The sequence below is a fragment of the Trichoplax adhaerens genome, genomic scaffold, assembly GCF_000150275.1.
Source record: "Trichoplax adhaerens TRIADscaffold_2 genomic scaffold, whole genome shotgun sequence".
Classification (NCBI taxonomy): Eukaryota; Metazoa; Placozoa; class Uniplacotomia; order Trichoplacea; family Trichoplacidae; genus Trichoplax; species Trichoplax adhaerens.
The window spans coordinates 1,421,445-1,493,533 of NW_002060944.1; the positions used below are offsets into that span (position 1 = coordinate 1,421,445).

A 72,089-nucleotide genomic window follows, 5' to 3' on the forward strand; every position below is an offset into this window, starting at 1 on the left:
TTAAGGTAGAATAATACATTATGTCTTTAATTTAAAACATCGGTTAATGTTCAGGTACTATCTAGCTAATAGTGTTTCAAAAGTAATTTAAGGTACAGTATTAACGAAAACTAATTAATATTTACCTCGCTTTGCTACTCTATAAAATCTAGTCGCTAAAAGGGCATGTCGGGCCAGTCAATTGTATCAAATTAGACAAATATCACCTTGTTAGCGGTGGATCTGATGGTTATGCTTTCTTATGGAGTGCTATTGGAAATTATAAAGGTTGTCTTGGTGCATTTCGGCATCCCAAGTGAGTGTATTGCAATGTTAAAACTACTAGAACCTTTAACATTTAAGTTAATGCTTACCGTTTTAGTATCCTCCTTGTGTATAGTCTTCATACGCATTGGTTATTAGTCTATCAATCTTATAAGCACTGTAAACAGCATGTCTATAGATAAATAATTAGTACTTAATTCGGAATAGTTATAAATACTAATTACGCTATACACACTAAGCTCCAGCGCTTTACATATTCATGATCGGTGTTAAAGTTTATTTACAGTCCTAGAACTTGATCCATTGCAGTGTTATCGATTTTACCACAGCATAATTACCGTAGTATGCTATAACATACCGGTACTGGCTTCCATTGTAATATTATGTTCGATAGTTACAATTTTATTAACTAAATGTTTTATTTTGCAAAATAGTGCCGTCACATCGGTTGATTTTCATTACTGCCGAATTATTACCGGCTCTGAAGACGGCAAAGTAAGCACTACGTGAAGTCTTTATAGCGTACTTTAGATCTTAACTGAAATATTAGAATTACTGAAGCAATAATAAGACTTAGTTAGCTTGATTATTCTTAATCTGATATCCTTTACTCCTTAGATACGTATTTGGAGTATTATTAATGGAGATTGTTTGCGCGTTATGCGAGGCAATAGCAGATCTGATCCTATATTTAATCTATTTGCCCAAGATAATAGGTAATAATCAGTGTGAATAAAAATTGAAATATCGTTCTTTTTTAATGCATATATTAGTTGTAACCATAATATAATCATGCAAAGTTTGGTTAATAATGATTGTAATGGTCATGAATCATAAATCTATAGCTGAATAAGACTCTCAATATACGCGTATATCATTTACAACTGACAGCATCGTCTAATACGTTATACTGTTTATCTTCATAGATTAATTACCAGTACTATGAGAAACGTCTTTAATTATACTTTTGAACCTGTGGATTGGGATTACAATGCTACAACAGCCAAGTTTAAGGTTGAAATACTTACTGTGCAGCATGACAATAAACCGGTTGAACGATTAGCACCTTCATATATCCGCGTATTAAGAAATCGAACGTTTTCAACAAATAATGATCGCGTCCATCATGATACCGTCACACCGGGCAAATATGGCTTGCACGGTAGACCATTAACAGCAAATACACTAAATCCAAAGAGTAGACCTAATAGTAGTTGCAGTAGTGGTATATCCTTTTCATCGCGATGCGTGATACAAGATAAAGATACTACCAACCTTAAAAGACCATCGACTGCAAACGTTAGTTCTCAAGTTTATGGTACTAAAGATCGTACCTTACGACCAAGGTCCTCACCGGCTAAATTATATCGCAAGCGACAAGATCAACAAGATGATGACGACAATATGACCTTAAATACTTGCCTATCTGCTAGGTCAGTAAGAGCTACTTCAGAGACTCAAGTTGAGACCGTAAAAACTTTCCAAAAGACAACATCCAAGCTAAGGCCATCCACAGCACCAGTTATCCGATTTGCTGATAATATCATCTCTGATATGTATGTTGAGCCGCGTATCATTGGCCGTGTTAAAAGTGCGAATGCTGCATTAGATCGCCCACAGTCTTCCAATATCAATCAAATGACCAAAATGGTTTTTAAAGTGGGACAACCATATAGCAAAGATAGCAATAGCGATAACGATAATAATGATAGCCGCCAAATTAAGAAACATCGAACTAAAAGTGCCCATATTTTGCATTCGTCTGCATCTGTTCAGTCCATTAATATTGATAAGATTAATTCCAATAATTATTTAAATTTAAAAACTTTTGAAGAAGAGTTAGCCTATACTAAAAATTTAAAGAAATTCAACCTGGCTATTAGCAAATCGAAGAAAAAGAATCAGTATATATCATTGGACTAAAGCAACGTATCAGGTATATAGAGAAGATATAATTATAGTATGATCGGAAAAGACAGTAACTTTCCTTAAGATGAATTATGAATCTATTATTACCTATTAAATTATGAATATATAAATCGACAAAAGTTTTGTTATTCGATGACGATTTAGTCGAAATTTCGAATTAATGTTTTTTTTACATTATAACGTAAATAATTTATGGAATACATGAATATTTAGCTATGAGGTAATCGCTTATTAAATATTAACTTCAAAATACAATGTTTTTTTAGATTTAACTTGTGTTTTTTATTTGGAAAATTTCACTGTAATATTTAAAGCGAAGCGTACCACGCTAAAGCAATCGGCATTTGAAATCGATGAAATTTTAGGGATGAATACATCTTGTGCATTTTATATTTTGTCAAAGACAAACTTAAACCCAAGTGATCCAGGACAACGTCCTAAAAAATATTTAAATAAAAGTTGTACTAAAATCGTTATTCATGGATATAGGAGCTCATTTGCACAGCCAAAAAGAAATGATGTTGTAGGGGACACTTAGTATATAGACTTTACAAAAGAGGGAGTTAGATCGCATTTTCTACTTAATATTAATAATTTTAGTTTATCACTATTATATACAATCTGGTATTATGGCATCAACAACTGTAATACAGCAGGGGTTTTACGAATGTGAAGCTGCATATAGATGTAATATATATTAAATTTAGTGCGACACATATGTTTACTTTACATGTCCATTAAAATTAGCAAAAATTAAGATATAGCGAATGATATGACTCATTTAGAAACTTAAGAATGAAACGATAATATACAGGGTATAGAGTACTTGAAAGCTACAATTACTAATTTTTATGGAATAACTCATTAATCGAAGAATGACATATTTAAGAGTATGATAATTTTATTGCATGTAAAACACGAACGTACATATACATATTCACGTATTAAAAACATTTTCACAAGTAATAAAATGATCAGCTTACAAATATTGGAAGCCACTCTACCATTATGTATCCCCTTGTCACAAACTTGCGAACTACTACCCTAAACTAATAGATTACTTATTCTTATTCCGCTACACCCGGAGGTCTACTGTGTGGTAATCTTATACTACTTACCGTCACACAGGAATAAGACTGTTCTAAGAGATTAGTATAGTTTTACTAATAGAGTAGTCGAAACGCTATCTAATCACGAACTGTAGAGCTGAGCATTCGTTCCTCCTTTTATACCCTACCACAAAACTTGTGGTTCACGCATAGTAATTTAGCAATATAACATTTACATGAACCGTGGTTCGTAAAGGGAAACAACCCTCAATAAACTATATAGTTTACTATAGATGCAATTAGTAAACAACTTTAATTGGCAATAACTAATAAATAGCCAATTAAACGAACGAGGCTCAGCACGCTACTCGCACATTACTCGCAATTCGCGGCGGGTGCTAAGGTGACGCCAATATTAGTATCTATAAAGATTATACCAATTAATTTCACAACACGCTTACATCCTGGTTGTCTAGCAAAACTATACACGATTAATATTCATAATTACTGTTTACTGTATTGTTATTAGCTACATGGCGAAATCTGCTTAATTAACATGTACGGTGGTTTGCTCCGTAACACCGCTGCAAATATTTGTATATAATAACAAAATACAAGAAACCATTCTCAGTTTGGCATAAGGTTAAAAACTTCTTTAACGATAAGCCTTATATTTGCTAAAATCGAAAACGGATGATCGTTATCAAGTGCTACTATGCACGATGTCTTTCATAAATGGCAGATACATTAAATTTTAGTTTCCTCTACCTCCTTCAGATGATAACGACTAAGATACTAATTTCAGCTGATTAGTAATTAATCATTACATCCCTAAGCAGTTATGTCAGCCTAGAAGCGGCATCTGTAAATGAATAAATATTTATTCGTTTGAATGAAAGAATTTTAAAAGTATAACCAGAATTTTGCTCTCGGGTTACTTACAATTGCCACGGGTGTTGGCTGAAACAGAATCAGTAGAATCTCTTGCCTTCACTTTACTTGACGTAGCTGACCTCTACGTAACGAAGTACGAAGGTAAGAATCTGCAATATAATATCTGCAATCTAAAATATATTCCCACCTTCTGAACAGGCTTTGGTATTTTTAGGAGTTCACATAACCTATTCCTTGGCGGTTTTAACGTCGCAACGTCATCATCCCTACAGTATTCAGGGTGTACATTACTAGCTACCAAACAAAAACTTCATACTAAGGTCAATCCTAATTTTATAAATACAAACCAAATTGTTTCCGTCAGGATGTCCATGGCTTCAGCTTGAGCTTCATCGTCAATGAGGTCGTCAAAAGTTAGAGAAGCCATGTAGAAACGATCAGCGGCACTCTTTCTGACCTAAAAATTTCAATTAGATGCATAAAATGTATCCAGTAGTATACAGTATCAAAACTAATATGAGTAACTTTCAAGACTATAATTACATAATCTATTTATGCAGTCTATTAATTTATACAGGTTTATATTTGTATGCAAAGAAACCAACCCAAGGGAGACGATGGCAAAGCAAGATCATCATGTATTGCATAATACTTCTTCTAAGTTTACCCTTGAATTCTAATAATCCCGAAAACCTTTAAAATAAATTTAGATTACAATTTCAATTTGTTGCTAATAGCTAGTTTAACGTCTAAGGTTAAAACAATGTTACAGCCCATCAATTATAACTAGTTACACATTAATGGCGGATTCCATCTTCTGTGGATGAGTTTTTGATATTTCAGCTCGTGTTAAAGAATATAATTTTGTGGGAAAAGGATGGCTGTAAATGCAAAATGAGCAGAAATTACAACTGATACTAGAATAGATAAATGTCGAAAATTAACAAATTGTAGTAAAAATCATCAATGTTGCGCCTACTCATCGACATCAAGAAATAGTCCAAATGACGAGTTGGCTAGCAGAACTTCAAGAGTATTTAATAAGGGTATTGTAACTCTAGAAATGTTATTAGTGAGTTAGAAAAAATATGGCTTGTAACTTTTCATAAACGATAAAAAAAAGCATCTATATCTATAGGTTTTCGTAGTGCTGACATTGGTACCTGTCGTTCTGAAGATTTTTCTCATAAATTTCTAAAACTGTCTGGCAAAAGTCCTGCATTTTCTGTTCACTGAGTGAAAAGAAGTAAACAGGTAATCTGAGTTATGTCTGTTGCATACGAATAAACGAAAGTATGAACATGACCCTACTTATTTCCTATCTCCCTCAAATAACCAGTAAGGCATTCCGATGAGTGCTGAACCTAAAGGAACCGTGATAAGATTTTACGTGGTTAGATATAGATATTATAACGATATTTTCGTCAAAATGTTTGTATTACCAATGACTCCGTCAAACCACCAACGCTAACGATCAAGCCTAGCAAAGCGTGATATTTATAAGACATCAGGGATAAAGTACGGACGGTCCGTGAAAATGCCAATGAGGCAGAAGTCCAATTTAAAAAGCGAATGTCAGTCCTATAGCCAGGAATAACAGATCATAAAAGCAGAAGTAACTTAGAAGATTGGCTTAGGTACAGAAACACTACGCCAAAGTAAAAAATGTTACAATTATTACTCAGGAAAAATTTCCTTCAGTTCTTCAAAGTGTGGTATATGAGGAATAGTTGGTCTGTGATGTAAATTTAAAAAGAGGAATAAAAATGAAAAGAATTAGTCATAGTGTGCGTATACCAGCTTCATTAAGTTTCTATAGGCTCACTCATGATATAAAAGGTTTAACATTGTTCTGCCGGCTATGTCACGCGTTCTATCAATTTTTTCTGATGCTTGTTGTAATAAATTATTAAATATTTTCTTAACTCTACCATAGAGTGGACATATGCAAAAGAGATTAAGAGAAATTTTCAGTTTTCAGCGACATTAAACTCCTTAAACCTAAATATCGCGCAATATTTACGTTTCTGGATTTAGAAGTGAAGCATCATGCTTGACTATTAGAGAAGTGAAGACTTCAACTGCTCCCATGGCTGCTTCTCGTACCCTACATAGCAAACAGCGATTTGAATTTTATTTAATTTTTACGCCAAGATTCTGTTTTGCTAATTATAAACTTGCTTAATATCTGTACTAACCATGCTCCAACATCACCTCTACTGTCAATGGTATAGTCATTAAGGGCTGTTAGTAGAGCATTATAGGCGCTAGGAATATTATCCAGGCAGAAACACTGCTCTATATTACCAAACTTTTGTACGCCAACGGTAGAAAAGATACTATTCAAGTAGTGTTTACATATTCAAAATAAATGATATATTACATATTGGTTAACAGTGAATAACTGGCCTAATAATGCATACGAACTTTGTTAGAGCAGTGACTGCTTCAGCTCGGGTTTCAGATAGCTTAGCATCAATTGGTTTTCTAATCAATGTAGCCTTTATCACATTATTTAGTATCTATTTTCAAGAAACCCGAAACAAAAAATCAGCCCGTACGTAAAATGAAAAGCGGGTAGATATGTGAGAATTCCATAGTTACTTACCTGACTTAATCTATCACTTATTAACAACTTTGGCAAACAGCCTACAGCCTTTATAAATCCAGATCTAAATATTAACGAAAATTACGGTTATTGTATTATTAAATAATTACTCTTTTAGAGAGTAACTTGATTGAAATTTTGCTAACCTAATATGCTCAATATCATTTGAGAAATTTGAGAAAAGATGTTGTAGTAGTGCATCTACAAAAATTTATGAAACATATTTCGGTTATACGAATAATATTCGTACACTTTGCTATGGCTGCTTAGATCATTATGTTTCTGAATGTTACCTCTCTTATCTACTTTTACCGATCCATCTTTGTTTTGATAGTATTCAGCCGTTAAAGCATGCAAAGCCAATGCGGCTTTGTTCTAAGCATAATAATTCACAATTTGCAGGTTTTCCTAAAAATACTTCTACAATTTTGTCAAGCACTTACTCTAACTTCTGAGTCCGTATATGCAAGAGCATCTTTAATAAGATTTTGCCAAGTATCTTTGTATCAGGAGATGTTAGTTATAAATTATTGGGTTTGAAATGCTTATATCGATGGACATGTAAATCTATATACCAAATACATACTACCGCAATAAATATTACCTATGACAGGATCGTCATAATAGGAAAGTTTCGATTGCGAAATCCTTTCAATCAATCGGCACACTAGTGATCAGAATGAAATTATTAAAATACCTAAATCACACCATTACCAATAATAGGCGTTCCAACTCACCCGCAGATCTCATTAGGTCTCCACCTACAGCCCTAAAATTTATATCACAGATATACAATTATTAGCCTCAGTGATTAAGTAGCTGTAAAAAGAAATAAAACGTGTTATACTCACCTAAAGGCATTGGAACTTTCTATCTAGAACGTGCAAAATAAAATTAGTATACTCCCAATCAGTAACTTATCACTAGTGTAGATAAAGAAATTATACATTAACATACATATCGCTGTTACCTGTATAGTAGTTTTCTTAAGTTCATCAAGAACATGTCGATCAATAAACTGTGATATCGATCTATAAATAATGCGTATAGAATATGGGTATATGCTTAAAAATAGCGTAGCAATCTAAGTCGATCAAGTATACAAGTTCACGATCTCGTTAGCCTACTTATTTTCGGAAATTGCAAGGTTATGAAAGGCAAAAATGATCTCAGCTACAGCAACTAGACTTCCATGACGTTTAAATACATCGATAGAATTTACTTGCGATAATAGCTGCGGTAAGACTGTAAGTAAAGACATTATATATTAACACAGGATATTATTGACGAAATTTTATTATATTATGGTTACAATAAAATTTTTAGTTTTTATTTTATGAGAAATATGTGTACTACCGTTATTTCTGACATGCTCAGGAGCCTTTGGAGTTAAGTTATGTAACGCGGATGCAGTCAAGCAACGGATTTGACTAGCATATTATAAAAGAGATTTTAGTAAATAGCAAATGTTACAGTTTAGTTGACTGACTAATACGTACATGTCCCAATGGCTAATCTTAGTTTGCAACAGATGGTCAATAAGGGGTATCGTATATTCTTCACACTGCGCTAAATTTACACTAGGAGCGAAATTAAACTCAAATGTAAAACTATCACAATTCATTGCACTTATAATTATGTCATTGCTTAAATTATTACCTAACATTTAGATAAGCATTTACACGATGGCCAATGGAGAAGAAATCAGCTGCTGTGATGACATCTATTCCGTGCGGAAAGGTTCCCTAGAATGCAATTAAAACCTTCAATTTACTGCTTGTTGTTCGTCAAAAATATCAACTTCGAAGATTTATTATGACATGACACGTAAATCATAGTTTTAGTTTATACCTGTCGACCTACGTTTTCTTGGAAGGCAGCCTTAGAAGATGAGTCGATTAATAAGAAATATACGCAAAATCAATTATAACCGATACTTATTTATTAATTATAAATGGACTTACAGAGGCAGCTCTTCGGCAGTTCACTTCTCGATCAAAGACAGAAACGATTACTAACGCACTAGAAAGGTGATCTAGTCAGCGAAAATTTTAAAAAGATTTTTAAGTAGACGTTATAAATGCACATACCTAGCAATATCAGTAACGTATGGTTTGATATCATTCGGCTCGTAAGCCCTAGCGAATGCCCAACATACATAACAAGCCGCATCTCTTACGTGAGAACCTAAAATTTAGATTATACAAGTGCAGCAATATAAGCTTGGGCAAGAATTAGCTGATTATATTGTTCCAAACATATTATCCACGATCAATAAAGACTAACCAACACTATAAGATCCCCTTTTAACGTCATATATCAGTGCTTTCTTAACAACAGGAACAACTATTGTTGCGATGATAAGAACGGACATGAGCAAAATTAAATAAATGAAGTATCAAATTGTTTATCTTGGTTAATACATACCCTGTTTAAGACGTTCAGGCAACAGTAAACCTCTCCTACCAAGCTCGGCTAAGGTCAAACAACCTGAATTTATGATAAACCAAATATGTATAGGAGTAGGATTCTCTTAATATCTGCATTAAAACAGTAATCAAAACTCCTACCACCATGCCAAGCACCATCACCTTCGCCCAAGCTATGAATTTTTAAATTAGATTAAAAAAGTTGGTATACCAGCTTATCTAGGTAAGTTTCGAATAAAAATTACGAATTCACATTGATATTTAATGAAGCAACATTTACTTAAATAGACGTAATATTGAATCGACGACTTCGTCAGCAAGTTCTAGAGGCAATCTTCCGGTAACTCTTCCAACACTTAAAAGTATTACTTATGTCAGGACTGCAATTTTTCAAGAATTTTTTTGTACTCTAAATGATTACCCTTTCGCAGCTGACCATCGTACAACAGTGTCTTTATCTTTCAAGCCACTTAGCAATTGTTCTAAAGGTTTGTATTAATTCGAGAACACAAAGAATTAGTGTAACATATATTATTTTCTCTGATACAATCTATTAATGCACCTAAAATATCTTCGATTTCTTCTGGAACGTCGTATTCCTCATCATCGACTGGTACATCCTCACTTATCTAAATATAAGTTAAGTGTAAATGGACATCTATGCACACGCAGAAAAGGCCTCCAATAAAGTAGCATTTTTTTTACCGTTTGTGCAGGCGTACCATCCATTTTCTGTAGTATACACATCAAATTTGGTCGTAATTTAATTAGTAGGTTGCAGAACAAATTGTTAAATACTTATTAGATATTGAAATATCTGTCAATACCTTATCTGAAGTTTCTTTCAGATTTAACAGCGTCCTGGTACCCCTTTTATATCTTTGATATCAAAAGTATACGTTACATATTGCATTATCATGACATTTTTTATAAAAAAGCACTGTTGCATTTTGAAGCTTAATATCTACCTCCAGGAAGCAATCCGTGCCTTCAAAAAGGCCAATCCTATACGCTGTAACAAGATTATAGACAAATGCGTATTATTCTATTGAGCAGGGCAAATACTAATAGGACATAGGTTAGTGTATATATATCATGGTAAAAACTATAAATCTATAAAAGGGTAAATTTCAGTCAAAGTACAACTGTAATGATCTAGTAGTCATTCCATTTACAATATTTACCTCTGTATGCAATTTACATACCTGGATAATCTTGATACTATATTTTCTTAGTAATGTGTTACTACTTTCCATTAAATTTAATGAAATCACAGTATCGAGAACTGCTTTAGCTAGTAAAGACGCAACATAAAGCAGCTTTAATATTTTTCAATTTTTATTATACTGATAACAAGTCTGAATTAACAATCGGTTTTTGTTAATAAACTACAATAAATACATATATATTACCATATGGAAGTACATCAGTTCTCTTCCCGTGCTTATATATTAAAGCCTTATGATAAAGTCAATGCAGTATAAGCATTTAATTAGACTTGGCCAATATTTATAGAAGTTATCTATAACTTTTATAAATTCACCGAAGAATAAATATTTACTTACAAGGACAGATAAATACCCGCTTAATTCTACCATGCCTGTCATTAAGGTAACTGATAAAATTCGATTTCAATTAGGATAAGCAAAATTTTATTTAAAAATAATAGCAACATAATGAGATCTAACCATCAACTTCTTTTGACTTTTGTAATAATGTCTTCATAAAAGTATCTAATTTTCTATCTCGAACATCAGGGCGTGATAAAAACCTGCACATCAACCAGTATTAAGGTTTACTAAAAATTTGTTAACTCTAAAGACTCAAAAGGAAGTCATACTTTGCAAGAACGATGCCAGCCATATCTCTTGATTTGTCTGATACGGTTAGATACATCTATTCGATGCCAAAAAACAAATCAATTTGATAAGTAAATTACCTATAAATCATATAGTACCTACGGTTGAACTGTACTCACATTGGCTGTATCCATAATACGTTCTATAATAGGTCTTTCATCCCTAGTGCCATCGAATCGTGCCATGTCAAATGGAACCATACATACAACAGAAAGCCACAGTAGCAAGATGTATCTACTTTGCCAGTGCTAAATGCAATTATAGATGTTGAAGTAGATTGTAAGCCTATTAGTAGTTATTCGATTTTAATAATAAAGCGTAAAATTTTAATGTTCAGTATCAAAGTTGTTATTGTAACTAACTGAATCCAATATAGAATGCATACTGTCATTGGACTGTCAGTGCGAAAAAAGCTTTAAATGATAGATATATGAAGACGTGGTATACCTCGGCATCATTCTTGTCTTGTTTCATAAGTAACTGCAGTACAGGCTCTAAATCAGGTACTTCATGTGGAAATAATCGTGCCACATGCTTATATCCTCGCACCTACCAGAATTTAGTCATTAATTCCAGGTTATACTAAGTTTACTAGCTAGAGAATTTGTTATCTACGAATTATCTTTCCTGATAGTTATACAAGATTATTACATATTACATCTACTTGTCAAATAGAGTATACCGATCGCATCTTAAAACTCTAAGTTTGAAGATATATCATGTAATGTGTTAATAATTTTTAGTATTTACGGCAAAAATATATCCATATTATCAAGTACTGCAATATCATGTTATGTATAATAATGGACCATAATAAGTGTAATTACATATTTATTACAGTAGTTAAGCGATTTTATCATATCCTATCATCCTTTCTTTCACCATAATTATAAATTCATAATCTACGGTAGAATGCAACTGCAGTGATGATGTAGATTAACATCACATTTTGTTATATCTTAATAAAATATGACGCAATCACTTCATTTATGTAATGGGGCATAAATACTATGGCATATAATACGCTTACCTTTGATATCCAATGGATGTATTTGAAAGCAAGGTTGATCTGATCATCATTATTGTCACCATTTCTGATTTGATCCAATAGGATATTCGTGAGGGATTCTACAAACAGATCAATTTTGCGTCCATCATATGTTTACAATGACTGTAAGATCGCGATCACGCTACATCAATGAATACGTAGTATAGCATTGTAAAAATTTAAAATGAATTATACCATCAGATTATTACAAAATGAATGACACATCAACAAAGGCAAGATTCTTCCATTACACAAATAGAAGATAATAAAGAAATAATTCTAGTATTCCTTGGTCGCTAGTTTACCAATTTACTAGTACTGTATATGATGGAGAATAATAGTAGCTGACCTAAATGAGGATCCAGTAAGTGGGGTTGCTCTTGATATTCGTCGAGTATCGCTAGATAGATTGCGATCAAATGTTTAAAATGAGACTTTATTAAAATATACCAGCTAAAATGTTTCTTTACACACTGTACTATACATCTATATCAGTATCTAAATACTCTATCAGTTGTTATTGATTGTAATAGCAATTCATTCTGCGATGATATCAATTACATTATTTTTACAAACAATGTTGCTATCGACAAAAGTAATCCTATACAATCTCAACATCTGCTAGCCAATTGTATATAAATCTTTCAACACTAGCATTATCAGAAAGTTCTTACCAGAGAAATTTTCATATGCATCCTCGCTGCCAGATAGATCGCTACAAACCGAAGGTATTTTCTTAGCTAAATCTTCTAATTGTTTGCTATGCACACAGAATTCATGGATGTTTTGTATATATTCCGTATCAATCTCGTCTCCAGGATAAGCCATCTTTAGAAAATTGCAATGGAGATGAGTCGGTCTAATGAATACTATGGGCTGGCCAAGTGTGAACAGTACCGCCTTTTAGCTACCTAGTCATCCGTGGACGTTGGGCGGTGGACACAGGACCTGGCAGTCTACCATGCTTTACTATAGCCTTTCAACCTCTATCCTACACAATACAATCAGTATGGAAATAGAGACCCGGGATTTTCAAATGTGTTTTCTACCGTTCAGAGCTTTACGCTGTGTACTGTGGGCTACAGTACTATGCATCGTACACTGTACCGTAATGCACTGTGCGTACCGCAGGTACACTGGTACAGTACTGACTGTACTGTACGGTCGTGTGTCAACCACAGTACAGTACAACGTACTGTAGAAAAACGCCAGAATTTACAGTATACAGTATAAGTATTTTTGATTTGAAGTGCTACTATGAGTAGCTTTAACACATTTAATGTACTGTAAATTTGAATTACATATTCACATACAGCATCTTATTTCCAATCAAACAATACCAAATTTGTCTAATAGGGACTTCAAACTACAGTATAATTTCATACGTGCGTACAGTACAGTACGTGCGTACCATAGCTACTCGAGACCCTACAGTAGTACTGTACAGTACTGTATACAGTACAACGTATTGTAGAAAAATGCCAGAATTTATATAGTATTTTGACTCGAAATGCTAATAGCAGTAGCTGTAACACATTTAATGTAACTTTAAATTACATATTCACATAAAACGTCTTATTTCTAATCAAATAATACCAAATTTGTCTAATAAGGACTTAAAACTATAATTTCATATAGTTTCAATCGTCGGGAAAGACCTATCAGACACCCTCATTATCGTACAGTACTAAATACTCTACATTTCTGTCGGTACAGCACTGTACTATTTGAAACCGCTACAGGAGATGACATAATCCATCAACAACGTCAACACTGCTAAACTGGGCTGTCAGCTTCTGTCCGACTTTGAAATCATTTGATAATAATAAATAAAAAACTTTTGCGGCTTCTTAACTCTCGCACTGGTGAACTGTAAACAACTTCTTGGATTCGTGTACAAGCAGAGAAGCAAGCTATCACTTTGATTAGCAGGTAGTGCTGAATTATTTGTTCGGTGATGCCGGATATGGATCTTGCAGGTAAGGAGGGTTTAGCATCAGATGATTTACTCTGCGTTGTAGGTATTTACTACCTGCCACGTCGACAAAACGTGAAAGAGTTGGATCACATTAATTGATTGGCTCTTGCTTCATAATAAAACTATGGTACGATAACGTATATGAAGAATAAGGATTAAAATTTTGTACCATGAATGAGTCGTTCTAGCTCTTGCTGTTACATTCTGTAAGTTAAAATATATATGTCATGATTTAGCCCTCCGGACACCTGGCATGAGTAGAAAAAACTTTGACATCGGTGATATAGCTGAAGAAGATGCCAATTACCCTACCCAATTTCATTATTTACTGTACATGCATTAAAATAATTATTCTAAACAATGTAAACGATAAAATCGATCGAGTTCAGTCAATAATGACAGCAATCATCACAACAACCGTAAATATCAGAAGAACGGTGAAGAACGAGATTGCTCTGCTTATTATCTCAAAAATTCATAAATTCTCTTGTTTATGTGTGATTATATGAAATAATGACTAATTCATGCTGTATTCCTCCACGGACTTATGGTAAATTTAAACAAATTAAGCAGTAAACCTACTGTACCTCCACTTAGTAAAAGTCAATAACAACGATTGATTAATTATCCGCTCGCTTGCTGCTAGACTTTAATAGTTTAAAGTTTAAACCATACGTGTAAATACCAGGCATTTCTACAGTAACGTAATCAACGCATTCGGCTACACATGATTAATCTGAAGTATAGGACTGATAAATCACTGCTGCTCTTGCTCGATATGTATACTTCGAAAATTTTAGAAATCTCCAGGTTCCTTTTTCTGCAGAATTCTCATCTAAATATGGCCACCGCAGTCTGTGTACAATTCGAATTAATACGATACCATTGAACATATGTTTCAGATCAATGGCTACCAATTCTATACCACACTTTTCCTAGCAGAGATATCGATATACAGGTAATCAATCATATTAAGGACTAAAAAATTGAGTATTACAGCCGAGTACTTTATACCGATATTTCTATCGTATATAATTTTATTAGATTTCTTCCTATTTCCCCCAAAAGCTACCAGATAGCGACACCTATTTTGCCATCGATCGCTTAGTTTACTGTTAATCCTAGTAATAATTAATAAAATAAAATTTTTACTGGATTAGGATTTATCAAGCGAACATATCGCAAGGATATTTTTTCTTCTGGAAAATGGTGAAGTAAATGAAGTTGCGAAGAGTAAGATAGAGTTAATTTACTACTGTGAATTTTCCTAATTAAACTACAGATTGAAAACTAAAGCCTGTAGTTATAACGTAATGGACCAGAGTTGCAAAGGTGATAAAATGAATGAAGGTTTGATTATGCGACCGTTAATCTTTTGCAGAAGAAGCACTTAGCTTTTGCTTTTACCAGCTTCGAAATGATGCCCAATCCAAGAGGTTAATATATCACCAAAAATAGTTATGCAAGAATTCCGAGTATCAGTTAAAAATCGACTCTGATTAATTATAGAGAGCAAATAGCAACAAATATGTGTTACTAAATGTTATATTTTTTCAGATTAAAAGTAACAATTTTTGATTTACTGTAACAAATAATTTAGATTCAAACATGCAGTCCTTATTGGCTCGCTACCAAAATTTATGTTAGAAAGTAAATTGCAATACGTAAGTAATGAATGAAGAACTGATCGATTATCGTCACACTGCAATCGTCATTTCCATTGTAAAATATTATTATTGGTATTAAATATAGATACTAAGAAATCTACTTGAAGCTATCTTATTTGATTCGTGTGGGGAAGCTTACGATAGCAAATTACGCAAATCAGCTATAAAAGCTATTGAAAAGTAAACTATCTACTGCAGTTCCTACTTTGTAACGATAAGGATAATAAATTTATTTGTTTAATTTGAAAGAATATTTTCATTGATGTGAAGCTCAATTTAGAATTTACGTACATATTCAGATAGATAATATGTTTAGCAATTAGTTGATAAACAAACCTTACATTTTACATAGAATTGTCCGAAAATGCCCAGTTGATGGTGATTGTGATGGGATAACTGCTATAAATAATGATATAGTTCGCTTTCTCTTTGATGGATTAATGAAAGCCATGACTGACTACAGTTCTAATTCGCGCGGCGATGTTGGATATATGTATGATAACTAATGTAGCAACGTTAATGTTCTTGTGCAACTTATACTCCTTCACACGAGACTGCAAAAGTCGATTATTTATTTATCTATTTGTTGATAACTATGTACACGTCATAACTTATTTACTTTTAATGTAGTGTTCGAGAAGCTGCCATGTCTGGCATTGAATTTCTCTTAACTCACATATCTAGGCAAGATCCATCACTTATTAAAAGAGATGAGTAAGTATTATCGGAGAGTATTCCACAGTATTCGCTTTATTAAGTATAGGACTGGTGTAATCGTTTCATAATGCATATCATTGTGCCACCTATTTCAGTTGGAAGCTATTTATTGGCAGTTTATTACAGCAAACAGCGGAAAAAATGGATAGGACGCGGGCGCATGCTGGTGCTATTTTCATAAGATTAATTCACTCTGAAGTGTAAGTCCTAACAGCTGAAATCTTCTAAACCGAGATGATATAAATTTTCATTTTATTAAACTTTCAATTTTAATTGTAGGTCTGATACAAAAAAAATTCCTGGGTTGAAAGTTTTTCAGAAACTGTTTCCAAAGTACTAATATAGACTATTTAAATAAACTATCGGTTACTGTTAAAATCTATTGCGCTGATATACGGTAATATTCTATCTACCAGAAACTTTCCGGACTTTTTTCGAAGAGGAAGATCAGCTGATATATTCTCACGTTTGATAAAAATATTGCCTATGAAAGAATATACATATCCTGTATTATCTGGAATTGTTGTTAGCAGTGGTGGTTATGTATCTGAATCAATGGTGTGTTCTACAGACGTTGCTTATTTTAAATATATGTTAGAGCCTTGTATTAGATAAATCAGCTGTTAAGTTAATAAATATTAGTTAACTAACAGGCACAAATATAACACTGCTCTTTTCAATTATTGCAATCTTGTAGTGCAACCACGCCCGACGTTCTCTTCTCAATTATTTAAGAGAATCTACTAGCGAGTATGTAAATCCCGATTTTATTGCGAATCATTTTCATCATATTGCTATTGTCCGTTTTAAACACCATTAAATAAATCTAATTTTTTTGTTGCTAATAACTTGTTCATTAAATAGGAATATAGAACAGTTTGAAGATTTTTTGAACACACTAACAACTATTTATAAGAATAATGGTCGAACGGATAGGTTCTTTCATTTACTTACATCTATAGTTCTTTCTATTGCTACATGTACATATTTCATACTAATTGAATTGTTGAACAGCTCACACACGTAAAATTTCATTAATAATTTAACGTTAAGTTAATTTTATGATTACAGGATTGTGTTTCCATTATTATGTATGACGGATTTTCTACTCTTGAATGACTCATTTTCATTAATTATGGATAACGATTGGTACACACTTTCGATCTTCTTTTTCGAATTTTAATGTATACAGCAACCTGTGCCAAGTTCTAATAATTCATACTTAATCATGTAACGCAAAATTTTATCATATAGTCATCCTTTTCTTTTGGGGGTCATGGATATGTTGGAAGTAGAAAGCGTGACTTCAACTGACGTTATAAAGACTGAAGTTATTATTAGCGCGTAATTACTTTCTATAATTTGTCGATGATTAGGACAATATCGGTTACATTGTTTTCTTGTTTGTGTGCCAGTACTTGCGCCATGATGGAATTTCCGGATAAAATCAGAAAGCGATCAATTCCACTGATTATAAAATATTTGATGAATAAATATCCAAAGGTAATTGAAATGGTTTATATAATTGATGTAGTTTTATGAGGTAAAATAGTAATATATGTTTACGAATATGTATATGACTAGGTTCGATGTTACGCGGCTGATCAACTATATATAGCACTGATGACCTTTGAAAAGTCATTACAAAATTATCAGATCGATCGGTTAATGGAATTGCTTGCTGACACTGTCTGGTATGCTATCGTATTGCCTATTGGATAGACGTTTATGTTACACGTAGTAGCTATTAATTTTTTATCATTTGCTTGTAGGGAAGATTCGTTATCAACTTTGCGTACGGTCATAGAGCAAATTTGCCATGGATTTAACCTAAGTGCTAATCACTTACTAGTAAGATATTATTTTTAAATGCTATGATTTAACACATTTTCAACGAAATGTACAGTAAAACCTTTAGGCTGATTTTTTAATTCTTTACTACAGCTATTAGAAGAATAAACAACTGTTACCTAGTATTGGTTGGAAAGGTTGATATCAAGAGATAATTTCTAGAAAAAAAATATAAAATTCACTAAATAAGTCATAAAACGAGAAAATACAGTAGATACTGAATACTACTATGTAAAAATGTTAAAATTCTTGCTGCAGAGCTTTTAATCTTCGTAAGGATGAATAGTTTATATCATTAGATAATTATGTAAGTAGCAGTAGTTCCAGCTACTATACTCTGTACTGAATTCTATCATTTACCGTGCTTGTAGTTAAGTTAAGATGCAAACCGTGGATTATTTTTATGCATCAGGGGTGGATGCTAAACAAACAGCTACACTTCATTGTTTTATTCATCTTAGGAATGCATTTCTGTATAGCGTATTTAACTTGAATTTAGTGACATCGCGCTGGTAGGTATTAACCGGCTTAAATATACTATCTAATTCTACATTAAAATATCAAAAAATAAAATCTGCATTATACTTGATCAAAGGAAGAAGTTTAGTTATTTGCCATTGAGCTGAGCAATCTGAAAGAAAGCGAATCCTGCTCTAAATAACGTGTTCTGATTATTAACTTTGGTGTTATAATTACAGTAATTCCATTTCTCTTTTTTAAGTATAGTACATCTTATTTCTCGATGTAGGAATATGGCTAGTAAGTATAACAAAAACTTGTTTTGATTACCTTTTGGCCTAAAATCTAGGAACGTTTGTGAGATATGGTGTCTAACAAAAGCAATTTACAGTCTTATGTGTAATAATTACGGTATATCCTGCATTGTCTATTGAATTATCGAAATACTGAAATTTATTAATACTAAAAACTAGCGCTGTAAATTTGATATCATTTTATGGATGATATTGATGTGTTAATGAATGATACCTCAGCTGGTTTTCATGGCAGGCGGCGCTATTAAATAAGCTTATATTCTCTGATTTTTTGTGATATAAAGACAAGTATCGACGCATACAAAACAATAATTAATTAGTTAATATTGTTAGTAAATATAATTAAGTTACAATCGACTGGCTGAAATTACATGAGCAGTTCAATATAATTTGTTAGTCATGCGTTTAAATCACTATACTGATACAGAAAAATCAGGAATTTTAATGTCTTTTAACCATCCCTGACAGTCACTTGTTTTGTAATAAAAGAATTGAAAGGGGCCGTTCAGCCAATCGCCATGGTTCATCAATTGCGTGATGATAGAAATAAGAGTTTCGCAAATATATTAGGGCAAAATTTTCTTTTAACTCTCTCATTTAATACGGCGCCGATAGGGTACTGTAAGTTTAAGGTTACATTACAGTAAGCTATTTTTGTGAATGGCAATAATACCGAAGCACAGTAGTACTAAGTTACTGCAGTACGTGGAAGAGGTTGTAGATTAAATTTCAATTTTAAAATTGTTAGTTTCATGTATTCTTTAGATATTCCATCATTCATTATAAATTATCAAACTGTCATCTTATTCTCATAAGGTATCGTGCGGTGCTTGTTGATTTTAGCCCGTTGCTAAATCGTTGGTTTTATTTAGTTTCCATACAGTGTAGCGTACTGTAATGAATGATTAATTGTGCGTCAGTGATTGATTGTACAGTTTAGTAAAAACTACAAGTATGTACGGAAAGTATAGCAAGCGAGGGATCTATCACTAACAATAAAAGATCAGTTTAACCTGTAATTCTCTAGAGGACTCATTTGAAGATTTCTCGCTTAATGCTTGGAATTTTTTAAATTGTCAAGATTATAGTGATAACGCCTTTGCTGCTACTTCATATCTGAGATGAATCACCTACGGGTTTGAAATCAGTCTATCCGAGTGCAGTAGTAAAAAACGCCGGTCATTTCATAGAGTATATTGCAATCACATTATTAGCTGATCGAAGGGTACATAAGATCTGCACTTTTTCGAATAACTAGGGCGAATCATATCGATATAATGAGAGCATAGGTTATCCGAGTGCAGTAGTAAAAAACACCGGTCATTTCATAGAGTACCCTAACCCTAACCCTAACCCTAACATTATTGAGTGATCGAATGAGAGCATAGGCTATCCGAGTGCAGTAGTAAAAAACACCAGTCATTCCGTAGAATATATTGCAATCACATTATTAAGTGATCAACGTGTGCATAAGATCTGCACTTTTTCCAGTAACTAGGGCGAATCATATCGATATAATGAGAGCATTGGCATGCTGGGGGTTTCTTTTTCCACTTTTTGATTGTAAACAAACAAATGAATGAGTGAATGAATGAGTCTGTAATGTTGCAAAACATGTAAATTGTACTACTACGAATGGAGAGGAGTTTTATTGGCTTCATCTCAGCAGTGGATTTGATGACTCATTGATGAGTCACTACCTTATCATCGAATGAAGACACTCCAAGATTGCTGGAAATATTACTCATCAACTTTAAATAAATTTGTTTTTGTTATTAGTAATGATTATTTTTATCCGTGTTGGCTAACTGGTCCATTGCCATATACGGTCTTGGCACTACTCGAGCTACTCGAGCTACGATAAAGTAAATGATGTCATAACTAATCGATCAGTGAGCATTGCAAAAGTGCACGTTTGCCTGGACCATCATGCACAATAATAATAAAAAAAAAGTCATGCTTTGACAATTGGATGCCATTCCATATCTCATAGTAATGAACACTATTCACTGAGTACTAATTTGTAGAGACTAGAGCTAGTAGATGACTCGTAATAAACTAAACTTACTATTGAGGCATACAGCAAACAGAGGTTACGGTGTCAAAAGGGGAAAAAATGAAGTTAGCCACCTCAACTGTTAACCACTGCTTACAGTAGTGCATAAACAATAATATTACACGCAATGTACACCTTTCGTGGTCCGTTTAGAAGTATCTACAGTACAATACCAATTGATTAAGACTTGTTAACACAGTCGCACTATTCTAGCTGCTGAAACCATTGCAATGGATGATCGACATTCATTATAATATCACTACTGGAAGAGAAAGCTGTCCGAGATAGAAAACTTTTTCCATCTTTATTTATTAAGGGGACTCTAATAACCGTGCCTATCGCCTACTATTCTGTGTACTATATAGGTGATACTAATCCATACAATTCACTGCATTCTAGATTGCAGTTTTCTTTTTGCCTGAAGAGTGAAAGTAATCAATTTTGCTCTCTTTCCTTAGTCCGTCATTCAAGTATGACGTCAACGATTTCATGCTGAGCTACAGTACAATCCAGTACTGTACACTGTACAAGATTGTACTGTACACTCTGATGCTGTGGTATCGACCAATTAAGGTTGCCGTATGGAATATTGGAGACTGTTTCATTCAAGTCATTAATCCACACCTTTTCACTACCAATCGATCGCTGTTCTCTCTTGTCGACCACGATACCGGCTGTTGCACCGTACTGGACCGCTATGACGCTGGATGCCCCAACTGGAGTAGCCGCAAAAGTAAAACCTGCAACCCAACAAGAACCATATTTATCACTTGGGATATTCGACGTCTTTCCAACTGCAAGACAACACAAATTACTAGCATTAGCATGAGTGGTTTAGGTAAGTGCAACTGCTGTAGTTGAAGAGTGGAAGTGTTACGCTAGAAGTGAAAATTCTAGCTTTAAAATACTCTTGTAACGCATGAGAACCTTTTGTATTTGACAATGGCATTCTACTATTTGATGCAGTCATGACGGTTAGCAATCTAGTCGAGCTAGGGTCTAATTTTTTATTCTAATTTCCATGCAATTGAAATGCAAATTTGTCATATTGATCAAGACGATACAGCTTGACAATCCCCTATTCGAAATAATCTTATCATCGATGTTAAGATATACTGTCGTTATTGGTCATATACAAGATGTTGAGGGGGTTCAAATAGAAGAAGAAGAAAACCAACCTTTGAAGTTAGACTATATTGCAGGCTATCATTTTTTATTCAAGGGTGTAATGCAGTGGTCCAACTTGAACGAGTCCAGTATAGTATGTCTCGTTATTCCTTAACGGCAGCGACATTAGATCGACATTACGATCACATAGATAGGTAGATTATCGCACATTGTACTATAAAAATCCTATAGAATTGAAAAGCAAGTTAACTGTCATGGCAGTAAACGTATCGTTTAAACAAGCGTCTCCTACTTTTTACTGGTACACGACAATGGCATAAGGACACAAAGATCCCAATGGATACCACTCGAAAGCGATAATTTACAGTACATGTAGACGTTTCGTTACTCTTCTTCACCGCTTCATAAGTAGATGTATTTTTCTGACTGCCATCGGATCCATTCCATCTGTAGTAGTCAAGATGATGAACGAAGCTACCCTGCGTGCCAATTTAAATATGAAAATACTTTTCTTCATTATTGATAAAATTTGAAACGCTATGACAATGTCAGCTATAATTTCATGATATAGTTTCACTTCTCTTCTTCGAATCAGAAGTAGACGAAATTACTGCTATTGGATCTCTCCCATCTGTAGTAGCCAAGAATATGAACTAAGCTATCTTACGAGTCAATTACAATATTAAAATACTTGTCTTCACTAGTGATATAATTTGAAACGCTATTCGATTGTCTACCGTAATTGCATTATTTACTTATACATTTTACTACTTCTCTTCTTCTCCAATTCATAAGTAGACGTATTTTTCCTACTTCCATCCAACCTGATCCATCTGTAGTAGTCAAGATTATAAACTAAGCTACCTTACGTATCAATTTATATTAAAATACTTCTCTTCACTAATGATATAATTTGAAACGCTATCAGATTACCAGCCATAATTTCGTTACTGTATTTAGTTGTAATAACGGATAGGTATATGGGATTGACAAGACGAGAAAAAATCGTACATCAGTTATTAAAATATCAAAAGTGCTTGTAGATGTTAAATTAAATCATGATTCAATTAACGGTCGAATAAAGACAGTTTCTGATCACCATTTCGTACGGATTAACCGTTGCTATCATATTTTTATAGGTAGTAGTAAGCGAGGACTTAAGCTAGACTTTGATAAACGAGGACCACCTCGTCGAAAATCTCCTGTTCAACCAAAAGTACAAGTGTAAGTTCTAAAAACTACTTCAATTTTCATTTCAATGTCTAATTTAATTAGGATAGCTAATCGATGCTTACTTCACTAGCTAAATGATGATATAATAATACCTAAATTTCGCTGTATGCGCATCTAGTAATCCTATCGAAGAACATAAACTAGGAACACAAGGAACTTTAACAATCGATGGACAGGTATCATCTGCAAAACTAAACTAGCACTATCTTTTTATCTTGTTTGCTTTACTTTACTGTAGCCTCTACATACTTTAATCGCTAAATGCAGCACAAAGGCTTGAAACAGTACCACATCATTTAGCACAATAGGACAGACTGTCCTTTGTCGTAATACAGTACAATATGATTTATTCTTTAGATTCTGTAACTACTATTTCTGCTCAGGTCTAGACTCATCTATGTACCTACAACAAGTACAGTATTGAGTACCCTAACTTTAATTTATTCTTGATAGAATTATAGTTTTGTTGCAACCGATTTGATCGATGAAGGTGAAATCGGCCGTGGTGCATATGGCACTGTAAACAAGATGCTACATGAAGAGAGTAAAACTTTAATGGGTGTAAAGGTATTTATTTCAGTTCTGAATGATAAGAAGCATGTCACCTTGGTTAAATTTCCTTTGCGATATAGTATAAATATATTCCCTGTCAATTTTAAATGAATTCTGTAACTGACTTCATCCAATCATAAACTGAAAGAATACCGAATTAAAATAAACGTTAGAGTAGTTATTTACATTAGCATTACCTTTCACAGAGAATTCGAGCTGAAGTAGACGGACTAGAGCAACGCAGACTATTAATGGATTTAGATGTTGTAATTAAAAGCCGTTGCGAATATATCGTGAAGTTCTATGGAGCCGTTTTCCATGAGGTACATCTTGTATGAGTATAAATATAAATGTGTTCGATAATTATTATTGGCTACTATCGCATATTTTCTTACCATATTCAACACCCATTAGCATGAATTAACAGCTATAAATTTTAGCGTAACTTCGTGAGATTGTTCATATTCGCTTTAAATTTAATACTACAGATGACTATTAGTCACAACATTTACAGGCTGTGATCATTTCCTTTATAGTTTATATTCAGCCTATAATTATCGGTGCCACTTAAAACCCATGAATATATATATTTATTAGCAATGTACTTGAATTTTTTGGATTTAATATCTCAACTTAATGATACTACACACATATATAGGGTGATGCTTGGATTTGTATGGAATTAATGACTATATCACTAGATAAATTCTCGAAATTAGTCTATTGCAATTTAAAGCAAACCTTTCCTGAAGATTTTTTAGGCAAAATCTCCGTTGCTGTAAGTTATCTAATAATATCTAGGCATTAAAATGTATTCATGAATTAGTTTATATTAAGAACTGTCTCGCAAGTGGTGTTTAGTTACCGTCCTACCTTTATGCTGGTATACTCGCCTAAGTTTAAATTATTCTCTCATGTCACTAATTAGGTCGTTAGAGCTTTAAATTATTTAAAAACTGAACTAAATATAATTCACAGAGGTAAGATTACTAATTAAGATATCTTTTGCTAGAACCAGTTGACAAGTACTTGTAATCAATATTATTTCTTTCAATTAGTTGCCGGATTGAGATCATTTTGTATTTCTCAATCTCTTCATTTTTGTTTGATACAGTACTATTGTTTACGATTAATCACTAGTTTTTATACAATTCCCTAAATGCTAAAGATAGCCTATTTGTACAATTTAAATTTAAAGCGAAATCAGAATACTAATTATTAGCACCTTCATATACCGTCTGTAAAACACTATGATCATGACGTAAATTTACTATCTGTTATGGGGTACTAAAACTAGAAGTTCCTAGTACGAATTTCTTTAGCATTTTTCTAAGACGACTATTGAAATTTAAAAGTAGTCATATTACAGATTTTAATTGTATTTTGCTATTATGTTACTATCTGACAAATGAAATATAATAAATTAGACGTGAAGCCATCTAATATTCTTCTGGACGATAATGGAAACGTTAAGCTTTGTGATTTTGGTATAAGTGGTAAACTTGTTGATTCTATAGCAAAAACTCGTGACGCCGGTTGTAGACCGTATATGGCTGTAAGTATTTCGTGTGATTTCATCACAATTGCCACGCAGATATATCGATTATTTTTATCGTACATGAGCAAGTTTTCGATTAATCAATAACACCATCAGCACTATACATATATGTACAATATTGTTGACTGTGATTATTTATATTTAATAGCCTGAGCGTATAAATCCTGAAACTGCTCGCGATGGTTATGATGTTCGATCAGACATATGGAGCTTGGGGATTACACTTGTAGGCACTTGCAATTTAGCATTCTTGATATACACAATTAAGCTTACGAGACTAATTTTTATAACAGGTCGAATTGGCAACTGGAAAATTTCCTTATCCCCAGTGGAAAACAATCTTTGAGCAATTATCTCAGGTTGTTAGCGGGCCTGCACCTCGTTTAGTGAATACTTCCGGAAAACAGTTTACTGATGAATTTATAAGTTTCGTGCATAGTTGGTGAGATTAAATGCTTTGACTTCAATCGAGTGATTGTAATAAATTACTGGGATTACAGCAAATTTTTCTAATACTAATTGTATGCATTCATGATACCATAATACTTAGCTTAATTAAAGAAGTCGCTAAGCGACCAAAGTATGGAGCCATCATGGTAAGAAAGTATTCAGCTGTTTAAGTCGAATATACTGTATAATGAAGTCTATAGTACAATCGAAATTTAGGAAAATTAATAATAGAAATATAACTTGTTTTACTGAATGAAATAGAAACCTGAAATGCGTCTATACAGTACTCATACGAGTACCGTTCTACATTTTTCCATTGTATTAAATAAAAGTAAAATTGTATTTCTACTTTATTAATTTTCACTTAATTTGTTTTCTATAAGTAGTATACGGATTAAATACTTCTTTGACTAACTGTGAGTAACGGAGAAAGTGAATAACTATATTTACTAACTCTACCACTCTTTAACATAGGAACATCCTTTCATAAAGAAATATCAATCGTCCGATATAGTCGCTGCCAATTACGTTAAGGGTGTTTTAGCCGAAACTCAGTATCGATTGTCTACTATTTTATACGATTCTGATAAATAATTGATTTGCTTTGCTTAGTTTTAATTTATCTTTTAACCGTGGATTTTGCTATTATTCAATAGCATCCATTTTGAATGTGTGATTGCTTTATCAGATTACAATTTTAATCCATAAAATTCAGCTTTTATTGTACTCTACAGTATGTACTGTTAGTTCGATTCATGTGAAAGATTTTTGTGTTATAACTGTACTGCTTTAATATTTAGCATCAAGGATAATATAATGCTAAATAATTCTTCAAATCAACTTGTTCCATGTAAATATATACGACGACACTTTGCTGATATAATTATTTTTAGGTGTATGTTAAATTTGTCATCCGTCTCAGTTAAATATTTGTATCCGTTTGGATTGGTGTTTGTTCTTGTAATCTTTAAGCTTCATCAATGTAATCATGACTTGCATTTGGGTCGTCAATACATGAAAATCGAACAAATCCGCAATTGAACAAGGAAATAACTTGATTAAATTGCCGAAATTTAGTTCAATCAATGTATTTATTTTATTTAGTAATTTTACTTCGGTATTTACACGTTTAAGTATATCAGGAGTTATAATTTTATCTCGTATACCGCTTCTACTTTAAGATAATAGTCAACTTTGGCAGAGTATTCTCTTGTCAATGAATAGCCAACCATACACTTGTACTTTACACTTACGAACTATCTACTTTAATTATTAATTATGGACATCAGTAACAATCTAGCAAGGTATCCTGATTGGCAATGAATAATAAATCATTCATTAGGCGCTTTACATTAAAGTGACTTTGTCTGGCGTCATCGCACGCTTGGATTAAGTTGTGGTAGTTGGTGCTCATTATTTTTTCAAAAAATTCATTGCACGTTAAGTGATTATCTGGCTCTGTCTTGATACGATCGTCGAATTCTCTATAATATGGAAGATAGTAATTACAATGAATAAAACCATAAGATATAAAATTTTATAAAGTAACCAGGAATAAACCTTAATTGCTCAGTAATTGCAGCTTTAGAATCTGCCAATAGGTCAAGATTCAATTTAGTTTGCAGAGATAATAGTATAGCACAACTCTCCTGCCGGATGACAACATCGCAGTCCTCTATTGCATCCTGAAGTGCAATAGCACACCCGCTAAGTACCAGTGATAATATAATCTTACTATTATGACTAGTTATAGTGTAATGTTTCGCTGTAGCCTCAGTACAACTTTCTTGCCAGTGTCGCTCAATAAATGCTTTCCAAAACAAAAGTCCGCGTCTTTTAACTTCCCAGTCTAAATCATGGCAGCTTTGACGTAGAGTACTAGTAATATTACCTGTTGCACAATTACAACCAAGAAATAAATACTGCGAGATGTCAAACCGCTTTATATTCGATACAGTTGAATTACATAACAAAAGAATTCATAATAATGTTAATGTACATACTTTCATTTCTTAATACGTTTATAATATCTTGAGCTGTCTCACTTGCACAATTGCCTACATCTTTTAATATAAATCCATACTTGAAGCATTGAATCACAAGATCGATTGCACTGCGTCTTGCTAAAGCTTCCGTATCATTTAATATAATTTGAAAAACTGCATCAGAAATCTATAAAAGATTAAGATTAGAGTCACAAGATGCTAAGGAGATATCGTTTGCAAGGCATGTTATCCATAAGGATATGATACCTTATTTTCTTTGAACACTGGATCTAGATCATCAGGTTTAGAGATAGCACTGCATAGCTGGCACATAGAATTTAACGCCGATGCTTTAACGAATCCTTCATCATCATTTGAGAGTTTCCAAATTTTTTCAACCAGATCACCATTGATTACTTGCTGGTATATTTCTTTGTTTCCTTAAAATATAAATTTACAACTATTGATCATGAGAGTCAGCTATTTTTCACTATTCAAAATTTATTAACCTTTTGCCTTTATAAATACACTCATTGCTAAGGCTATCCCAGAATCTCTTACTTCCCACCTTGCGTCGTCCAAGGCACAAGATATACAATGCAGTAAGTTGCATCCTTCGTTACTATTAAAAATGGCTTCAGTAGAGGAAAAGGTAATAGTTAACACACCTACTATGCATATCATTGATTTATTCATGATAACTCAATTGTAAATCTATAGAATACATATATTATTGTGCTACATTAAAAGGTTACCCTGATTGCTGCTAATTCTATATGTATCTAACAGTAAGATAATTTCATCATCGTTTAACTCTAACAAGATTTCCGATAACAGATTCAAGCTTTTAATTAAGATCTAGAAGGGATACGAAAAATTAAATTAAATAAAAATAATCAATAGCAATTACAAAAGGTACTTTACGCACCGCCTCCTCTAGATCAATTTGGTTGATAGCGGCTAATATAACATAGACAGGGTCAATTGCTTCACCTAATTAAAATAATATACAGTATTACATCATCTCCATTAAGCAAGAAGTTCACATTATAATCGAAAATATGCAATCAAAAATAACATATTCTAGAGAGCTAACATCAGAAATTTTTAAGAAGTTGTGCACTATACCTAACAAGGGGCAAAATGGTAGTTGCGATTGTCGGATGATTTTAATTTGTTTAATAGAATGAGATACAAAATCTAATGCAGCCCTCGCAATTTTTATACTGCCAGTAATATTATCATTAACTTTACTAATTGTTTCTTTAGTTAACAACGACGGACAACTACACAAGGCGAACAGTACGACGACAGAATTAATCCATGTTGCCGAAACTAGATCTTGGTAACCCTAACAGAAAACAAAAATTTAAATGTCTTTTTCTTACAAGAGGTTTGCAAAAATATTCGTTCAACCTTAACGATATAAATACATTTCATAGGTTTATACTTCAAAGGTACTTCATTTACCATATTAAATAAATAAATAATGGACTCTATGGAATGACAAACTATTGCAGCCTGCGACTGTGCTTTTCCTAAAGAAACGGTTGTTAGGATGGAATCCAAATGTTTTTGGAGTGCCGATAATTGCTACGCACAAAATAGAAAAAAAACAATTAAAAGGTAATTCACTACAGTCATTGCAGAATAATATCTAATTCGTTTCCTGTAATTAAATATTATAAAGGGATAAATGGCTAACATTTGATTATTCGCAATACATACATCTGCCAATATAGGCGCTTTTAAAATATCCAAAGAAATGTCAATAGATCTTTCTAAGCTAACATCTTGTTCATCCCTAGTGAACATCCCATACATAACCAAATGTAGAGGACGGTAGAGGATCTCAGATAGAAGCTTTGGATTGCATATTGATAATTCCCTACGCGGTAGGAGGCATCAAGGTTACACAAACTAATAAATGAACATGGAAGCATTCGATATTCGAATTGGTTACCTAGGAACTGCATTGTTGTAGAACGATAACGACGCACACAACTGCATTCCAGTTGTAATAAAACCTCTACGGTACAGTGCTAATGGCATCGACAACCATGTAGTGGCAAGAAGATTGTTCGAATGATTGTCATGTTTGTGGTTTAATTTGCTACGATCTGAATTGACAAACGCATTCCAATTTAAATCCCATGATCTGAAATAAGGCAGATTACAAGCAGAATTAATATGTATGATCATCATTTACAGTCAAAAGTATAAGCACTACTATGAATAAATAGTTTGATATCTAACAATAAGGATATACAATAAGTGCATGTATACAAATAGAATATAATCATTACGTAATAAATTTGCTGCAAATATTCTTGAATATTGATGTTACTTGATTGCACGCTACAAAATCTCCGGTATGTAGAATATGGTGAATACAGCATCCAAGTGTAGGAAAACTGTTCAAAATTAGATGTAAACCTTGTTCATCAGCTAATGCAAGATAATCCACTATGATTGCTATTGCTGACAACTGACTATCAATACTAGCCAAAGATAGCTTAGACTGGGTAAGCAAGTTGCTGATTTCATTGATTACGTCATTATAATATTGCAAATCCATAGGTTCTTGATCACAGCTGTGCTCTTGAAAATGATGTCTACCGTGCCACAATAGATATTGGACAACAAAGTTAATCGCACTCTTCATAACAAATATACTATCATCACCAAGCGCAGACAAGCCAACCGTTACCATATCTATGAGACAAACCAAAAGTATTCAAGTAACATGTATAAATCTAGCGAGTAGAAATGTTGGCAAGATCTACCGTATACATGATACCCATAGCAGCCATAATTGCGTATCTACAGATTTCGAGGCAGACATTACATAAACAAAGTCTCGTACAGTACAATAGGCAACACTTTGTCATCGTGAAGGATTGCATCCTGCCACTGACAGATTTGATTACCAAAGTTTAATTGATTAATTCTCAAGTTATTGAAAGGTCAGAGCAAAGATAATTTCGATGTAAATCAGATATGAAAAGTCTTTCGGTGTAGTAAATTCGCATTAAATTTTACTTGATAAAAAATTATCAGTATCAAGCGCGTTGAATTGTAGTTGTATGTGTAAACTGATAGACTTACAGATGCTAACATAGCAATCAATGTTGAATTATTTATTAAAATTTGAATACAGGAAATAGCTGTGAATGCAAACGTAGCAGTATAATAAAGTATTTGCGAACAGGTAGATTCTATTTTATATGGTAATCAATTTATGATAGCGTCATCAATTTGCACCCTTCAAAGTAGTTGAATTATATATAGCCTTACTAATCTACTAAATTTTAGACAGGATTGAATTTATAACTATAATTCAAAATTCATTATGTGATAACTATTGTAGGGTCGTTGGTGCCGTTTTATAGTACTGTATAGTGCAGCTCTTGATATTCTACAATGCTTTTAAAGCACATAAATTAATTCCATCAGACTATCAATCGGTTTAAACAACTTATCCTAGCAATTTCATGACATGATGTTATTATTATAATCAGCTATTTTCCATAAGCTATTATTTCATGCATTCATTGCATCGATGAAATTGCATTTATTATCAACATACCTTTAGCAACAATCCAGTTAAAACTTCGACGACAAGGTATTAAATTATTGGCTGCTTTAAAATATGCATCCCGAACGGTAGCTGACTTCCAACTAGATTGTGAAGGCATGGAAGCCAACAAATCGAGTAGATTATATTGCCTTAGATTTTGCATACGTTGGAAATAGAAAGGCCATGCAGCTAACATGCCTATCAGTCTTATAGCGAAAGCTGTAATAACTGCCTTATCTTGGTCTAGGCTATCATAAATAAATTGCAAGATCCAATCTTGGCCCAGTCTTTCAACCTGTATTTCACAGCGACATACAGTAGATAACCATGATAACAATTTTTCAACTGATGTATCATCAATAAAACGGCTAGGATCGCGCATAAAGGAATTTAGTACAGCCTTTAGCAGGTTGATATGCTCATCATCCAATTGCATTAACTCCATTGCAATGTCGCATTTATGTACATCAATCACCCATCAATTTTGTGCTTGACCTTATAATCAATCGCGCAATTTTAAATTAAAAATTGAAGCTTAATAAGAAATCAACCTAAAGTTACTATTGCATTAGGATATATACATTAATTATTATTACTTATCTTTACCTGTATGGGCGAAACCTTTAGCTTGGAGCTTGCGTTTGCTGGGCAAAACTTCAATTAATTCTAGTACAGTACTTGCAAGGTAGCTGTCTACAGTCCACACACCGTGCCTAGACTGTAGAATCTAGTGTACTGTACAGTACAGTACTGTATTGTACTGTACACTGTACTGTACTTTGCTTGCTCTCAATACTGTACTGTATACTGTAGTATTGCACTACCAACTGACAAGTTTGTTTACTCACAGTAAATAGAATAGGAAGAGTAATTGCAACAACTAATCATTTCAAAATTTCTGTAAGGGTAGGCCGAAAGTGATCTTATTTACCTCAACTAGATTATGTTTCAATCGCCATCAGGAATAAAATACTATAGCAACTCCTCTACCATAATTATACTACTTGAATCGTCTTTCAAAGACATGCAAACTTCATCAAAAGACTCAGCTCCTTTGTTTATATACAAAAGGTTATATCTATCTCTCAAGGAAGCATCGGTGGTTCAGTGGTAGAATTCTCGCCTGCCACGCGGGAGGCCCGGGTTCGATTCCCGGCCGATGCAACTTACTTTTTTTTTTTCTTGCTTCTTTTTGGACTGCAGCCACATCGAATGAAATTAATAATTAATGAATTCATTCGATTAATTTTGCAAGAATTTGAGGTTATTCGTTAATAAATGCAGCCACTACACGATACAATACTGTATTGCACCTACACTAACTGCATGTAATACATGTCATCTAGATTCTTTAGTACAAAAACTACGGATGCAGCAACAGGAACCTTTCTTCACTATTCCCTGACAGCAACCACGTTTTGAAGTGCAGCAAATAGTAAAATGATTTTGTAAAATAAGATATATATGTCACGGACAATGTATATACAGTATAACACCTGTAACTTTAAGCGGCTCGTAGCAATATAAAAATGAGGGCCAACTCGCAGTCTTACAGTATACAGTACTTGCTTTTTACTATCGATAGGCATAATCATGGACTACTAAATTTACGGTGATTTTATTAGGTCACAGCGTAATCTATGATTTACGCACAGCATTAGCCTCCATATTGACTGTGGATAGCAAAAATCGCGTTTTTCAGAGATAAGAGAGGCTGTACTTTACGCTCCTATGATATACAAATTCCCAAATGTATCAATAGAAGCATCAAAATTTGCCGTAGCAATAAACTGCAATGAGATACTTTCATGATCAAATTTTATTTTACTTTGGCCAAATGAGTCAGTAGAAACATCGAAATTTCCAGAAGCGATAAACTGCAATGTTTCCAATGAGATGCTTTCATGATCAAATTTTATTTTACTTTGGCCAAATGAGTCAATAGAAGCATCGAAATTTCCCGTAGCGATAAACTGCAATGTTTCCAGTGCGATGCTTTCATGATCAAATTTTATTTTACTTTATTAGCCTGACACTGAGCTAACGAATTCACCTTGAATGCATACTCACAAAAATCATCGGTTTACGATAACACACTTTAGTTAATATCAGTTAGTTTACTTTGCATTTGTTAAAACTAGTTCACACGAACTACTGTACAAATTGAGTTTTGAATAGCGTTATCCAGTGAGTATTAAATTATTACTACTATGTAGTTACTGTACATTATGAAATGATTTAAATTATGTTGCTCTTACTGTCGCTAAGAATTTAATCGCACAGTAAGTCACAGATGAAGCCAGAATCAAAGCACTCCGCAACTAATGCATATCCAATTTTATAGATAGATAAGCGTATATAGCCCCAAAAATTAATTTAGTGTCATTTTATGCATTGCATTCAAAGTTTTCAGTTGAATGTGCAATCAAATACAGTCTATTTTGCTACATTCATAGAATAGCAGTCAATAAACTGTACAGTACATCTATTATGTAGTTAGTATACTTTGCATTAGACTACAACAAAAAACGAATTGTATACCTCAATCTACTTTACTCATTTTTTCACGAACACCCTTTGATGATGGCTTAATTAAACTTAGCGTTATCATTATTATTGAAAAAATGTGACCCCAATAATATAAAGAACCACTCACGGTTACTGTATTATCTATATCAAGAAAAATAAATCCTAAGCTGCTATATTCATACAATCTAATAGCGACAAAATTGGCTACAAAATGAAAGGCTTTGGAGCTGAAGGAACCACGAAAGTATGGCGAAAAAAAGGATAAAAAGCGATCTTGCCCAAGAGTACATAATAGAGTTGTCATAAAACTAAAGTAATAACCAGCACGAATTCCATGCCAAAACGCACTAACGATAAAGAGTAAAACCAACCTGCAATTGATATTAATAAGAACGTCAGTGTACAGTATATTTAAAAAAGCATGAAAATAATCTTTCATGTTTGTACTAATGTTTTGCAAAGCAAATATAGTTTTTATCTATTGTAGTATACCGTATTCTCACTATATTCTTGCTATCTTTGAATTAACTAATACAACCCATAGCGAAATAGATTTTTAAAACATACCTGATAATATCGGGTAAACCTCGCAACCAATAACGGTAAATAAATGCAGATAACCACCACTGAACTGTCATATTCCAATAACGCATGGCTGGTCTTAATGTTGTTCCGGTTTCAATTTGGTAAATATCAAGATTGTAGACTGTTTCAAAATTATATTGATCATTCTTACTGGTATTATCATCCAATGCAATCGTTGGACCAGCACCAGGACGAGGTTTAGTAGCCTCAGGGTAAGCTCCTAATGTTGCTATGACACAAGCACTTTCAGCTAGTGCCCAACCGATATAAAATCGAAATCGAAATGCAATAAAATGAACTAACACATAAAATAATTTATCAAAGATAGTGCTATTATAAAATTCTTCCGATATGATATAAGCTGATCGATAGTTGCCAAGAGATAGTGAGATACCCACCAAGATAGGTACCCAACGCAATCTCTTCATTGCTGGCCACAGTACCTCAATCTGTCCTGCGTTTGGATTATCGATCATATCTTTGTAAACACGATATTGGAAATAAGGACCAGACAATAATCCACAATAGCAATATCCATATGATAAAAAATCGAACAATGAAGGTAAGGATTTGATGGGTAATCCAGGCAACTTGTTTACAACCACTGATTCAGTTTTCCTCAAGTGCCAAAAGTGCACATCAAACGCTATACTAGCCATCTACAGCAAAATATATTGTAGTTATTGGCAATTTAAAAACACATTCTTTAGAATTGCAAATTAAATTTTTAGAATTTTATAACACTAGTTCAGTATAATTAGAATGCCACGCTAACATAGTACCAACGTATCGTTACAAATTTAAAATCACATCCATTTTACGCTTATGTCGGCATTTACTATTAGCAATTTTTTAACTGTGACGTAGCGGCATTATTGCAGAGGATAACACGGCTGACGATATATTTATTGGTATATACAGTACTGTAAAACGAGAACTGTTATACATTTTTGAAATTGAAGTACGGTACCAGTCTATACACACTACTTTAGTTAGTTATCTGAAGATAAATAAATCAAGGAAGATTACCAACCGGAATAACGAATGAACGATATGCTCAATGTTGCTAGTATTGTACGGTATGATAACACTTGGCCAAGGACCTTTGAGCAGTCCCTGTCTCGGCTAATGCTATTGCCTTTTGGCACAAGCTGATTTGCCAACCGTACCTTAATTGTCAGTATTAGCTGTATGGCGTTAGAATGGTTGCATGGTTTTGGTAAGCCAAAATAATGTGCTATTCGGAAGAATAGTAAATACAAAAACGAATACAAAAATCCTAGCGTATGGCAGTACCTAGAATGATATTGAAAAGAATCAATTTTAAGTGATATTATAAAGCGTACACTTATTGGTACGATGAAATCATTTCCAACAGTTCAAAAAATTGTTTGAATTAACAGCGACTAAGCGTATCTGATCCAAGTGGGTCATATCCCAAATTAAATTGTACTTCATAATTTCTAATTACTGTCGAAAATGTAGCATTAGTCATCTTTTAGCAAGACTTGTCGACTCACCGATAGGGTGCAAAACGACAGATGATGTAAGTGCCTAGTATAGTGACAAATGAATGAACAACATCGAATCCTATCGTAGCTATTGCTATGGATAAACCGATGGCAAAAGTCAACCACTGCCGATGGACAGCACTCTGCACATTTTTAATCAAAAAGCCAATAGGTATAGACACCAGAAGTAATGAAACATAGATAATATCGTCTGGAGACATGACCAATATCGTTTGATCGCCACACCGCTAATCAGGAGTTAATAATATGATGAACACTAGTAAAGTACAAAACGTGTCAAAACGCCAGATCACCGAATTTCGCTACAGCATAGAAGCAACATTAAGTCAAAATGAGTCTTCTCCGTAGTAGAGTACTATGCTACTGTTCATAAAACTGATGCAAATTGATCATATACATCTTGTGAATAAGTAAGTTCAAAATTTTGATGTTGTACAGCTTTAGAAAACAGAAATTCTCGATGCACTTGCAGGTCAAAACGAAAATCGATATGGTAGCAGACGCTTAATGGGTCGGATGGAGGCGATCGCTAGTTTGAAGAACAGACTCGCAGTATACTGTATAGTAATATATAACAACATTAGTAATGCGATGATGACGTTTCAAATGCTCAGTCATTCAGAGACATGGCATTTACTGTTATGCATGCTAAGCTACGTATGAGACAGTGTATATCACACAGTATAGACCCTAAAACGATGTTTTAATTCAGAGTCTGCACGGTACTGTTCATCTTCTACCGCATCATAACGATTTGCAGTACCACTGCTCTCATTGATTCTCGTAGGTATAAATGTGTTCCATGAAAACAGATTTCTCAATCCATGCAAAATACGTCAATGTATCTGCCAATTTCAACTATGTACACTACGATTCTAATTGTAATTTACTACTAGAACGTTAAAATAGTCTATACAGATACGCATAGTCATAACGAAACGACCTGGCGATACTGCACCTTTAGGCCTTTGCATCCAAATAAACCTTGCTACGATAAAGTAAATCTATATTCGTTTAAACAGACGCTTGCTATATTTGGTCAATTTCAATATCTTCAGAGCGCCATTGCTCTACGTATAGTTAACTATACATCTTGTCGCAGATGTAAAAGCTTTAATATCTTTCCATGTTAGAACTATACGAAGATGCAAAAATTGAGCCAGAAGACTGAGCTATAATGGTAATCAATACAGTTTCGGCCAATGGTTATAAAAATATTCTTATAGGCAGTCAACATGTTATAATAAGGTTTCAGGAATCAAATAATGATTAATATCTTGCATAATGTGAAAAAAAAACATTCAAATTATGATGAAAAATATTGAGACAATATATAACAAACTATCTTGACAAAATAAGCATATATATTAATGAACATCATTAATTACGATCCAGGACTGATTAAATAAAATAGTATGATTGAATAATTAAACGTTAATTCTAAAATCAGTTATATTATTATTTTCAGCATATGAATAAATAAATTCTTTTCAAATTTATACTGTCAGTACGAAAAATTGAGTCCTTAATACACGATCACACCATGCCCCTAAATAAGGCCCTTATAATAAAAAATGATACATTTTTTCTCTGCAAGCTTACGCGTACATGTCAAATCACATAAACAATAATAAACCCTTAAGTTATAATCATGCAATTGCATTTTCATTCCTTGATAAACACTTAAGTGATTCAGTCTTGCCATATGTTGCTAAATTTGGTTCTGAAGATGGTTCCATTAATGATGCAAGGTCATGATTGGAAGTCCCACCTAATGAATGCGATCTAGGTTCAACAGTAAAGTCACATTCTGAATCGAAACTATCACTAGATTCAATCGTATTAAGCATTTCACCACCCTGACGAAATAAATCTATACCCATAGGTTGAATAGGTCGTTGATTCAACTTTTTGGGATTATCCACACTTAAGCACGGCTTGAAACTCTGCTGTGATTTAACCTTTCGTAGTATTTTGCCTTGAGAAGTGTCTGTAGACTTTAAATCATTAACGGAAGATCGTAAATTCATCCCCACAGAGTTCTCAATTCCATTGCTGATAAATCCATCAGCTTCAGGGACACAACATTCATTACCGCCATATTCACTTATAGGCTCACCAACTCTTGAAAATACATCATCGCCAGATTGAATTATTTCTTTATTTTGCTTCAGAAGTTTAATCATCAAGGATTGTAAAGAATCAAAACGCACTACGAGGTCATCTAACCTAATAAGTAATAGTTAAGATAATTCTATTGTAGCAAGACGGCAGGGGTAAATATTACTTAAATTACATATTACATATACATGAATTACTTCTGCCTTTGGTCTTTCAGTTCATACTGCACATCGAGTATTCTCTCCGTTTGGTCATTGTCAATGGTTGGTACGTCAATTCCATTATTATTTAAAAAACCTCCCGGAGTATAAGGCTCAGGATCCATCTAGTTAATAAAGTACAACAACTTAATTAAATGTAGAATCTAATACATGTGTACCTAGGATTATAGAAGTTCCAATACTAGTGCAAGCACATCGTAAACGTCATATAAAACGATTAAATAAATTACGTATACTCATTGAAAATAATATTCAATATCAATGAATCTTGGTGTCTAGACACGCTTAAACTATCCTGCTGCTGTCATCAATACAATTTTATCTAATCTGCATGATAGTGCACTCACTTTCTCCCAGTAAGGACGAGGGAAACATGTCAAGTTAGGAATATAAAACTTTTTCCTTGTAACCAAAGGTAAAGCCCTTTCCAAGTCATCGAAGTATTCTGCTTGCAAAGCTAAGCGCTCAAGATGGGCTTCTCTTTGTACTTTATTAACATCACCTACAGCCAAACCAACCTAAATAACGGATATGAAATAAACAATTATAAGCCTTGTTTAAGTTATGCAGATGGTGAAAATAAATGTAGCCATAAAATACAATTACTTAACCATTTACCATTAGATTAATCAACATTACTGGCATGAAGAAAACAAATAACGCAATATTAATTAACAACATCACACTGCGGGGATACGCTATCGTTCCATCTTCTATTCTCGGGAACCACACATCAGGCAAGTTGATTTCTCCAACCATCATATCAATGACTCTTACAAAAGCCAAAGGAAGAGTATACATCTCCTTCTGCATCAAATATGAACAGGAAAAGCTACTTAAAATGCTGAATTGCCATGTAAAAAGTGCTAATTTTAACAGAAAAATAGTGAATTGACTAACCGACGATGGATCCAAAAGTGAAAAGCTCATAGCAAAAGCCATAACCAATACCGCTACAATTAATGACACCTTCCATTGCAATTTTTCGCAAAGGGGATTAATTTTAAATTAATATGAGATACAACCATTGCATCGTTTATAGACCAAATATGGCTACTATTAATTGTATAGCCTAGTCACGAGATATTTTACATTATACTGGTATGTTAAAACAACTGAAGTATTAGATTGCTATTATTTTATCAAATGATTTCAGTGAAATTAAGTCTATTATGCTAACGTAGAATTGTGATATCATATGCCCCTGTACTAATATGATTACGATCCCGTTTCATGTCAAAAGAACAACCAATACAATGATCATACCTTCATTATAGTTAAAAACATTGACTTCAACATTACCACATAAATTCCAAAAATTTTCATTCTGTCAAAAAATTTCATTCAATTATGTAGTCAATCAAAATTGCTTGCAAATAAAGTGCTTGCTTACCTTTGAATATATTGCAGCAAATTAATATAGGCAACAAAAACGATTACACTATACATGGTCAGCTTAATGTTGTAGTTCGATCCCAGCAGCAAAGTCGAAACACATATTATGTACAAGAAGTTCTCAAAATAATTCGATAAATCCCTAAAATATCTCAATCTCTATATGAAGAAAATATTAAGAGTTAAAGGTATCAAGTTTTATATTATAACATCCTAGGATCGTCCTTCAGTTCGTAATTGTAGTGCATGTACGAAAATAGAACTATCCTTACCTGCAAGTACAACAAATAGGCTTCTTTAACTAAATTTAGTAGACCAAACGTGACCACAACTGTGGTAAAGCTTATGCTAAGGTATAAATCCTAAACAGAGTCAAGAAAGAGTAACATTATGAACAACCGCTACATCAATCGTTGAAAGTATTGAACTACTAGGGACCACTCAATCCAAAAAGAATTAGATTTCGATTGAGTTGTCCCTAGTATTAGTCATAGTTCCTTGTACGTATCCATACCGTTTGTTTGAAGGCAATTTCATTTGCTCTACTGTTATTCATAATGGTAGTATTTAGATCCGTCATGTTATCATTAGGATCTATTGTTACCGTAGAAGCTATATGGTTGGAATTCGAATTTATGGAGTTATCACTTGGTCTTAATTTAAGACCGATATTTACATCTCGATGAAAATAGTGATCGGCATAAATAGATCGATGATAAATAACACAAACGCTGAGTGATGTGATAAACAGTACATAAACAATCAAGTTGAAGAAGTATATGTGCCAACCAAATCGATTCCTATAATTTAATTTATTTGTATCATATAGCAACGATGCGTTAGCAACTAATAATAAAATAGAATAGTATGAATCAGCGCGAATAAAATTATATTACCATTTAGCATCCAATAATTTGGTTGAAAGAGGATGCTTAAGTAATTTCGCTCGCCTAAATTGAACCATCGTCTGATAGCATTCAAATGCATTAATATCGATGCAATGTCAATCACAATAGGCTTCATCACATACAATCGAGAGAAGAAGTACCTACTAATATTTATGTAAGCCTTTTAAATGACTCACCAAAGCATATCTACATTTAATACCACGGTACAGAAAATCTATACTTACTATCAGAGCATTTGTGTTAGGAATTTTGCCGTTACTGCAATGTTTAACTTCAACGTCTGGACCAGGATCTATGTATGTAAAGTCATACTCCACCTAGTACAAAATTTAACAGGAATATTAAAGACTTGAAAAGAAGGCCATTTGCTAATTGCAAAGCCAGCTAAATTGGCTGCTATTAATATCATGTTCACCTTTTGTGTTCGTAATTTCATGTTTTCATTCGTTCGTACAACACATGAGTCCATCATCACCTTTTCGAATGCAAAATCGTATCAATAAACGTTATCGGTGAATTAGTTTATCGGTAGTAATATAATCATAATATTCGCTTTTTCAATAATTTCCGCAAACCTTCGCAACAATTGGCAACCTTTTTATCAAATTTTGAAAAACTGTGTGACCGTTGGTATCAACCTTTTTCAAGATAGCTTTCGCTCTAAAGCAAACGACAACACATACAGTATTATGTAGCAGACCGGCAACCTTAACGAAATTCTTTTAATTTGCACTTTATGTATTACTATATAAATTATTAATAAGTATTTACAATGCTAGCTGTAAGCTGCGTTAAGAAATATCGTAAACTAATACCTTTTATGTATAACTAGTACCATAGCTACGTCTTCATGATCATTTTCGATTACAATATCCATGCAATCTTTACCATCTCCATCTCTTAACGTGATATCTGCTCCATGATCTAGTAACAATTTTACCATTCGTGCATTACCCTTACGAGCAGCTTTATGAATTGGGCATTCCTACGATAATGGTTAAATATCATGACGGTAAAGTTAAGACGCAAAATAATAGTTTGTATCGAATGTTATATTTACTTCGGAAAGTAGATTAGACTGATATCATACAGTTGTGAATACAAGAAACGCAACAGTACCATAAACTTAGCTGAGCTACTTACTCCTCGATAGTCCGCTAAATTTACATTTGCACCAGCGAATACCAGTATTGTTGCTATTTCACAATTTCCTTTAATAGCAGCAATTTCCAATGGGGTCAGGTAACTACTATCTCTGTAGGTAAAAATAAAGATAATTCAATGTTAATCTAAATTAGTCAAAAGAAAGCGGCATCCTTAACATAATATATAATTAAATACGGTTTTCAGCATAACAATTAATCTATTACATGTAATCACGAAATAGTAGAACGTCAATAGTAATAGTAGTAAGTGTTTACAACCTCTTGGGCATAAATACCTCTTTTCAACATCTCCACCAAATTTCAATAACGTTTTAACAACGCTTGCATGTCCAAGAGACACTGCAACATGTAACGGAGACTTCGATCTGTCACCTAAACAATTTAGCAATGATGGATACTTGCGACAAATCAGTTTTACTACTCTAGCATTACCACTCCTAAAACGAACAGTCAGTTTATAGTGTCAATATTACAAAGCCAGTAATTTCTTTTACAGATAAAACAATTAAAAATCTGAACGTAGCATTTGTTGATACTTACATGCAAGCAATATGGAGAGAACTATTATCATCACCGTCATTAATTTCGCCCATAGCATTGGACTTTAATAATACTTCTACAATCTTAGAAGGTAACGTTAAAACAAAACAGCATTTAATAAAATTTCAAAGGTGCCACTCTATATTCATTAATGTCATAATTGTACATCATAATGCACAATGATTGTGGTATCCTACTTCCAAGTTTCCCTTCTTAACGGCGTAATGAAGCGGTGTACATTCAAAAGTATCCATATCATTTATGAGACGTAATGCAGTAATCTAAGTTGATAATTGTAACCAAGGGATAGGAGTTTGGTTATTCATTGATAGTTAAAATTTAATATTTGTCAATAGAGCAGCAAAAACCATCTTACAGAAAAAGACAGTAGAAGGTTTAACACTTTTGTATGAGAATTTTCAACGGCAATGTGAAGGCAAGATTTGTTTTGATCATCCACTGCAGTAATGTTAGCGCCGTGATCCAGAAGAAACTTTGTCATTTCCATGTGACCCTTGCTGACTGCATACATTAATGAAGTCCTCCTTTTTCGATCGCCATGTCTTATATTAGCACCCTATAGTGGAATTGATCAAATTTGGATTAAAATTATTGGAATACTTTATAGAAAGTAAATAAAAACCTCCATTGAAAATTTACAACGCAATTACTATTTTACGACAATATACCGCATCTAATAGAGCCTTTGCAGCCGTTAAATGTGAATGTGAGGCAGTATAATGCAAAGGAGTCCTATATAAGTCATCTCTAGCTTCAATAGGAGCCCCAAGTAAAATTAATTTTCGCACAACATCAGGGTAGCCATTAGCCGCAGCTACATGAAGAGCAGTTAAGCCATCTCTCTAGTTAAGAAAGATATACAATACCATATCATGTAACGCTATTTACCTACGGCAGTTAATTGAAGCCTGATAAGAATTTACCTGAATAGCTCTAATATTAGCACCAGATTGTACCAATAGCTGAATAACCTTTAAAGATACAGGTAATTATAACATTTAAATGCAACTTGAATTTACATAGCTTTTACGATGTTAGCAAGAAAGTAAGAGTTTTGACCTCCTTATGATTTCCTTGAGCAGCTTTATGTAGAGGAGTTTGTTGTTGATTATCCATTTCATTGATATGGTCTTTAATATTCAATTTACAACTACCAGCAGCATCAAGCAACATTCGTACAACCTTTGCAGCACCCTTTGCTGCAGCATGATGAAAAGCCGTTCCGCCATCGATAGATTTCTTCGTTATACTTGAGCCTCGATCAATCTAAATTGACAAGCCAATTACCGAAATGATACCTATCTTTACGCTGTTTACTAAATTTATTAATTTTTCAAGCATTTGACACATTGTCTTACCAAAAGCCTACAGACTTCAACTTTATTTCTCATACAAGCCAAATGTAAAGGGCTTAGAAGATCGTTATCAACTTCATTAACTAGCGACTGATCAATGTGTATCAAGCGCTACAATAACAAAAAATAACTATATTTTACTGTTCGAATGTTTCTTTAACTCATCATCTCAACTTTAACATAGTGCACAATATTTTACGGAAATATCTGTTATCTGCACATGCATATTACCAGATCCATTACCAGATCCATGTATTGGTAAAGTAGATAAGGAGTATAGAAACAAGTATAGGTACATTGTAGCTATGAAAGTGGAATAAACCTTGCAGATATCCTCAAAGCCAAGTCTACTGGCTTCATGTAAAGGCGTTTCACCATCCGAATCTTTCAAACTGACAACTGCATTATGTTTAATTAATGTTTCCAATGACAGAAATGCATTATGCTTGACAGCCATAAATACAGGAGAAGTATTATCGTACCCTCGTATGTTCACATCTGATATAATCAACCATAAATAAGGCATGCGATTAGGGTTCAAGTAATAACATAATCTACTCATACAGAAATGTTACACCATTGTGTACTTTATCGTAGTAATCGTATAACTTACTTTACCTGACATCAAAGTTGTAACGCATTAAATTAAATTATCCTAATATAGTATATCATAGTAAACTACTGCACAGTAAACCAGCTGCATTATAGTGTACGGGTTATATATGGATGCGTAAAATGGTAAGTTAATTTCCACTGTAACATCAACTATAATTTAAGTTGTACCTGCACCATATTTGATCAAGGTTTCGATAATTTCCACTCGATCATATCTAGCGGCATAATGAAGTGGCGATAAGTCACATTCATCCAGTCGGTTGCATGCATCACTAGTTAGGAGGTAGTTATGTGCAAAATAGTCTTCAATTAAGTCAACTCTGCCCAGTTTTGTGGCCTACGAATTTTAAATGATAACGTCCTTACTGTTGTAAATATGCAAAAGGCATCCTACTTTACGAAAAACACGATTACCATACAAAGTGCATATCTTACAGTTAACCAAGTAAATCTTCATAAGTCTGAATTTAACGACTCTTTTAAATATGCAAAGGTATCCTATCTTACGTAAAACATCGCTACCATGCAAATTGCAAATCTTATAATCAACTAAGCTAAATCTTCAAATAATTTACAATAGTCTTTACGGTTATCATTTGCAAGTTGTAAGAGAAGTTTAGATACTGGTCCAAAAACCTTGACGCGTTATCATCCTTAAAATGTATTATAATCGATTGTAATCCAATATACAGTATACGCTACTGCACTGTACATTAAGTTAGTAGAAATTTCAGATAGTCATTGAAATAAAGAGCCATCAACAGAGCAGAATGAGCAACAAGGTGCACGCATAATTTTGTGTGCATCAGGTATGCTAAAAAGTACTTTTCAATCTACGACTTACAATACTGTACTTAGCAAGACTATGATTTATCCTGGAAGAGATTGGACAGAGATATACTATGCATGAATATTATGATAGCTATAAAGGCATTATTATATTATAGCCGAGTTACCAAGAACAAATCGACCCTGTTCAGTGCATGGCTTTTGATTTTGTTAGGTGATAAAATCCCCTGATCGTCAGTACACTTCTGTGCGGTCTTATTAACGTGTATATCCAAATCATCACTGTTTGCTGGTTGAGAATGGCTCAAACGGCGTTTTATCCGCATCATTTTCTTCAAATCATGATATAGAGTGAAATAAAATGAATAAGGAACATTAGTGGCTCTCTCGTTTACGGATAACACGTGAATAGATTTGTTATTATCATCAAGCTCAATATACGATTCCTGAGCAAGGCTGGGAAGCAGCGTAAAACGCCGTCGTTTTCAACGGTGCGACTATTCAATGTGAATTGATCCTGCTACCATGGTACTACCATTCAACTATACGTACTGTAGTTTAACCTACTGTACAGTATATTGACTGCTAGTATATCGAATTTCAAAGAAAAAGAAGATGGATATTCACTATTTGAGTCTTTGAATTAAGACTATGTTGAAGGAACACCACTATAGTCCGATGGTTGCGTTGAAAATGTCCCCATGTGAATATACAAGTGTAGATGGTAGCCGTTTACAATTGATAATATCGAGCAAGTAATCTATCAACTATAATACATGAATTCATTCATTATTGCAAAACAAAACAGCTAAGATATGAGTACCTACTGCACTTTATGGTGCTCAATAATAATATAAAAAAGGCAGAGAAACTTTCAAACATGCTATCACGTGCAATCTATCTTTTGCAGCGAAAGCCATGCCATCATCAACAAAGTCAATCGATGGATGTTGGCTATTCTGAATTCGAAATAATGTCAGATATCAATCAAAACATCCACGAAGAGTTTCTTTCTTAAGGTTAAAATTAGCAAAGTAACTTGAATTCAGCACTACTATACAGTACCTGTACTTGGACCTTTCCAAGTCGGCACCACTATTAAAAAGACTTTGTAAGTGATGATGCTTGCTATACTTGTGTAGGTACGTGAAAGTCGAAATGGATGTGTCGAGTCAATTAATTCATACGCAAGGAAAAAATTTCATCAGCAAGCCACGATTGACAGAGAAAGGAATCCAATATCGTTGTCTTAACACATCGACGAAGTACTACAAGCCATCATCTTGCTATAAAAATAAAAATGTACCACAGTCATCGATAGCAGAAAGCCCTAATCCACATCGAGAAAGAGATTAATGAATGAATATTTCGCAAGCGGGCGGTTTTCCAGCTTTTGCAACAGCATGCACAGTACGGTGCAGTACAGTACTGTATTGTGTCCTGTCCATGACGGTATTATACCGTATTGAATGTGTCTTGAAGTACCGTACAATAGACGTACAAGAATCACAAAAGGCGTTCTGAATGTCCTATTGTACCCTCAATGTACAGTACAGTAGTTTAACTAGATACACTACAATGAAAGTTAAAGCCTGGACATTGTACCGCATTGTGACGGGTAAGTGAAACCACCAATGCGTACTCACTTATTGGATAATAGAGTACAATGTGATCCATTTTCTTCCTTACATTGGAATAGTAAAAACGAACTAGTGGTAAAACGCTTAAGAAAGAAAATCGTTATGAGCCTTCGGATATATTAAAATCATGCACTGGCGATCAATTTTGTACAAATTGACGCAAAAATTGTAATATCGAATGGATCGGATCCCATCGTACAATGTACTGTCAATGTCTTCCATGAATTTCATAGTCAAGGATACAAGAAAAGAAAAGATTTTTATTGTTAGTATAAAATAGAAGTAGACGGCATTCGCCATAATGTTGGTGGCCCATCGCACGGTGTACATGGCTCCAGTTTTTCGATATAATCCAATGAACAGCGTTATTAAACTGTCTAGTTTGCCCAACAAATAGTCGTTGACAGTCCTACTTTCTTTCCTTATAGTACTGTACTCGCAAGTTTCACTTAAGCCTCTGAAATGATCGACTGTATCGGGGACTACTGTACTAATTTTGAAATAGTCCCTATGGGGATGGAGTCTTTGAACATAGTAGTATTGCCTACTATGCAATCTATGGAGGATATCATGCTATGGCTGCCATTGTTGAGGAAAAGTCAAGAATAATTGTAGAACCACCAACTACTAAACCCTCCTTCCGTACAACAACGTATAGTCATGGACTCCTAAAAACTTACAATATTTTTACGAGTCCGTGCTACATAGAATGTGGGACTGTCAATTGGTAATGACTAATCTTCGCAATGTAGAAATTACAGTACTTGTTGTAGTGGATCTTCAGGTTAGCCCGTGATACCTTGTATAAAATGCAGCTCACGCTTTCCTACTAGTTAATTGATTTGATTGAAGCTTAAAAGTCGTCGGATTCTCCTTTTATAAGATTCTTGCTGTAACAGTGAACTGATCGTTTTGTATTATAGCAATGGTAATGACTAATCTTCGCTATGTAGAAACGACAGTACTTGTTGTAGTGGATCTTCAGGTTAGCCCGTGATACCTTGCATAAAATGTAGCTCACGCTTTCCTACTAGTTAATTGACTTGATTGAAGCTTAAAAGTTGTCGGACTCTCCTTTTATAAGATTCTTGCTGTAACAGTAAACGGATTGTTTTGTATCATAGCAATATCATGCTATGCACATATTTAAGTTTACTAAAATTGCTAGACACGATACAGCAAGCATTTTGATAATATAACATGTTGATACTTTGTAATCTATGATTATAACTATAACTTATCTATTATAATTACTGTATCAAACATGAACATTAATTAGTCTAACAAACAGGTAAAAATGTACTATCCGCTTTTGCTTCAGTAATTTATGTGCAGAGAATCTAACCATCGATGGAACTTTTCATTTACTGTAGTATGCCAACTAAATCTATCCTTACACGATACGTGAAATATCTTTAGAAAAATTGAAATCCTTATTTGCGTTCATCTTCTTTGGATTTAATTGTATTTGCAGTGTAGTAAAATTCGAATTATTACAATTTTCGGAATGATGTTTGCACCATGATGACCGACCGCAGTGGACGTGTTTGCAAAAAAAAATATAATGCATAATTTATAATAGGTAATATTAGGCCGAATTGTTGATTTCTGTTTTCATATTAGTTCATCAAACAACAGACCAAAACTTGAAGTGATAAATCGTAAGATGAGATTTATTATTATGGTTTACTTAAGATTTTGATAGCGTAACACAAATAACAGCTCTATATTAACGCTCTAACATCCCAATATTAGTCTAAATTTATATTGTCTGCACTTGATTCCACACCGCATCCTAATATAGTAAGTGTAGAATAGACGTAGCTGTATCTGAAATAGGATACTTCTAGTCCAGGGTAATTTGTACGGTTGGTTGGTTTAAGTTGTCAGTGACTCTGTAGTCATATATTAAAAAGCTCTTCATTGAGCTCTATTTATCGAATCTACGTCAATAAGCGATAAGAAGCAACGCTATTGCGTTTAGAACAAAATATTATTTTTGAGTTATCATTGCTCAAGTGAATGATGATCCGTCAGCAATCTAAATAATAGCGTCAAAGTCTTAGCTATGCTTATGCCACTTAACAAATTATATCTTTGGCGCATACCTTAAAAACACGGACACGATAGGTATAAAAGTCAGTAAATATGCGCTGTACAGTTCATACATTCTATGCGAGCAATACTGAACAATAACTCTTTATTTAAATTCAATATTTTATTTCGTATCCTGATGTATCTCATACGAAATATCACCGTTTACAACTATTTTATAAGAATATATTGTACATTATTATGTGTTTGGTAGTTTCTTACAAAATGAAGAAAGAAACGTACACACGAAAAATTCTAACCTAGAATATCTAACATTGATAGAATTACGTTTGATTTGATGTATTGCCATCTAGTTTACTAATTAATTCCTTAAAGCTCTCTCGTAATTCTCCTAGTTGCTGCCCTAAGTTATCAATCCTATGAAAGAAGCAGGTCGTTAGAAGTGAATTCGGAAATTTAAATGATAGTACATATCAGGTTGTACTATCATGGAAAAAGTAAAATTAGAGATGGATATATAGCACTTGTGGTTTATACAAAATAAGTTACATGCACCATTTTACATATCTTATTGAAAAGACACACTCCAAATTAACCTATTACTAGTAACCTTCCATTTAAATGAATGGCTACAAAAACGTGTTATTAATAACTTTACAGTTTATTATCACCAGCAAATCCTCTCGTTTCGCTGATAGCGATTGTACCTTTTTCCTTGCTGATTTAGCTCATTATAGATATTAGACATATGTATCAACGCGTCCTGGTTCGCGCTATCCTTCCTAGATGTTATAGCTATGCTGGAATGATTGTGGTTGTGATTTCCAATAGGAGGCTAAATATAAGTATTGTTAAGGGAAAGCTTTACTTGAAGTACGAAAAGCTAGCAAGAATGGAACTGTAACACATTTTATACCTATTTAATATCGGCAATTTAATGAAATAAAAATTAAGCGTCTTTTCTACAATACCTTCCCCTGATAATTACGTTCATAAACCGTATGATAGCCAATGTAAAAGTAATGTCGTAGCTTCCTAGGTAAAGTACGCTCCAAATCATCTAAATACTCGATACGAGTCGATATTAATCGTAAGCCAGCCTCACGACGTACTTTATCAATATCTCCAACAGCTAAACCAACCTAGTTGATACGCGTATAGTCATTATCAATAAAAGAAAATACTGAGATTTAGTATAAAATAAGGGTAAAAGTATAATAAGCAACAAGCTTATCTAGAATAAAGTTGACCGCTGTAATATTATTCGCGGTAAACAGGATTCGCAAATACGTACACATACATTTACAATTATCAATCTTACCATTAAATTCATTAGAGTCACTGGCATAAGAAAAATAAAAATTACGATCATAGCCAAGGAAGTTATACTTTCTGTTAAACTCATCCTTCCAGTCTGAATATTATGAAACCAGTTCTCTTGATATTCTATCTCGCCTACCATCATATTAAGTACTTTTACCATTGACAATGGAACGTTATAAAATGCTGGCTAAGATTAAGATAAAAGCAATGATTATATTATTAATGGATAGTATACAATACAGTAACATTCCTTAAAACTGATATAAGTGACTTAGATTGAAAATAATTACAACAGTAACGTATTTTGGTATTTGTTCATACAAATCTTAAAGTTTAACTACTTACTTCCTTCGGATTTAGGACATAAAAGCTAACTCCAAAGGCAAACGTGAGTAGGACAACAATTTCTGATATCTACCATTTGAAGTTAATGTTCAATACCAAAGATAAAACAGTAAAGTTTAATAATTCTTCTACTTTAAAGCGGTGTATATCATAAAACGACATAGTACATACGTGTATACCAGTTATATTTATTTCGAAATCTAGAAAACCTACCGTATTATCCTACGTAAAATCTTAATAAATTTGAACATATGTAGTACTAATAGTAATCTTAAGCAGCCTTGTACTGTATAAAACTGCATTGAAGACGGTAAAACTAATTACGCTTGTTGAGGTAATCATGAATAAAAACAGTGGCTCACTGGCTTATGTTCTTTTACTAAATATACATATTAAAGGGAGAATTTCGTTATTTTTAAACGAAATTTGAAAAAATTGCGAAACTACATCATATTTTACAATTGTTTACCCTTGATTGTCGGTACCAATCTAAGATTGATCATTTTTCTATTTTTCATATGTTAACTTCATACTCGTAGGTAGGTTACACATTATTCAAACTTCTATATATACTAGGACAAATAAATCTAACTTTGAAAGTTTTTGCTGTGACTGCAGCACTATACGAGCGCATATTTAAAGTACGATTTTAAATCTATCCGATCTAGTGAGATCTACGTATTACATCGTAAAATGTGTACACTCACGTTTAGTAATGAGATAAGAACAGATTCCAACATCAGAACGAAAATACCAACATGATCTAACCTATATAGGTATAAATGACATAAAATACGTTAATAAATACATTAAATTATCTCAAAATTCTTCTATTAAAAAAGAAAAATATGATTTAAGCTATGTCTCACATTTCCATATGTAGCAATAAGTCGATATAGGCCAAAAAAATCAACAAACTATATAGGCCCATTGCAACATTAAATTCAATACGCATACCAGTTACAATTAATAAGATATAAACAGCCAAATCAAAATAATTGGAAACTGATTTGAAGTAGGACAACCTCTAAAATATAAATATAATAAGGCGAATCAAATTGATAGAACATGTAGAGTATAAATACTAATTGCCCCCCACAGTAGCACAACTACTTTTATGCATTGATCAGCATTTTACCTGATGATAAAGTTGATATATTTCTTTCATAACATTAATATATCCAAATGTTTCCATAAAATTAGCGAGAAATATCACACCTGGAGTTCCCTAGCAAAAGCAATTTCGTTTGTTTAGTAACTTTAAACTAAAATAAGTAGCCATAATAAACATAACGGGATCAACGGTGCTATTGTTTTATTCAGAAGCTGCATGCGTATATGATGAACAGAATTAGATGTACAGTATGACCATCGCCATGACTTGGCTTTTCATCACCTGCTTACACAATGCATAAAAATCATGCAAAAATATTTGTCTTCGAAATCATTTTCAACCCTAGACTAGGGTTATGCTAATCCAGATATTTATTACTGGTTTTTTTAATTCTTAAATATATTCCCAAAATATAAAAATATATACAGACTTAAGTCACAAATTTTTAAGACGGTATTATTATGGCTCGGATATCTAAATAAGAAATCACTTATGCTACATAACTACATGATATCTCTACTTACAAGAAGAGCTGTAGGCGTAGATGTTGTGGTATTCTTAAGATCAGAATTGTTGCCTTGAGTTTGATTTTCGACTTCAATAGCCGCAGACTGAAAATCATTAGATAGTTCATCTGATTGCTTCTCTAGCATGTTAGAACCACTCATATGCTGTCTACTGCCTATGCTTTGGTTGAAGTATGGTAGAGCTGTACTTGCTCTCGCTGCTCTTATTCCTTTATTAGCTGTCGGAGTTACAGCTGTTGGCTCTAGACCCACAGGATATAATCTTAAACCAATTATGGGTTTCCTAGTTGTATCATTGAATACCTTACTGTCTTGAAGGATGATAACATAGGTTGTAAGAGCTACCAGGAAAATTATGTAAAGCAGTAGGTTGAAATAATATAAATATTGGCCGTATTTTTTCCTAAAGCAATGAAAATTATACCAGGAAAGTATTTACGTGTTAGGTTCATGGCATTTTCTTTATAGATAGGAATTAGCAATTAATTGTAACTAGTTGGTAATACCATTTGAAGTTGCGTAGTTGAATTGCTAGCTCATGATTTAGTAGATCAATTTGTTTGCTCTTCACCATTGTCTAAGAATACCAGTATTGATAATTTAATGTAGTGATTACAAGAAAGGAATCATATAGTTGCTTAAATAACTCAACACTTCTAAAGTTATAAGACTTTCTCTAAAAATATATATGGCGAATCTAATAGCCATGATTACTAATACTGATCATCAATAAATAACAATATCAAGTAACCAGTGCATAGTTTTATCTTTAGCTTTATATCATCAATTCAATAAATATTTAATTTAATTTCTACACAGATTATTATAGCCGTAAATGTTATTAAACTAAACGTGCGATTATTCGTTGAAATCTATATTTTCCTTTACACGGCATCTGTTCGTAATGTATTCGCGATGTAAAGCTAATATGAATACTCTCACAGCAATATTGTAATTTTCATTAACTCTAAAATATGTATATTCAGTAAATAGGACTCATAATTTCATGTAGTTAAACTTCCTTTGTCCTCAATTGCAATATAACATAGTATCCTGTCACGGTGCAAATGCACCTTGAAATGATGGTATAGATTAAATTATCTTCATTTATGCGTATATCATACGTCTTAAAGTATTTAAAGCATCAGGTCTTCATAATTAAGCTAAATTATTTTTTAAATTTGTATTTTGAACAAGATTTTAATACTGTAAAGTATGTACAGTCTGTAAGCCTGTAATTACCATTAAGGCATTATTTCTATTTTTTCGGCTTGATACTTTTTGTCTAGATTCGAATTCTGGGCCTGGATCGATTAACGTAAAATCGTAAAAGATTTCTTTGATCTAGAATTATGATAGCAAATTTGATATTATGTCTACACGTACGAAACGTATCATATCACACGATATGGAGCAAGTCGTACCTGAGAAGATTCAGAACAATTAGATATAATGGTCTCATTAGATAGATATTGGTAACTTATACAAGAATCCATTGCAACCTAGAGGACACAGATATTCTGTAGCTTTATTTACTAATTCACTTGTTAAACCCTCTGAACCTGACGTTATCAAATGTATTAGCTTCCACATTTTCTTACTTTGGCAGCGTTTGGCAATTTTTCTACCATATGCTGCATGCATGTTAAGCCGTCCTTATGAACGCGTTTTAATAATTCTTTGCCCCTGGAATGAGGATCAAATTGTAATTTAATTTCAGGAGAGATTTTAGGAAGAAACAAAGCAAATTTATACAAGTTTAAACGTTTATAATGGCTTATATAGTAAGATAATTCGATAGTCAGATACGATTAGAATCGAAAAAGGATAGTTCTAAATAATTGAAACTAGTGACGTAGTCTATTGATAATTCTATTTCTACAGATTCATAGTAAAATATGTCTGTAGCACATAATCATCTTTCAAAAACTTCTTTATAGATCAATACTTTGTATTTTAACCTACTGATTATGGTTAATTAGCGTAATTGCCACACTCTCCTGGCAGTTTATTACAGCAACATCTAAACAACTGTAATTTTCTTCGTCAAGACTATCTATTTTGGCACCATGTCTTAGCAGCTCGATAACAATACCATTATATCCTTTGGCTGCAGCTACGTGCAATAGCGATTGCTTGGTTTATTGGAATAGACGTGAAAAAAATATAAGTTTATGAAACACCTAGAACACATAGTAATCTCAAATTTACATATTAAATTGTTCTCTGATATATAATTCGGATAGTTCAAGTTTATACACATATGCACTATATAGAGTGTAATACTTACAGCATTGGCATTTGGAGTGTTGATGGAAACACCATGTTTTAATAATACCTGTACAATTTTAATATAGCCAGCGTTAACTGCAATTTCTAGAGGCGTCATGTAACTGCAATCTCTAAATAGTACAAAAATCAATAAACCGCAGCTTGAATACTACGTTAGATTATATGCACGCGTACCGTACTTTAATTTAACACTGTATGTGTATATTTGCTGTCAAGTACGGTATTTTGGCTTTAACGTATTGCTATTAAATTAATCTGCCTCTCCGGTGTACTCCAAATTATATTGCACTAATGGCTCAATCCGGGTTTTATACTCGTTCATTTGAACGGGTAATTTACGAAATTAACGCAAAAACTGAACTGTAAACTTTAATTTAGGTTATATTTCCAACTTTATGATAACATTCCATGGCTCTAACTTATTATAAGAAAATAATGTAGATTATAGCAATAATAGATTTCAGTATAACTTTACCGTCTTTCGGCATCGGCTCCATTTTTCAAGCAAAATTGTACAGTTTGTTTATGGCCGCCGACTACAGCAACATGTAAAGGTGTACGAGATTTATCTCCCAAATGATTTATTAGTGGCGGCGCCCGTCGACAAATAAATTGTATGATTGGTTGATTTTCAGTTCTGAATCAAAAAATATACGGGGTTAGAGCAGATAGATAATTTTAATATCGAAGCTGCAAGACCAATGAATTTCTCACTTAGCACTCTTTCTATTTTAGGACTGAAATATTTCAATTAAAAGATTGTATGTGAAGATAAAAACAGTTAGTTATATCTATTACATCTTAACTGACAATAACATAAGGGTAAAATTCGTTTAAGTAAAAGTGTATACGAAAGGTAAATTATGTTTAACAAAAATCCAGTAGGTATTTAGAGTGAGATGTGAATTGAACATGATTATACTATTAAACAACACCGATAATTATTGATTACTTTAATTAACGAATTATCTAATTCTATGGCTAAGAAATTTAAAGCCTATTATGCTTTCACATCAGAATGCAATTAGTTTCCGTAATATTTCAGGGAAATTTATATCCATACAACTTTAAATTGTAGCAAAAACTCACTTACTTGCACGCGAGATGGAGAGAAGTATTATCATCTTCATCGATGCTATCAATATTGCTGCCATTTTCAGCAAGCAAAGAAACAACCTTTTCGAAATTAACATTAAATAAAACTGTACTAAGTATATTGTACCTTAATTCGAATAAGAAGAAGAATTAATCTCATATGTACAAACAGTATAAGTTATACATTATAATGGCCATTTTCAGCTGCATAATGAAAAGCAGTTCTTCCATGAGTATCTGGTTCATTTATTAATGCTTGCGCTCCTCTCTAAGTAATCCAGTCATCATGCAATATTCATATATTGTGTAACATTTTATTAAATAATTTAGTAAATATCTGACCATCTATCTTACATTTAGTAAATCTTTTAGAATTTCTAAACGATCGAAATTCGCGGCGATATGTAAGCAAGACTGGTTCTTATCGTCCATGATCATACAACTGGCTCCCTGGTCGAGCAGAAATTTTACTATCTCTGATTTGCCATTTTCTATTGCAAGAAGCAAGGCAGTTTTGTGTCTACCATCGACACTATCAATGTTTGCACCCTATTAACAGCATGGATAATATAATTTCATCCAATACACTCAAAATAGTCAAAGAAGTCACGCAAGCGTTCTTACATTTTTCAGTAATAATTGAATAATTTTTTTATGACCATAACACGAAGCAAGATGGAGTGGAGTTTTATAGCGATAATCACGACATTCGATATCTACATTACTCGCAATTAACAGCTCAACAGCACTGCGTTGGCCAGAAATAACAGCAAGGTGGAGTGGAGTCTGTCCTTGTTTCTGTTCAATATAATATAGTGTGCCAGAATTTGGTAAATTGTTTCAATTACTGATTTTATTTTCTGTTACTTATTTCGATTTCTACTTTAAACATTAATTATTGAAAGAATTAGCACTAAAGCGTACGGTTAAAATATCTTTTTTATTAAAATTACCTGAACAGCGCTAATATCACTATTGAATTCTAAGCATAACTTGATGGCCTGGAGGATAGTAAAAGAAAAAAAATCAAAAGTTAGCGTAAAACACGTAATTCTTAATTTTTTAACGGGTTAAATCTGTATTTACTACAACCACTTACGCTTTTATAACCTCTTTGAGCGGCACGATGTAATGGAGTCTGCTTTTCGTTATCGCGGGCCTCAATTTGATCAAAAGTAGAAAAACTCGAAGATGAATGCTCTAATAGCATAGAAATAATTTCAGTCGAGCCTTTATCGGCAGCGTAATGTATTGGTAGGCTACCATCAACTGCTTTTAGGTTTATATCGGCACCATGTTCAAGCTAAATCGAGCAAATCAAAATGAATCCATTATAATCGCACTATATTGTTATATTCAGATTTTTTAAAATGACTAATTTTGTTCTACTTCAAAATAACCAAATATACAACACATCAAAAACGACCTGTTATATTCTTCCTATATATATTTTGTACTTTAAGTGAAAGTTTTGCACCCATTCAGAAAAATGGCTTACATTGCATTAAAATATCTTTATACGTTATCTTACAAGTATTTACTTGTTAGAAATTGTGTACGGTAGTAGATTTAATTAAAATTACATTAATTACGTTTATAAAATTTTATTTTACAGTTAAAATCAACTTGCCAAACAAGCGCAGACTTCTTTCTTAGCTTTAACGCAGGCTATGTGCAAAGCAGTCATTTTATCATGATCAACACGGTTAACAAGTATTGGGCTTACTTCAAGCAGTGCCTAAAATAATTAAATGACAAATAAACATTACGCTTAACCCCGGAATATTTTTGTTGTTTACAAGTCACAATTTCAATTATGTTTCTGGCCTAGCTTTACGTTACTCCGTTCGCTATGCTTACTTTGCAGGCTTCAATATGCCCCAATCGACTTGCAACATGAAGTGGAGATTCGCCATTACAATTAGATAATGTTGTCGATCCATTCAGAGTAATTAAAACCTTCAATGCATCTACAGAGTTATGCTTCGCAGCTATTAGCAACGGTGTTACTCCATCTCCACCGATGCAATCAATATCTACAATTAAATTAAAAATATATAATGAAGTAATAATTGTAGTAGAACCAGAAAGAAACTGACTTATCAAGTGTAGAACTTGAAAGAACAGTGAGAAATAATATTACTGTTGAACCTGATAAAACTTAAGAGAAATTGATCAGTGAAAATCGAAAAATATTTGTTTGGCTGTATTTAAGGACATTACGGGAGCACTTTCTCCTAAAATGATCGTCTTCGAACTAAGAAAAAATTCTAATCACCGCGTATCTTAGACGATTGGTGAGAAATTATACGTCGGCTTTGAAAGTAAATGACAATTTTATGCTAAAAGCGAATTGTTTCGTTATCAAAAAATCAATAAATCTTAAAAAATCTTAGTGAATACATTAGTAATTCTTGAAATTTTATAATTAATGGATTTAAAGCGAGACCAATACATTCAAATTTTCTCAATAAATATTTATGTGAGATAAGTATTTCTACTGCTATTTTTTAATCTGAACTTCATAATTTAAGCATTCTACCATAGTCTATACATCATAATATAATTGATCTTTAGACTGAATTCAAGGATTTGATATCTAGCAAGCTTGAAACTCAAGTTTTTATAGTTATATAATGTTATTTTTCCTTCGCTATTAATAACTAAATTGTATTCTTTGATAATATTTCTGTCAGTTTCTTAAATAGTTCAAGGAATATAGCGACAGAAAATGCTAATTTAAAGGTAAACTTATTGTTTTTAAACTTCTAGCCATGTTTCCTTCTTGATTCTATGTGACATTATCAAGCAGGAGGTAACTACCTCTAATGTTGACAAACTTAAGTGAAAATGTTAAGAATACGTCTTTCGATTATTTCGCCACCGTACCTTGTACTATTTATTTTTATTCATGGTAACCGAATTAATAATTTATTATTTTCATGAAATTTCGTATACAACGGAAATAAAACAAAATATACCTGCTCCATAGCGTAGTAAATACTTCACGACATCGATTCGATTATACTTGGCAGCATAATGAAGTGGCGAAAGTTTATGGCGATCCAAGCGATTACATTCGAATTTATCGTGCACTATATCACTGTCAGACAAATAATCTTCAAGAATATCGATATCCCCAGATTTAGCAGCCTAATTGAAGGCATTCTTATTAAATCAGAGCTTTTATAAATAATTTAACAGGGAATCGATTTATATATTGCGATACAAGCTCTAGTTATGGCGATAAACATTAATTTAGTATGCTGTATTTCTATCAGACTCATTGCCCTTACCCAAAAAAGATCTCTGGTGCTGTTTTCATCTGGATTAAATTTAGCATCACTAATAATAGAGCCACGAATTTCTAACGGTATTTCCTTATTGTTTGGCAAGTTAGCGAAAGCCACCTTATTTTTACCCCAAAACCTTAAATTTGCTAAAGACATAGTTGGTCCTTCCTGTATCGCAGCATACAAGTAACTTTCAGATTATACTATAGGTTTATAAATTATACATTTCATGTAACCTAATAATGTAACATTTGTTTCTAAAAATAATACGTAACCCAATTAATTTAACCTTATGTAAAAAGGAGACCTTCCTAATAACTATATGAAGAACAGTTTAGGCTTCTGACGTAATCAAGATTTATTTGCTTTAGTATTGTTGTCGTAATTTTGATAATTGTCAGTCTATTGCTTAATTTCATTATTACTGTCGTAAACAACGGCCAGTTACCATATTACCTACTGATGCACTTTAAGTTAAATTAGGGGTGTAAATAGATATAGATTACAACCTCTATTATATTATAATTGATAACAACTTTATATTACAAAAATAGAAATGATCTATAACACAGCTAGAGTACGCATATTTTAGAATAATCTTTAAATATTCTTTAAATACAAGGCGAAGCCATTATTACTAGCATTGGATTTCATTTCTGAATGAGATCACAAAACAACTTTTATATCTTATTATTTTACCGATAGCGGTAAAATTCATAAATATTATCCATTAATCTAAATATTAATTTCCCAACAATAGTATCGATGCGCTATCACAAAGTCGACATTAACAATTTTTAGCCATAGACATGGAACTGCAATCATAATTTTAATTGCATACATAGCACATTACAGCGATAAATTCTCCTAAAAAGGTCATTATATATAATGGTTACTAAAGTTTACCTAGTCAAATCGACACCGTTTTTGCATTTGATGGAATCACTAGTATAGGTTCAGTGGCTGATTATCTTGCTACATTCATTAATGTAGCTATGAGAATGAATGAGATTATATTGGACGATTCCTAAATTTTCATGCTTAGTGATTTAATGCAAATATGCCTGTGCCAACTGCCATAATTTCTTGTTGTTTTATGTTATTTTCTAAAATTTTTACAATGGTAAGGCAGAATCTTTCAACTACACCTGTGATCATAATATTATTAGTAAAAATTATTAATCGCTAAATGCAAAAAGGCGGCCTGAGTTTTCATGTACATAACATGATATACACACTAGTGACAGGCTTTGTCGTTTACCGTGTAGATAATATATAATCGATCATTTTGCAAAATGGCCGATTGTCCATACGGTACACGACATAAACATATATAAAGTTGGACAAATATCACATTTTTTATTATGTCTCTAGTCGAAATACAGTACTTAGAGATATTGTAATGTTAACCAATTCGGCCAAAAAATCGATCAGTTAAATTTATCGTTTTATCAGTCATAAAAATTAGTTGAAAAAAAGCAACAAAGCAAAGTAATTCATAAATTAAACTCCATACCTGCTCCATAATTGAGTACTTTCTTAACAGTGTTATCGCGATTATATTTAGCTACGTAATGAAGGGCGGATATTTCGTATTGATCGAGTACATCGCGATTGAAACCATTACTGCTCTTATAATGATTAAAATATCGATCAAGGATATCTTCATCGCCTGATTTAGTAGCCTATATGTTTAATTATTGAAACATTAAGAATACTGTAAAAGTTTCAGAAGTTTTATTCATTTTGTGACTTATTCGAAGCGCTTCATGCAGGACATTACTTACGTCAATATTTATTCAAAAAAGATCACGATTACTGCTTCATCTGCATTTCGTCTAGATAGCTCGTGTATTTCCGGCGGATTTTAAATTTGTATCAATTTACAATCTCGACCATTGATCGTATGGACTCTGCTTCTGTTCCATGGCGGTAGGCTAGCTAGTGACATAGTTGACGATTAATTAATAGAACTTATCAATTATGTAAAGTAATGGTAATGAATAAAAGCGCAAGATCTTGTTGTGATGTTGGTGATAGAGTTAAAATGGTTTACAAAAATAGTCTTGATATCGCAGCATAAAATGGATAATCTATTTTGCTAACAACTGTTCATAATGATAATTTACATGTAATTATTTGATTAGACAAAATAAAGGAACATGTGATTGTGGTCATGACTTTGATACGTTGTACACATCCTAGATATCATTTACTAAAGGCTTATCGATTGCTATCGATCACAGCTGATACACTATTCAAAAGAGTTCGTATAACATAAATCTATCAACACTATTTGCCATTACTAATAAGCATTTATTTCGAGCTAGTAACTCATGAAAGAACTAATGAATTATCCTTACCTGTATGGATATTAGTAATCATCCGTCCATTTAGTTATCATGTTACCACCTCATATTACACACACGTGATGTACGTATGTAGTATATTATGCGGAATAACTTGGGCATAATAACCGTAAATACTTTTCATAAGATAGCTTAAGTAGTAACGTTCTGATAATAACTTTACTTGACGTCTTACATATTTTTCAATAGATAATGATGTATTTCTACAATACAATACTGTTTAACTACTGTTAGTACGGGCACGATTACTGTTCGACGGCTTTAATTGTGAAGAAATAAGCAGCTACGATCTCATTAATTTCTGATAATACGAAGATAGTCAGTATTTTGAGTTGCACTGTAGGTAGATTTTAATCTGATTTAGATTTGATTTATGACCGAAATGCTTGTAAATATCGTATTAACCTATCCATCAATATGTATTGTATGTGCAATTCATAGTCTGCAATTGTTTAGTTGCTTTTAGTCGAGCAGAGTAAAACAGTATGTTGTGGTATAATTTTTATTACAAAAAATGCTAGAAATTGAAATCACACACGAAGAATATTTAATCAAAGTTATTTCAGGATAAACTAGAGCTCTGTTTTATTGTAAAGATGACATTTCGAAAGTTTGGTTTAATAATACTTATAATGATCAGTCTAATCAGTGAGACCGAAACGTTTAAAATTTTATATTTATCAAAACTGTAACCCTAATGACATTATTTCAGAAAGATAAGATTACGGTCCGACTGATTTAAATGGCTAGACTTTAATTACTAATGCAAATTTTTTGTTTATTATTCTTCAATAGACCGTTCCTAGGTATATCAATTGATAGTTGTAATAAATAGAAAAAGCACTGGCGCATCGAAAAACTTTGGAAATTTACTAACTGTAAGAATACATAGCAGACTTGATGTTAAAACACAATCTCATGATAATAGAAATAAATAAGGAAAAGTTCCAGAAACTTACTGAGAATGTAAAGTTAAATCAACTTTAGATTCATTCACCAAATTTATGGCTAAAATATCAGTTTCATTCAACTCTCGGAAGTGAATGCAGACTATTTGACTGTACCATTTTCTTAATTTCATCTTGCAAACTTTCAAATTGCTTTCCTACTGTTTCATGGAGGGCATTCATACGATCCGATAGAATGCTTATATTCTTAGTAAGGCTATCAATTCTTAAATCAAAGTTTTTAGATGGTTATTAACGCATGGTTTTCAATTAACAACAATATTCTTAATAATCTTATATCTACAATGTCAACCAATCTTTATACCAAATTAAACTCAAAAACACTATTATTATGACTATTTGAATTAACCTCAAGTAAACTTATGCAAAAGAATATATCACATTTTGTATCCCTAGCTTGGTAATCCGAGATTCTAAAAAATTTATTATATACTGGCTAATTTTAGCCTGAAAACTAACTATACTAACGAATTCTAGGGCAATATACCGTTTTACTTAAACCTAATGTATACTACTTGAAAGAAGTGATAGATGTTAGCTGAAGTAACTTTTAGGTGTAGTACTATATGCAGTTTTAGATGAACAAATTATAGAATTCTTTATGAAAGACTTTAAATGTCATACTTAAAAATGTTTATGAAATTGTACTTGTTTAAGTATGATAATTATATTACAGTAGTATTTATGATAGTAATTATGGTGGGTAGACTTGCAGTTTCAAATATAAAATGGAATGGATGGCACTACATATGATCATACGAATATTTAACGAATTTGTTCATGCATAATTTTTGGATAGAAAACCAGAAATTAAAAATTATTTTGTACTATTAAAGTCCCATTTGCAAATTTTACTTTTCAGAATATGCACATTTCAAAACATAATTAAGATCTTACAAATTGTACTTGAATGGAATTATCTAGTTGACGATACCTTTGTTCCTGATCTTTCAATTGATCAGAGACTACTGTTAATTTGTCTTTCTCTTTCTTAGGGTCTTCATGATCCTTAGTAGTGTCTAAAATTCCGCTATCTTTCCAACTGGAGTTGAATTCTTCATCACTCATCTGAAATTTCAGCAAATGAGTAAGTAATTAATGATAAAATTTAAAGAAATTATAAATATCTTCTAAAATTGCATGGGTATACCAAAAAGTTTGGCGGACATAAGCTAACAAAGAATTCTTTTTAAGTTCGCCTTACATTTTCCAAATCTTTGGTGATATATTCAGTTTGAAATCCGATATAGAAGTAATGTTTAAACCTGAATGGAAAAGTTCTTTCTAAATTATCTAAGTATTCCAGGCGTGATGATAACATTCTCAAATCTGCTTCACGCCTAACTTTATCAATATCACCGACAGCTAGACCAACCTAATTAACGTACAATCCAAAAATTGAAACTATCAGATTATGGTGTTATTTCGATAGCAATAAATAGTAGGCAGTTTTGAAAAAAAATAATAGAGATTTTCTTCACGCGTAAGTTAGCTTATGTACCATTAAATTCATAACGATCACTGGCATAATAAAAATGAAGACTCCAATCATAAGCAATGAGACCACACTTTCTGGCATCACAATTTCTCCAGATTTAATATTATCAAACCATGTACCATCGTAATCCATTTCACCAATCATCATATTCAAAACTTTTATAAATGCGAGTGGCAGGCTGTAAAATGTTGCCTATAAGAAGGAGTGAGAAAAATCTGCTATTAGTACTATTGTATTTTAAATTAAAGGTTCGAGTAAGCTTTTGACATGTCCTAGCAGAGATTACGATGTCTATTGCCATCTGTCTTTCATGAGAAATTTCACGTTAAAAAGTTAAGAATTCCACAAGAAAGACAAAATATTTACGGTTTCCTTACTTGTCTAGGGTTTAATATGGTAAAACTGAGTGCAAAGCCCATAGATAAGATCACAACAATACCTAAAGTCTGGGATAGTATAATTAATAATATAATTTGCAATCGATGAAGCAATACTTTATTAATACGAATATGATTTAAATGGTTCCATTAATATAAACTGCAGAATACAATAGTAACTGTCAAATGTATAGAACACGTAACGAAAATGGATATTCTAGGCTGAGGTATAAACTAGGCTGTTTCCTCGATTATTATTGTAATAAGAATCTAGCTCTTCAATCATGTGCTATTTATAGGGTTAATAAAGGATATGACAGGAATAGCTTACTTATAAGAACTAAGAATCACTGAAGTTGTCATAGTGCTAGCTTTACCAGTTAATATGTACGGTATAACTATCGTGAATCGTCTTCACGATTATTGCATGTTCGCTAATATTATTTAGTTAATTTTACGATTATTTTAATTTAATACTCATTTATCCAATTACTGCACTGTTGTAGCTATAGAATTTTTTAGTGGTAAATCAGCACTGCTAATTAAAATATCAATATAAAATTATGCATTTGTATTTTCTAAATAATGTGAAAAAAATTCATTTAATGTATATCTTACATTGACTACCGTCGCTAAGACAGATTGAAGCATGTGAACGTAAACGCCAATAAAATCTAGCCTGTGAATTTAAAAATAATTATTAGTGAACCATCAAAGTATTGAAAATTATAGTTATCAATAAAAAGTTATAAGTTTTGTCACAAACATTTATAGTAAATAAGTGACTTTGGCCTACTGTCCACTATAGGCTTATAGAAATAAAAATTCAATTATACCTTTCCATTGCTAATAGAAGATTGACATAAGCAAGAAAAATTATAACGCTGTAGAGGGTATAAGTGATGTCGGCAACCCTTATAAATCCAGTTGCCATGAGAGACAGGTATATTGCGAGATCGATATAGTTAGAAAATGATTTGAAGTAATGCATTCCCTGCACGTTGAAATAAGTTCATTAAAAGTAATACAATGATTTAAATTCATTATTTGTTATAAATATACATTATTATATTTGTACAACAGAATATTGAGCGCGTTGCAGTTGTACATGTGGCCACTGGAAATAAGGACATTCTAAGTCAACATACGCGTAAACACTGGCAAAGGATAGTAATCAAGTCTAGAATGATCTTTTGTTCGACTGCTTTTATGATCTCTGAGAATATTAAATCATTTTTTCATTGCTACATGAAATAGTCATAACTTTAAAGCCTTCAGATTCATTGTAATATCACTGATTTAATCAATACTATAGTTAATTAGGTGTAATTACTGTACAAAAATATCGACATTAGACGAGTTTGAATCAGCACTTCTGCAGACACAAATATTATTCGTTATTTATTTGTTTATAGCAATGGGTACAAAATCTTCTGTGTTATTAGTTAGGGATGCAGTAAACAAGTTTGAAGGTTTCTTTTCACTACCGAAGCTTACTTGATTATATAGTTGAAATATCTCTTTAGTCAAATTTATCCATGCGAAAACTCCCAAAAATTCTACAAGAGCTGCTAAATTGGCATCAGTCTGTTATTCAGAAAATAATTTCAAAATTAATATCTTTTACAACTAGTGTGAGAGCATTTGTAATTTTATAATAATAGTAAATATTATTTTCTATCTAACACGATACGGCGGAAGCGTAGCATTAACTGGCGCGCTCTTGGAATTAAGTTCAAATGTAGGTTTCAGAGTAGCTGCTGATGTGGTAGGTAGTCTTCCGCTGGACGCCCAGTCTAATCCCTTAATTGGTTCTCTTTCAAAGGTATAAAATACATAAATATCTTCGGCATAGATAATATATACTGTTAATGCCACCACAAAGGCGAGATAGATACATAAATTCACATAATAAAAGTATTGACCATATTTTCTCCTATATGAAGATGAATTACATTTGATCGCGTTTAGTGAAATATATTATCAAAATATCAAGATCCTAGTATTATTCATTAAGGAAAGCATCGATTTAATGATGCTTTCATCGAAATATAGAAAGATAAATTTTGATAATTAGCTATAGCAACAAAATATACTGACCATTTTGCATCTCGGAGTTTAGCAGCTAAGGGATGATTTAATAAATCAATATTTCTCGACTCCATCATTGTCTTTCACAGATAAATTAAGAATTTTATATTAATTTTTCAAAGGCATACTTAAAATTTAGAAGACGTCTACCCTTATTAACATTTTTGGGTCATGATTAGTTATGGCTGATGTTAAAATTACTTATCGTAAAAAATAGAAATACAAGAGTGTACTCTTATCAAAGAATTGCAGTCGATTATTAGTCCATTTAATTTAGAGTATTTAGATTTTGTTTCAGCTGCACTAATATTTGTAGAAAATTCGATATTCAAAGTGCTCGAAAAGTGTGGTGCATAAGTTGAAAAGCTTAATAGATCAGTTCTTCTTCCTTGACACTTTTAACTGATTCATGGTATTTTAGTTGAGAAAAATGTATTTAAAATCCTATTTATTTTACTAGCAAAATTATAACCAATTTTATACGGTGCCGTTATTTCTCCTCAGGATTCATCTTTTGAGGTTATCATATTCAAAAAATAGTAGTCGTCAGAAATATTAGTTTATTTAAGTATGGTTGCTTACAATTAGGCCATTTCTTTTATGTGGACTTTTGGCATATTTACCAGTTACTTTAACTTCTGGATTAGGATCAAGTAATGAAAAGTCGTAAAGTGTTTCAACCCGCTGTTCGTGGATCAAAAGAGTGGTATGAAGTAAGTTAAAAATTTTCCTCTGTCTTTTTTCCATAAGCCTTAATAAGCTCAATAGTTTAGCAGTTACATAAACTATAATCTTTACGTCTTTGAAAATGTAATAATTTACCCTGTAAGATTTTTTACTTTCATCGATAAGTTTCGTTTCTTGTCGTGAAATACTGGAATCCATGACTGTCTAGTAATTGAATAGCAAATTTAAATAGAGGCACGAGCAAAAATTTTCGCGGATTTGTAGTGCCTAAGGAATATTAAATTTACCCGTAGTTACTGTGGTGTTAACTGGACTTTAAACTTACTTTTGCGACATTGGGTAAATTTTGAATCATATGCTGCATCGTCGTTCGACCATCTTTGTTTATGCGTTTCAAAAGCAGCTTACCACTATAAAAAGCGAAGTCGAGAATAATCAAATAAAATTGTATTCTTGAATCAGTTACAGCTTAAAAATATTTCTATTGCTTTGATTTAACTTAATATATTTGTTTATTTTTATCACAACGTGTATGTTTATATACAGATCTTTATTTGTATGATCGATAACTTACTTTGCATGATTAATAAATATATTAGCGACACTTTCTTGCTTATAATGGATAGCAAAATCTAGACTAGTTAGGTTATTAACGTCGGTTGTCATTAAATTAGCTCCGTGCTTTAATAAAAGGACCGCAATTTCGGCATATCCTTGAGCTGCCGCTATATGTAAAAGTGTTTCCTGTTTTAACGACAAGATAAAATTGAAGCAGTCAAATAATTTTCTTACAATTATAACAGTCGAAGTAGAATATTAATATGGTACTAACTATTCGAAGAGAACTAGAAAAGCGCAGTATATTTGGCATCATAATTTAACAGAATGTAATGTAATCTATGATTCTAGCTCTTTCTAAAATATAAGTAGTTTAGATTGTTCTTAACTATATATGATTTTTACCATCCTCCGTATTACTACATATTCAGATACAGATTGCACTGTTTAGTTATTTACTCTTACAGCATTCATAGTATTCATTTTTCTTGAAATTATTTCCTATCGGATGGATTATTACGGTATTTGTTGTATTTAATTTTACAATCTTACTCTGCATGTGCTCTATCTTCAAGCTATACGAAGAGATACCGCCGACCTCTGTTTATAATTCAGTGGCTGCAATATTTGCTGTGTAGTACCGAATTTCTCCCGTTACTTCACAAGAGCTTACGCGCCCCTCTACAGCAATTAATATTATCGCACGATTTCTAGTCTATGATAAAGTATCCAATTTTTACTGAATATATTTGTTTTTAGCTTCGAATGGTAGCTAACTCAAGTTCTACCCTCTATTACGTAAACCAAAATCGTTCTTGACAAGAAAAATCTCCCTAGCGGATGCTATAACTAATATTTACCATTGCACCAGCGATAGCTAGTAAACGAATAAGCAAAGTAAAATAATATTTAAAGTGTAAGATAATTACAGTTACTTCTTACTTCAGAACTATTAGTAACGTTAGCTGAAACTCCATATTGTAATAGAATGTTAACAATATTAGCATAGCCAGAGCGTACGGCAATTTCGATGGGGGTGGTATAACTGCCATCTCTATTTAGAAATTGAAGGAATAAAATCAGTTAATTTGACTTTGTACACGTCGAGCAGTGGGGGATTATGTGTGATGATTTTTGGGTGATACAAAACATTACTTATTGCAAATTAATACTTCCGTTCTGCATTTATATCGACTGTAAATCTTGCTTGCAAAGCTAGACCTAAGAAGCTCACTGTTTATTCTATACTGTAGATACAGCAAAGTAAATATACTGGCCTTTTATCGGCATTAGCTCCGAAATTCAAGCAAAATTCAGTTGCTTCTGGATTACAAGATAGCACTGCCATATGTAATGGAGTTCTAGAATTTTCACCTAAGCTATTAATCAATGACGGTACTTGCTGACTTATATATTGAATAGTTCGTATGTTACCATTTCTAGAAATAAAGAGCAATACAATCTTAAATTTATTTTAAATTGTGCTGTACTGTATATTCCTGAGAACTGTAGACAATTTATCACTTGAAATGAAACGAGTTACGATTGACATTGCTTGTGTAAACTCGTATTTCTAATTCGAATTTAAATAGTAACTTCACACATAACTTATATCATAAAGGAATGAAATTTTCATTGCAGTTTCCTTAGCATTTAATATTTATGATGAAACTTATACATAAAAAATATATATTGACTTACAAGCATGCAAGATGAAGGGGTGTGTTATCGTCGCCGTCACTGACATCTATCAGTGCACCTTTACTTGCTAATAGCCTTATGATCTATAATATTACCAAGAGATAATCTTTTTCACAGAGCGAACAATAATATAGCTTTAAATAAAATCTTTAAGGGATCTATTACTGCAAATAAATATGTAGCTTAACGAAGCAATGTAATTCATTTTCCTAATTCTAGGAAACTGCTGGCAATTGTATCGTCAATTATATTACCAAGTAATTTTATAGCTACTGCTGCACTATTAGTGTCAACTAAAATGTTGTATAATTTTGATTCGCACTAAATTGGAAAAATTATGCTATAAGTTATCAAGAATACTTACATTATAATTTCCAGCTTCGGCAGCACAATGCATGGCCGTCCTTCCTCTTGAATCAATCTCATTTAAAAGATTGATTGCTTCATTCTGTGTAATATTAAATATGCATTCTATAATAAGTTATTAATATTAACTTTTGCAAACATTGCTTAGAAAGAATGCTCTATAATAACTATAATTTTATTACAGTACATAAGCTTGAACCCTTATTTTAAACACTTTCCATCACAGAGCTAATAATAGACTTCCTATTTCCGTAAATATAAAGGTGAAATTCTTAAATTTGTAACAATAAGTAGAATAAGACGTATACAGCTTCAAATAGAGGACGTTGTTTTTCGTAGAAAGGTAATTTCCTTACTTAAGTGTTAACGAATAATATAACCTCTATTTATACCCGGTGTATTTTATTCTATTATAAAGTATTTTTTTAATCTATAAAAAATCGTAGCAAGTTTTAATTGCTAATTTCCTGTTTGATTGCTTAAAATCTTTATAATAAAGTAAAAGCAAGCATTAATGAACTTACTGAAAGTAATTCTTGCATAACGGCTATCCGATTCTGAACAGCTGCCATGTGAATACAGGATTGATTGCGATCATCATATATCATAACACTAGCGTTTCTTGATAATAAGTATTGAAGAGTTTCTAGTTTATCTTTTTCGATTGCATGATGTACCGCTGATTTATGCCGACCATCCACGCTGTCAATATTTGCACCCTAAATTTTGTGGTAATGATAGTTATAAATTTTTTACGAATTTAAAAAGCAGCAGCATTAAATTTCAATCTTAGATTGTATAGTGACGATTAACAGAATAAAACTGCGTGATTGTAATGTAGATTATTGCAGTAGGGTAGTGACATATTATGAAATTAGCAGGATTAATTACAGTAAGTCAGAGCGTTCAGCGATAAAGCTAGCATTGGTATAAACTATTAATATTGTGATAATAATGAAACTAATTATGGTGTCCAAGAATACAAATTCTTACATTTTTTAGCAAATGTTCTATAATATCAATGTAACCACAGGATGAAGCTATGTGCAGGGGAGTTCTATAAGAATTATCCCGTGCTTCGAATTCAGCACCATGAGTAATTAGTACTTTAACGGCTTCAATTCGTCCTGATGCAACGGCAACATGGAGTGGAGTTTGACCATCTTTCTGTTAGGCAATGAAGTAGTAGAAAATTTTAAATGCAATCAGACCAATTGATGAAATCATTTGTTTCGATTTAAAAAGAAATTAAAATGACACTTAGCTACACTAATCACTATATAGCATATGCTTCTTATTTTTAGAAATTACCTGGACAGCAAATATGTTACCACCAGATTCAATGCATAACTTCAAAGCCTTCAATTTTAATAATATACCGTATGCCATAAGACAAATAGAATGAGTATAATCAGCTCTTATTTTGATTTATGTACATTGTAGTGTAGCTACTGAACGTACATCCTTCCGGCCTTTCTGGGATGCTTTATGTAATGGTGTTTGCTGCTCATTATCTTGTGCATTAATTTGATCGATAACTGAAAAATCAGCCTTGGAATAATCTAGTAGTAACTTTATAACGTTTATGGAACCTTTAGCTGCAGCATAATGTATTGGAACACTTCCGTTAATGGATTTTGTACTGATGTTCGCGCCTCTTTCCAACTACAATCACGTATCGAGTCTTTAGAATTATGTTTAATATTTTACTGGATAGCACTAACTGCAAAAAAATTACTGCTGGCAGTAAATGGGCTCCAACTCATACAGCTTTAAAAGCAATAATATTGTACTATCATGACGGTTACATACAATATATGTGTAGAAGTTGATACAGATTTGGAACTTACTAGTGTTAAACAAACTTCTGCCCTGCCTTTCATAGACGCCAAGTGTAATGCACTCATCATATCTTTGTCAGTTTGATCAAGTAGCGTAGGGCAGGTATCTAATAAAACCTAGATCAAGATACTTTCAGATTTTTATTTGCCCTCTTTGGATACACTGCATTATTCAGTATCGTACAATTTCTGCACCATTACCGCAAGGAAAATAAATTATAGTATTACCTTACATGCTTCAACGTGACCTAATCGACTTGCATGATGCAAAGCAGTTTCTCCATTAGCATCGGTAATGTTCAAGGAGCAGTTACGAATAATTAACATTCTGAGAGCTTCCACAGCGTTATATTTAGAAGCAATAACTGTAGGCGATACACCGTCGCTCCCAATACAATTTATGTCTGTAAATTAATGTTTCTATTTTCAGAAGCTTCAATTGAGAGTATATAAAGTAAGACATTATTTAAGGGCTACTTTACTTTAAAAATAAATTACCAGTAATTTTTAAAACGAATACTGTATGTGATACTATTAATATGCTGAAAACATATCTATACGAAT

General features: G+C 32.7%; 7 protein-coding genes across 7 annotated transcripts in view; 3 read left to right on the top strand and 4 right to left on the bottom strand.

Annotated features, from left to right (window-relative positions):
• Nucleotides 1-2,187, top strand: part of TRIADDRAFT_52993 (uncharacterized protein) — a gene marked incomplete at both ends in the record, with an annotated part of 5,546 nt that extends 3,359 nt beyond the window's left edge. Inside the window, 5 exons of the mRNA XM_002109172.1 lie at nucleotides 1-5; nucleotides 153-295; nucleotides 699-759; nucleotides 883-980; nucleotides 1,191-2,187. The exon at nucleotides 1-5 is cut by the window's left edge and continues 76 nt beyond it. Coding sequence (XP_002109208.1) covers nucleotides 1-5; nucleotides 153-295; nucleotides 699-759; nucleotides 883-980; nucleotides 1,191-2,187 — 1,304 coding nt within the window. The remainder of the gene's footprint in view (nucleotides 6-152; nucleotides 296-698; nucleotides 760-882; nucleotides 981-1,190) is intronic.
• Nucleotides 2,188-5,560: 3,373 nt separating this feature from the next.
• Nucleotides 5,561-12,499, bottom strand: TRIADDRAFT_21306 (uncharacterized protein; the record flags this gene model as incomplete). The annotated part of the gene is made up of 36 exons (XM_002109734.1): nucleotides 5,561-5,717; nucleotides 5,818-5,871; nucleotides 5,962-6,063; nucleotides 6,160-6,243; nucleotides 6,335-6,475; nucleotides 6,564-6,658; nucleotides 6,745-6,808; nucleotides 6,980-7,119; nucleotides 7,188-7,243; nucleotides 7,349-7,411; nucleotides 7,482-7,513; nucleotides 7,692-7,775; nucleotides 7,872-7,989; nucleotides 8,101-8,174; nucleotides 8,244-8,324; nucleotides 8,404-8,489; nucleotides 8,596-8,625; nucleotides 8,709-8,766; nucleotides 8,835-8,931; nucleotides 9,031-9,090; nucleotides 9,172-9,234; nucleotides 9,315-9,346; nucleotides 9,454-9,528; nucleotides 9,595-9,655; nucleotides 9,736-9,797; nucleotides 9,972-10,052; nucleotides 10,142-10,185; nucleotides 10,379-10,467; nucleotides 10,586-10,631; nucleotides 10,739-10,788; nucleotides 10,862-10,944; nucleotides 11,014-11,069; nucleotides 11,152-11,280; nucleotides 11,480-11,581; nucleotides 12,063-12,160; nucleotides 12,430-12,499. Coding segments are annotated over 36 exons (2,817 nt in total), but the record flags the coding sequence as incomplete, so codon positions are not given.
• Nucleotides 12,500-14,037: 1,538 nt separating this feature from the next.
• Nucleotides 14,038-18,772, top strand: TRIADDRAFT_63611 (uncharacterized protein; the record flags this gene model as incomplete). Its single annotated transcript, XM_002109173.1, has 17 exons — nucleotides 14,038-14,059; nucleotides 14,961-15,016; nucleotides 15,219-15,291; nucleotides 15,440-15,494; nucleotides 15,659-15,722; nucleotides 15,811-15,905; nucleotides 16,078-16,218; nucleotides 16,356-16,439; nucleotides 16,538-16,642; nucleotides 16,722-16,775; nucleotides 16,859-17,000; nucleotides 17,140-17,192; nucleotides 17,307-17,378; nucleotides 17,819-17,945; nucleotides 18,027-18,136; nucleotides 18,215-18,293; nucleotides 18,755-18,772. The coding sequence occupies 17 exons, from the start codon at nucleotides 14,038-14,040 to the stop codon at nucleotides 18,770-18,772; spliced, it is 1,350 nt and encodes a 449-aa protein (XP_002109209.1).
• Nucleotides 18,773-23,936: 5,164 nt separating this feature from the next.
• TRIADDRAFT_21381 (uncharacterized protein) lies at nucleotides 23,937-26,637 on the top strand (the record flags this gene model as incomplete). Its single annotated transcript, XM_002109174.1, has 9 exons — nucleotides 23,937-24,050; nucleotides 24,242-24,358; nucleotides 24,694-24,813; nucleotides 24,964-25,015; nucleotides 25,463-25,590; nucleotides 25,742-25,819; nucleotides 25,887-26,035; nucleotides 26,144-26,189; nucleotides 26,518-26,637. Coding segments are annotated over 9 exons (924 nt in total), but the record flags the coding sequence as incomplete, so codon positions are not given.
• A 911-nt stretch (nucleotides 26,638-27,548) lies between these two features.
• TRIADDRAFT_52997 (uncharacterized protein) lies at nucleotides 27,549-32,053 on the bottom strand (the record flags this gene model as incomplete). Its single annotated transcript, XM_002109735.1, has 9 exons — nucleotides 27,549-27,934; nucleotides 28,047-28,215; nucleotides 28,296-28,468; nucleotides 28,784-28,886; nucleotides 28,957-29,021; nucleotides 29,157-29,379; nucleotides 29,757-29,916; nucleotides 30,515-30,743; nucleotides 31,618-32,053. The coding sequence occupies 9 exons, from the start codon at nucleotides 32,051-32,053 to the stop codon at nucleotides 27,549-27,551; spliced, it is 1,944 nt and encodes a 647-aa protein (XP_002109771.1).
• Nucleotides 32,054-34,150: 2,097 nt separating this feature from the next.
• TRIADDRAFT_21100 (uncharacterized protein) lies at nucleotides 34,151-36,454 on the bottom strand (the record flags this gene model as incomplete). The annotated part of the gene is made up of 4 exons (XM_002109736.1): nucleotides 34,151-34,508; nucleotides 34,732-35,381; nucleotides 35,892-36,018; nucleotides 36,243-36,454. The coding sequence occupies 4 exons, from the start codon at nucleotides 36,452-36,454 to the stop codon at nucleotides 34,151-34,153; spliced, it is 1,347 nt and encodes a 448-aa protein (XP_002109772.1).
• A 20,943-nt stretch (nucleotides 36,455-57,397) lies between these two features.
• TRIADDRAFT_53001 (uncharacterized protein) lies at nucleotides 57,398-59,225 on the bottom strand (the record flags this gene model as incomplete). The annotated part of the gene is made up of 4 exons (XM_002109737.1): nucleotides 57,398-57,514; nucleotides 57,637-57,812; nucleotides 58,758-58,929; nucleotides 59,073-59,225. The coding sequence occupies 4 exons, from the start codon at nucleotides 59,223-59,225 to the stop codon at nucleotides 57,398-57,400; spliced, it is 618 nt and encodes a 205-aa protein (XP_002109773.1).
• Nucleotides 59,226-72,089: the final 12,864 nt, after the last annotated feature.